This window comes from Coenobita brevimanus, chromosome 11, assembly GCF_032717465.1.
Source record: "Coenobita brevimanus isolate Jiangsu-jjx chromosome 11, ASM3271746v2, whole genome shotgun sequence".
Lineage (NCBI taxonomy): Eukaryota > Metazoa > Arthropoda > Malacostraca > Decapoda > Coenobitidae > Coenobita > Coenobita brevimanus.
Genome location: NC_136964.1, coordinates 2,960,426 through 3,032,514, shown reverse-complemented (window position 1 = coordinate 3,032,514; position 72,089 = coordinate 2,960,426). Strand labels below are relative to the sequence as shown.

The following is a 72,089-nucleotide window of genomic DNA, read 5'->3' as shown; positions in this document are numbered from 1 at the left end:
CCCCGTACGGGATTAAGGCGTCTGGCAATAGACAGATAGATAGACACCCGAACATCAGCTCTGTTCACCATTTCCTCTAGTCTGAATCCTCAGATCTGGAATTTTGACAGTCTCAAGTAAGCTCCATCTCTGATATAGCTAGATTTATTTTCCTAGTTATATCTTAAATCAAAATTTCAGACCCAAAGGAGGCGTATGTTGCCTTGCTAAATCAGAAATTGCCCTGGAGGAGATTACTAAATTTAATTGTCCTTTCTTCGATTATTACATATACAAATTAAATTCATTTGGTAAAATTAAGTATTTCTGTTGTGTTTATCGTTCCCCTAATGCCCCTCCAGAGCCGAGTTTATTTGACTCCCTGTCTTCACAAATAAGTGTCCTCAACATTAAAACTGCATCAGAAATTATTGCCTTGGGTAATTTTAGTGTCCGTAATGTCGAATGGCTCACTTATTCAGCCAGAACTGATGACTCCGGTTTTGAATGTGAGCTATTTGCAGACTCATTTAATCTCACCCAGTTAGTCAATCAACCCACCCGTGTACCAGACAACACCGATCAAAATCCCCACCTATTGGACTTGTTTCTAACAACCAATTCAGATAATTATAATGTCGAAGTGAAGTCCCCCCTCGGATCCTCGGATCATTGTCTGATATAAGCCACCAGTTCAACACCTACCACACCCTCCTGCTCTGAACCTGTCTACGACAGGGCAGACTTGGAGGGTCCACAAAATTTTTTCATGGAAGTTCCTTGGACCTCCTTTTTCTCTCCAGATGCACACTTCACATTGGGCCACTTAAAGGAATTCATTTAAGTCGGCATGGAAACATTCATTCCTCATCATAGTTACAGAAAAATCTGTATTTCATCTAAATGGTTTGACCCCAATTGTGCTAGAGTAACAGAACATAAAACAATAGCCCATGACACCTATACAAGGACCAAAACTAAAGAGGCCTTTAGCTATTATAGAAATATCAGAAATCATGCCAAAACTATTATCAATCTTTCTAAATCAAACTTTCTTCATAGACAAGCCAACAGACTACTAAACAACCCAAATGATAAAATATTCTGGTCTACCCTTAATTCATTAAAATCTAACCACTACCACCTCTTAAATTCCACCGTTACAGTCTCCCAGTGGAAGTCTTGTAACCCAAGTGGAGAAGCCAACCTTCTTATTGATTTTTTTTTTTTCAACAAACTCAGCCCTAAATACAGAAAATCACAGTGTTCCTGTGCTTGATTTTGATTCTCCACAAATACCACCTTTCATGATTCACACAAGATACGTACAAGCTGTATTACAGAATCTCTCAGTAGATAAAGCTACTGGTCCAGATGAAATTCCTTCAATAGTACTTAAAAATTGCTCCCCAGTGTTGGCTCCTGTATTTGCAAAATTTTTCCGCTTATGTATCCGTACCTCAAGTTTCCAGTCTCTTGGAAAGAACCAAATATCCATCCTGTTCCTTAAAATGAGGCCACTTCTGATCCATCAAACTATAGACCAGTCGCTATAACTTCCGTTATCGGTAAAGTTTTTGACACTAATAAGCAAACATATAGTCAAGCACCTAGAAATCAATAAATTAATCAATGATCGGCAGCATGGATTTAGACAAGAACGTTCAACTGTAGGCATTGTTTGTTTACCCATCAGATTAACAAAACAATAGACCAACATGGTGAAACACACACAATAACACGATAAATCAAAAACTTTTGACAGAGTATAGCACCGGACCATATTGTCTGTCACACTATGGCCTTGCATCACTGGTTCCTCTAATTTCATCTTACCTTCATAATAGAAAAATACTGGACATGGTAGATGAAATTTATTCCCAATTTCATTCCATAAATGCTGGCGTATCTTTGTTTACCCATCAGATCAACAAAGCAATAGACCAACATGGTGAAACACACACAATAGCACTTGATATTTCAAAAGCATTTGACAGAGTATGGCACCGGGCCATATTGTCTAAGATGTCACACTATGGCCTTGCATCACTGGTTCCTCTAATTTCTTCTTACCTTCATAACAGAAAAATAGGGGTCATGTTACATGAAATTTATTTCCAGTTTCATTCCATATATGTTGGAGTACCTCAGGGATCAGTTTGGCCCCAACACTCTTTCTCATTCATTTAAATGACCTCCTATCTGTCACTCACAACCAATATACACTTTTATGCTGATGACTCGACATCATAGTTCTTTCACACTTAGTACCTCCTTTACACAATTTGATAGTATAAATTCCCAGGTAAACATACCCATTTATCTGAACCAGGACCTCTCTAATATTAATCAATGGGGACAAACAACTCTGGTCTCATTTAATGCTCAGATAACTAAATACATTAATTTCTCCAACAGGAAGAATCCCTCAGACTCCCATATAATTTTAAATGATGTCAATATTCCCATATCCACTACAACTGATATCCTAGGTGTCACACTAAACTCCAACTTAAGCTCGACAGATAATGTTAAATCCCTTGCTAAAAATGCTTCTAAAAATTGGGACTTCTGTACAGAGTTCGTGAATTCTTCATTGACGAACAGTTGGCCACAATACACGAAAGTCATGGGAGTTCTCAGATCGAATACTGTTCGCCACTATGGAATGGCTGTGAAGCGGTTGCACTGAGGCTGTTGGACAAAATTCAAAATAAAGCCATTAGATTAATCAATTATCCTGCCATTACGCAGGACCTTCCTCCATTATCAGTACGTAGAGATGTTGGATCCTTAACATTATTTTACCGATATTTTTACCGTAAGTGCTCTGACGAACTTGCTTCAATTCTGCCTCCCCTTCACATTTTTTCCCGAAACACTCGGGCTGCTGGGAGCGCCCATGAATTCACACTCTCTCCCCCGCAATGCAGAACCTCTTCTTATCAAAATTCATTTATCCCCAGAACTACTACTCTCTGGAATTCACTTCCTGGGAGTTGCTTCCCACAAACATTAATCCACTTGTATTTAAATCCAGTTGTTATCAATATTTTATGAATGGACGATGCCTTTAGGCACATGGACTTTTTTTCTCTTTGTTTTCCCTTCCTCCATTCATTCTCTTAAAAAAAATAATAATAATAATTTATTCTCCCTGCGGTAATTGAAAGAAATGCTGTTACTGAAAAGCATAGCATTTCGTACGACTATAGTTTCCTGTCCTAAGAAACTTAACACTCATACACTGTATTATTCTGTATATATTTCATCATAGCAATAAAGCCAATGTCATGCCACTTTGTTTAAAATAAAAATCTCTAGATATTTGAGATTTGGTATTAATCTGAGAACCTAACCTGGCACATGCCTAACATAAGTACTGATTATATAACAAATTTACCCAAATCCTTACTAAGCAAAAACCATAATTATCAAAAACAAATTAACTGGTAATCCTAAAAGATTACAAATTTAGCTAATGCTGGACATAATTGCTAATGCTACATTGGTGGATTAGTGGACACTACGGTTATTGTTGTAGCAGTGGTCCACTAAATTTGAAAAGGATAATTATGATAGTTGTTCCATTGACTGAAAATTCACAAGGAATATTTTCCCAGTGTAGCAACATAAAACTGTGCACACCATGCGACAAACTGAAAAAAAATCCTCCTCATATATCGAGAGTTCTTGTCAAAAATAGAATAAATACTGGAAGTTAACATATAACATCCATTACAGCAATTAATGTTTCAATCAATCAATCCTTTTCATCTCCCACCACTATTCTTTCGCTTATTTTGTCTTTCTTTTACTTTTTCAGCGCTAGCTAATCTTCAGATGGGTAAACGTTAGATCCCACAATACACATAATTAATAATTAATAATGGATATGTATTATTTTAGATAACAATAATGTTATTTGTGCCAAGATTATGATTTAGTGTTTATGTGTGTCGACTTCAAGATGTCACACATCTGCATGCCGGTGTCTGTTCTGTCTTTAAATTCTTTCCTTTCCTTCTCGAAATGAACAGATCTTGAATAAGGCTGTCTGTTATCTTGTGTCCCCCCCGCCACAGGAGGGGACATAATCTGGCCACACTATGCAGTGGTACTGCTACTCTGCGGCCAGGTTGTGTTAGCCCTGCGTGTCGTAAAAGACGACTAAAAGCGGCGGGGTGAGGGGACTAGGGACACTCTCCTCTGTTTTTTAGTTCCTAAAAAGAGACAGGCCAGAGAAAAGGATGGGGGATTGATTTATCCCCGTACCCTGAAGATTGAATGTGCGTGGATGTAGTACAATTGAGGCTAAAAGGGAGGAGATTGGGAGAATGTTTGTGAGAAGAAAGTTGGATGTGTTAGCTTTGAGTGAAACGAAGATGAAAGGGAAAGGTGAGTCTAAGTTTGGAAGTGTGAATGGAAGATTGTCAGGTGTTGATAGAGGAAGGGCAAGAAAAGGTGTGGCCTTGTTAGTGAGTTCGGAAGTACAGCAGTGTGTGATTGAATGGAAGGAGGTGTCATCGAGACTAATGTGGGTAAAAGCGAAATTTGAACGTGAGTTGTGGGTGTTTGTGAGTGCATATGGGCCTGGTAGTGAAAGGGATGAAGAAGAGAGGGAGTCTTTCTGGAATGATGTTGATGAGTGTCTGCAGAGTTTTGGAGCGAATGTGAATGTGGTAATGATGGGAGATCTGAATGCTAGAGTGGGAAATGTAGCAGTTGAAGGTGTAGTTGGTATGCATGGTGTGCCTGGAAGAAATGAAACTGGGGAGCGAATGATAGGGATGTGCGTTGAACGAGAGATAGTGATCGGAAATACCTTGTTTGAGAAGAAAGATATTTATAATTATACATGGGTGGCAGGAAGGTGGAAGGGTTGTTGATAGAGCATTGATGGACTATGTGGTTGTGCCCAGGAATGTAATAGGAAGATTGTTGGATGCGAGAGTTCTGAGAGGGGAGGGTGGAGGTATGTCTGACCAATACCTGGTGGAGGAAAAGTTAAGTGTAGGTAAGAGATGGGTAAGATCTAGGAGGGTTAGGTGTGGCAGGGAGGTTTTGAGAGTGAATGGGTTGGATAAAAGAGAGAAAAGGATATCGTATCAAGAGAAATTGAAAGATTAGTGGAACGCGGTGAAAGATTAGGAAAATGGCAGTGTGGAGGAGGAATGGCAGTTGTTTAAGAGTGCTGTGGTGGGGCATGAAGAAGAGGTGTGTGGTGTGAGACGAGTGGGTGGTGGTGTAAGAAAAGGAAGTGAATGGTGGTGTGAGGAAGTAAGTATGGCTGTGGCTGAGAAGAGACTTGCCTATGAAGTGTGGCTGCAGAGGAAGGATGAGGTGTCATATGAGAGGTATAAGGAAAACAGGATTAGGGCGAAAAGGGCTGTGCGTTATGCAAAAGTGGAAGCAGATGAGAGGTGAGGTAGGCGGTTGACTGAGAATTTTCAACAGAATAAGAGAAATATTTTGGAAGGAAGTGAAAAGGGTGCTAAAGGGAGAGTCTGGGAAGGAAGAGCGAGTAAAAGCAGAGGATGGAAGGATGTTAACTGAGATGGATGCAGTAAGGAAAAGATGGGCTGAGTATTTTGAAAGACTGTTAAATGTAACGGAGGAAAGGGTGGCTGAGATTGTGGCGGATGGGAGATTGCAAGGAATAAATGTGCTGGGAGAGTTGAATGATTCTTTGACCACGAAGGAGGAAGTGCAGTATAGGCAGTTAAGGAGATGAAAACGGATAGCTGCTGGTATGGATGGGTGTGCTGTGGAATGCCTGAAAGGCGGTGGAGAGACTATTGTTGACTGGTTTGTAAGATTGTTGAATGTGTGCTTTGTGAAAGGTGTGGTGCCCATTGACTGGGCAAGTGCTTGTGTGGTCCCGTTGGGTAAGGGTGATAATTATGAATGTACTAACTTTAGGGGTATAAGTCTGTTGAGTTTTGTAGGAAAGGTGTATGGTAGAGTGTTAAGAGAGTTAGAGAGGGTACAGAGGGAGTGATTGGTGATGAGCAGTGTGACTTTAGGAGAGGGAGGAGATGCGTGGATCAGGTGTTTGCTGTGAGACAGGTGTGTGAAAAGTATTTAGTGAAAGGTAAGGATGTGTTTTGGGCGTTCATGGATTTAGAGAAAGCGTATGATAGAATTGATAGGGAGGCTTTGTGGACTGTTTTAAGATTGTATGGACTTGATGATGTGTTACTAAAAGGAGTGAAAAGTTTTTATGTAAATAGTAGAGCGTGTGTAAGAGTGGGAAATACTGTGAGTGATTGGTTTCCAGTGAGAGTGGGGCTGCAGCAAGGATGTGTGATGTCGCCTTGGTTGTTTAATATTTATATGGATGTTGCTGTAAGGGAGGTGAATGCAAGAATATTAGGTGGAGGTCTGAGTCTGGTGAATGTTGATGGAAGAGAGTGGAATATGAAGCAGCTGCTGTTTGCAGATGATACTGCACTGGTGGCTGATTCAGAGAAGAGATTGAGACAGTTGGTAGAGGAGTTTTGAAGGGTGTGTGAAAGGAGGAAATTGAAAGTAAATGAGAATAAGAGTAATGCGATGAAGTGTACGAGGTTGGTAGATGGTAGGAGGATGATTATAGTTTTGAATGGTGAGTTGCTTGAGGAGGTATATTGTTTTAAGTATTTAGGGTCACATGTTGCTGTAGATGGAAGACTAGATGCAGAAGTGAAGTTTAGAATGAATGAAGTAGGAAAGGTGCTGGGAGGAATGAAAAAAGTGTTTAGATGTTGTTCGCAGAAGGGATGTAAAGAGAAGGCTGTATCAGGGTGTTGTGGTATCGACTGCATTATATGGGGTTGAAACATGGAATATGGATGTAGCTGAGAGGAAAAGTTTGAATGTAATGGAGATGAGGTGTCTGAGAAGTATGTGTGGAGTGACGCGTATGGATCGAGTGAGAAATGAATTGCGAAGAAGAACTGGAGTTGTTCAGGAGATGGCTGATCGAGTTGAACAGAGGGTGTTGCGATTGTTTGGGCATATGGAGAGAGAATGGATAATGAGCGATTGGTGAAAAGAATAACTAGGTCTGATGTGAGAGGTGTAAGGCTGAGAGAAAGGCCACGAATAGGATGGATGGACAGTGTGAAGGGAGCGTTAGATGTGAAAGGGATGTCTGTTGAGCAAGGACGAGTGGCTGTGCGTGATAGAAATGAATGGAGAGAAATTATGAATGAATAAATGATGACGCAGCCCTGAGGGGATATTCTCCCGCATTTGTCTGATTGGCTGATCAGGTCAGGTGAGGGTAAGAGGATGGGTCTATTATGATGTGGCAGGGGTAAACCAGCTCCGCTGTCGGGCCTTGCTGCGGATGTCACTGATTGCACTGCGCAGTTCACCCTCGTGCGGTGTGGTGCGGTGAGGGTCTGTTCCTTCTCCCCTTTGGGGCTAAGATGCGAATGAATGTGTTTGAGTGGATGAGTAAATTGGGAGTGTGTCGTCCTGTCTCGGCTACCTCCCTTTCCTTGGGGGAAGCAGCATAGGTATATCCTGTAGATAGATAGATAGTTATCTTGTTTTTGTTTTTTCTTGGAGGAAGCAATTTGCAGGCCCTTTGCCTTTGGTTCCTTCTTCCTTGCATATATGAAAAAAAAAAAAAGTATCATAGTGAGTGTATCTGTGTACTCTTTAACCCAGTTTTAGTCAGTTAGGGGCAGAATTCATTATTCAAAGATTTAATTAATTTTCCTCCCTGCTAAGACCAGATAAATTTTATCTATGGCAAGAACTTCTGTTTTACAGGCTTCTTAAAATCTGCCTTGCCAAGTAAGTCAGGATTTGTAGTTTAATATTCTATCTTGGCTAAAACCATAAGACTGACTGAGTGCACCATAAAAACACTTCATTTCTCTCTCTCTCTCTCTCTCTCTCTCTCTCTCTCTCTCTCTCTCTCTCTCTCTCTATTAGGTTGTTGATATGAGGGTGATGTTGGAGGTACACCCTCGTACCAAAGTTTCTCGGTGGAGGGAAGTGGAAGTCTGGGTTAGAAAGAGGGCAGGCGAACGGACAACCGTGAGTGGTACTTTGGAACTGAGATACGAGGCGAATAGTGAGAAACCTAATGACACTGGATTCGAAACATTTCCATGCTGTTCACCCGCAAAGCATTGTACGTTCTTAATATACATAGCATATATTATAACATAGACTACCATGTTATCATGGTGTCCTGTGAAACTGGTCCAGACACGACCCATCTGTTTCGGATCCTCATCATGCAAATAAAGCACCGAACCAGTTGTATATAAGCTGCAACTGGTCCTTATCACCGCAGCGATAATTTTTGTGAATATGTTATTCCTGGATTGTATATAGCTATAATATAGAATGATTGTGAATTGAATGCTGATTCCCACAGTAGCTGTGCTGATTGTTATAAATGTTGCAATTATTTTATGTGGACGAAGAAGCCACATTGTGATGGGCAGCGGAGCTCATTCGCCAATAATTTACTATAACCAGGTGAAATTAGATGCAAACAACACAAAATATTATGAGACAACGACGATACAGCCGTGGTATCCTGCTACGCCACGTTATCCAGGCCTTAACTGTTGTTTCACCTCATACCTGCATTATTTTCTTTCAGTCTCTGCCTTTTTATTACTGTTACTTCCCCGTAACCTCGTATTGCGAGGCGTCATATTCCTTAGGGGGTTTCTAGTCGTCCGGTCCTATAACCCCTGCTGTATTACATTATTCCTCACATCATCACTCCCACACAAACATTAGCACAAGACTGCTGAACCTGCTACTGCCATTATTGGCACTGCCATTACTAATCCCCCTTTTCCCATTGTGTCTAATTTCCCTCACAGTACTACTACTGCTACTCCTACTACTAATCCACAATAAATCTGTATAATAATACATATGATTGTCCGTACGTCTGTGTATCTACTAACCACATCGTCCTTGTCCCACCGTTGACAATTCGTCACTTACCCCGCACCGCTACCCCAGTTGCACCCCCCTCTCTCCCACCCACCATGGACACTACTCCTCCCCCACTCCGACACCACATTATCCCTCACTTCATCAGACCACCAGGCCTGTTGTTCACCCTTTACCTGTGAATATAAGTGGTATGCATTAATAATGAAAAAGACATTTGGGAGCCGACTGCTAATCGCCCCCTAGAATGTGCTGTTGGCCATGACTAGAATTTATACCATATTTTGATACACTGAAGGTTATATGCTGATAGCTCAAGCCGTTCATCAGATATAAGGGTGCTAAAGGCGGGCGATAAGAACTAGTTGACCTTTGGCAGCCTGCCCTGTCTCTAACCCTGACTTCCACTTCCTTCCACCGAGGGGGGGTACAGAAACTTTGGTGCGTGGGTGTACATAAAGGTGCAGCCTAAGGGTGCAGCCATGAGCTAAAGCTTACCGACGTTTCTCTGCTGGCTGTGGGAGTGGACGGTGATACACGACTTACCGTTATGTTATAGCAATTTGAAGCACACAATGAAACAATGTAAGAAGGAAGGATGATCTGTCGTTTAGAAACGAATGCAAAATACGTAAATTAAGACGCAATGCAGGTAGATCATTGTCGACTTTCTAATGGTTGTACAGAGATGATTGTGGAAGTGTCGTTAATTTGCCTTTATATTTATACCTTCCTCATCAACTACATACTTTCATTCATCTTCACTGTTTCACTCTCACTGAAGTGTGTACTGAATTCTCTCCCTCTCTTAAGTGGGTGAAGTGGTAATGGTGGATGCGGATGGGGACAAGGATCACAGACTATAATGTCGAGTTTAGTGAGGTGTGTGGGGGATTTTCTCTAACCCACCTCAAGTGTTAATTCTCTTCCTGAGGGGCTATTTCCCTCCCCGAAGTGCTATTCCTTCTCATAAGTGTTAAATTCTCTCTCTGAAGTGCTATTTCTATCCCTGATGTGCCATTCGCCCTCTCTGAACTGTAAATTGTTTCTCTAAAGTGTTATTCCTCTCCCAAAAGTGCTATTTCCCTCTCTGAAGTGTTAAATTCTCTTAATGAAGTGTCGTTTTCCTCTCCAAAGTGTTGAATTCTCTCCTGAAATGTTACTTTTCTCCTAGGTGGGTGATGTGAGACTTGTGGAGGTAGATAAGGGTATGTTCAGCGAGGTGATGGTGGAGGTGCCTCTAACTCGCCTTTATGGGTACGCCTTCCTTACCATCTACACACCCTCACTCCTCCTCCTAGCCACGGCCTTCATCACACTCTATTTCCCCGTCGCTATCTTCGAGGTGAGGGTGATGGCAGCCCTCACCGTGCTTTTGGTTATGGCTACACTATTGACGCAGGTGAGGCCGTGGTGATTCATTAAGTTCAATATTGTGGTCTTTTAGCTTATTCTTGCAAACACAGGACTTTACAGATATACAACTGTGGGCACTAATGGGTTAATGATCCTCGAACAGTCAACAGGTGTAAATCTGACTTCGCTTCCTCCTCCTCCTCTTCAGACTCTCTCTTCTCTGCCTAGAACCTCCTACGTGAAAGTAGTGGACGTGTGGTTGTTGGCCTGCATTGCCCTTATTTTCGTCACCATCATCCTCCACACCATCATTGAGCTCAAGCGCCAGCAGGAGAAAAGGGAAGAAAAAGATGGGGAAGACCGAGAGGGAAACGGGAAGAAGAGGCATGGAACTCTAGCAAGAGTTAACAGGAGTCAGTGTCCTGTTACGAACACTGGTGGTCTGGTGGCGAGAATAATGCAAGTGATTCGAACCTATTTTAATCCCCTTTCTTCGCCTTCTATAGCCACCACCACCCCCATCGTCACTCCAGCCGTCACCCCCGTCTCACCTTCTCCCTCATCCACCTCTCCACATCCCTCCTTCCCCTCTCTCTCCCCTCCAACCCCCACCTTCCTCCCTTCCACCCCACCACACATAGCCGTTTCGAAGCTTCATTCGAAACTGAAGCTGGTTCAGTTGATCAAGACTGCTAAACTTAGCATTCTTCTCCTCTTCCTTGGCTTCAGTACTGTTTATTTCTTGTTTATAAAGCTTGCATGAGAGTTTCCTGGTTATTCTTGGGGAGGTCAAACTTTTGGACACAGTTTATATCCCCCTTGTCAGTGTTCACTCAGTATTATAATTAGGGACCTATATACAAACCAATTACTACAGATTGTATTGTAAGGGAAGACTATGACATCGAAAACTAATTGTCTACCTTAACGTTTAGCTCCTAGAAATCGCTGTCAGCTTAATACTCGCAAAACTGTATGGTGTTGGATGAGATAAATATACAAGAGCTCTCCCGACCATGAGGGACTTACTTCCGATGCTGATAAAGCTGATAAAAAGTCCAGGCCCGGATTTATAAGCAATGTTATCCTCGTCGTGACTCAGGTTTTGATTTGCAAGCAGAACAAGAAACAAGGTAAGTGTTTCTCTCTCTCTCTCTCTCTCTCTCTCTCTCTCTCTGCAGAAGCAAATATTAATTAATGATTATTGTCTTGTAACTTTTTTTTTTCTGATAGAACTACAGGCAAGTTTGGTAAAATCGGACCTTGCTACCAAACCCATCAACATATCATAAAACCCTCACTTATATCATTCAACCATTACCGAATGCAACAGCCCTGACTTGCATGCAGCGTGAGTGGTGGCCATTACAGCCGAGAAGTGGCAACATGTGAAGGTGTGTGGCACATAAAAGTACTTCCGTGTCTAAGGGAACGGTTGATATAGTCAGTGTCCAGATTCCAGACGTGGGGTCATTAAAAAAAAAAAAAAAACGACGTGCGAAGTTCAGTAACAAATTTTCTTTTTCATTCTTTTTCTGTTCATAACCTCCGACATTGAAGTTAGATGGTTTTATATGCACCCATGTCTGTTTGAGTGGTATGGTAGGTGGGGGAGCTCATCATCCACCCACTTAATATAGTAGTACTCTGTTTTTAGGGTCGCTCCACCATGAGTGGCAAGCCAAATGATTTCCTGTAAACCAGGAAAGCATTTACAACGCTAGGTGGTAAACTTATAACCAACCAACGCGTGTTCCTTACGTGACAACAAGTGGGTTGGCGGAGGGTTAGTGTCCCTCCTCGGAAAACAACTAACTAAAAATACGAACAAGAAGCCTCGGACCAGGACTGACCTAAAGGTGACGACTAAAGACAGAACAAAGGACATGGTATGGATAGCTACATGAAATGTAAGGAGTGCAAATAATGAGGTGAAAGAAAGAGATTGTCCAGGTGCTTGAGGGTACAAAGTGGATGTATGTGGATTAAGTGAAACTAAATGGTGAGGTGAGAGTGTGAGAGAATGGGGGTATGGATGGGGTATATGTGCGGGAGTACATGAGAATGAGAGGGCAAAAGAAGGAGTGTGTATTGTTGTGAATAACAGATGGAAGGAGAATATAAGAGGGTATAGAGCAGTTGGCTCAAGGATTGTGTGGGTAAGATTGAAAGTTGGACTACAAATGTGGACAATTGTGTGCGTGTATGCGCCAGCACAGGATCGTGCAAGCAGTGAGAGAAGAGTTCTGGACAAATGTGGAAGCGTGCATGGAAAAGTTTGAAAGGAATGAGTGTGTTTTTTATTGGAGATATAAATGGAAAAGTAGGGAGTGTGAAGGTGGATGGAGTAGTTGGTGAGTGGGGTGTGCCTGCAGCGATGGATGAGAATGGCAGTGCTTTAGTTGGCATTTGTGCCGGGAGGGGGTTGGTGATAGCTAATACCCTCTTCAGGCACAAAATGATCCACAAGTATACATGGCGAGAGATGAGATGAATGGGTGGTGAACTGAATGAACGGAAGGCAATGATTGATTATGTGCGGTGTGGTGCGTTGAGGATCTGTCCGTTCTCCCCTTTGGGGCTAAGATGCGAATGAATGTGTTTGAATGGATGAGTAAATGGGGAGTGTGTCGTCCTGTCTCGGGTACCTCCCTCTCCTTGGGGGAAGCAGCCTAGGTATATAGATAGATAAATAGGATGAAAGGGTGAGAAGGTGTGTAATAGATGCAAGAGTATATAGAGGTTGGGGGAGTCGACTTTTGGATCACCACTTGGTGGTGGTCAGACTCAGAGTCCGAATGAAATGGAGAAATAGAAGAAGGGAAGGACAGGAGGAAGTAGTTCATACAAAGGGGATGGAAAAGCTACAAGCAGATGGAAAAAAGACAGAAAATAAAAGGAAGCGATTGGGTAAATATGGATTGGAGCAGATGGGGGACGTGGAAGTTGTGTGCAAGATATTCACAGAAGAAACCTGTGCAGCATGTGAGGTGGTGTATGAGGTGAAGAGAAGACGAAAGGGGGTGCAGGGAACACCATGGTGGAATGAAGAGGTGAGAGAAGCTGTGGCACAAAAGAGGAAAGCATAGTGAGTGGATGAGAAACAGGGGCGTGGAAGATCTTGAAAGAATATGTAGAAAGGAAGAGAGAGGTGAAAAGATAGTAAGAAAGAGTAAGAAGAGAGTGGATGAGGAATTAGTAAGGAACTTGTGTGTAAAGTGGAGGGAATGTAAGAAAATGTTCTGGAAAGAGATAAAGTGAGTTAGGGTGCCAAAGAAGTTAGTTGGGAAGAGTGAGCAGATGGAGAGAACAATTTAAGGAATTGTTGAACACAGAGAATGAAAGTAATGCAAGTTTAAGTGGCTGGGGAATGGCTGGGAGAAGGAGGGATGTGAGAAGAGAGGAAGAAATCAGTTGGATGGAAGTTGTGGGAGCAATGAAGAAAGTCAAAATGGGGAAAGCCCCAGGCATTGTTGGAGTGTGTGGTGAAATGCTGAAGCATGGGGGAGAGATTGTAATAGAATGGATGTGGAAGATGTGCAGATTGGCCTAGGAGTAAGGTAGAGCCCAGGAGGATTGGAAGTCAGGTATAATTATTCCTCTGTACAAAGGAAAGGGGGAAAAAGAAGTGTGTGGTAATCATAGAGGCATTTGTCTTCTTCATGTAATAGGAAAAGTATATGGGAGGATACTTATTGACAGAGTTAGGGAAATAACAGAGGAATTAGTTGGAGAAGAACAGGGAGGTTTTAGGAAGGGAAGAGGTTGTGTAGATCAGATATTCATTCTTAGATCTTTAGTAGAAAAGTTTCTAGAGAAGGGAAAGAAGTTGTATGCGACCTTCATGAATTTGGAGAAAGCATATGACAGGGTGGACAGACAAGGACTGTGGAAAGTATTAAGAATATATGGAGTAGATGGGAAGTTTCTGAATGCCGTGAAGAGTACGTATGAGTGTGCTAAGCCTGCAGTGCGTTTGGATAGTGAACTGAGTGAAATTTTCTATTTGAAGGTTGGATTGAAACGTGGATGTATCATGTCTCCATGGTTGTTCAATCTGTCTCCATGGTTGTTCAATCTGTACATGGAAGGGGTTATAAAAGAGATACTAGGTAGGGCAGTGGATTTTGGAATGGCCCTAGTGAGAGAAGGCAGTGTTTGGAAACTTTCTGTACTGATGTTTGCAGATGATACTGTATTGTTAAGTGAAGATGAAGGGAAGCTGCAAGGCTTGGTGCATGAGTTTAGGAGAATGTGTAAGAAAAGGAATCTAAAGGTGAATGTAGCGAAGAGCAAGGTTATGGTCTTCGAGAGAAGTGAAGTCAGTGACTGTACAATGAGGCTGAATGAGGAGGAAATGGAAAATGTGAGTGTGTTTAAGTACTTGGGTAGTGTGATGAGTAAGGATGGAAGTTTGGAGGGTGAAGTGCTTGAAAGGGTACAGCAGGGAAGAAAGGTTGCTGGTTCCATGAAAGCAGTGATAAAAAACAGGGAAGTGAGCATGGAAGTGAAAAAGCTACTATATGATAGTATTGTGATACCAACTGTAACGTATGGAAGTGAAGCTTGGACCTTGTTGTAGGGACACAAGTCAAGAGTGAGAGCAGTGGGAACGAGTTATTTGAGAGGAGCATGTGGAGTCACACGGAGACAAACTGACAAATGAAGAAGTGAAGGAGTGTTGTGGTGTGGATAAGGATGTGACAGGAAGCGTTAGGAGAAACACACTGAGGTGGGTTGGCCATGTGGAAAGGAAGGAGAGTGAAAGACTGGCAAGGAGAGTGTATGTGAGTAAGGTGGTGAGGGGGGAGAGGGAGGGGGAGGCCAACGATGGGATGGAGGGATGGAGAGGAGAGGGATGTAAGAGAGGGGGGTGTGAGCTGGGAGCGGGGAATGAAATGGCGGGGAACAGGGCAACATGGAGGCGATTTGTCTGTGGCCACCCATTACGGGATTAAGGCGTCTGGCAACAGATAGATAGACAGAGATAGACTGTTTGATTGTGCACAAGATATCTCATAAAGTTGTTATCGGAGTTCATTAAAATCTGGTGGATCTGTGGGCAGTGGATCAAGGAAGAGCTGATTAAGTTTTAAGGTGGATTTGAGTCTGAATCCATGAAGCAATATAACAGTTGTCAATGAGTGTGATGTGATGCTGGTAAGAGCCCACAGATTCATAGACTTAAAGATCAACTCCCCCAACCCTAACAATCTGATTTGCAGGAGAAACAACAGAGGTGGCAAGGTTCGTGGAAATAAATGAATAAGCAAGTAAATGATATTTTTCTTGTTTTTTCTTTTTTTAAGAAAAGAAAGGAAGACGTAGGAAAATGATATTGTACATTCTTCTTGTCCTCGCTGCAAAAATAAATCCGGGTCACGAGAGAGAGTTTGTTAAAACTGTTCATGAATCTCATCCAAGGTCTCTCAGCGCCAGAGCCTCTAATATCGCCTCTCAGCTGTGAGCTTTCATCAGTTAGTTACGCTGATGTAGACGCCACTCTGCACTTCCCAGCCACAAATTTCTTCATTTGCTGCACAGCATTACTCAAGCTTTCTCTGCCACCTCAATTTTTTTTTTTTGTTTGACCAAGTTTTGCCTGCCATCTCCTGCTTTGTGTACCACCTAAGGCTTTGTCTGCCACCTAAGGCTTTGTCTGCCACCTCAAGTTTTCTCGACAAAGTTTGCTTACCATGTCTCTCTGTTCACCCAGCAGTACAGTTGGGAACCTTGGTATAAAGCAATTGTTGTGTGCCGTAGAAGATTGTGACAAGGTAAAACCAGATCGTTTGCCTCAATGACCCTCAATGTTGTCGATAGCGTTTAATTCTAATCTTCCATTTTTCCTCACTGTACACACAACACTCATTCTTTTCACTCACTGAAATGTGCACTAAGATGCTATTTTGAGTTTTACTCCATTTATTTATTGATATTTAATGGTGTGCGTGTGTATATATGTAGTTTTTCTTTTTTGTATGTACGCAATAATAAAATCAAGGACTAGATGCATAAAAATTACCCCTTCGAGAGGAAGTTTGAAATATTTATTGTTGCAAAGGTATATAGAGTACGGTACATACACAGCAAAGGGAGGTGGTGGGTCTTGCCACACACTACCGTCAGCAAAATGCAGGTATACACAATCAATGTTTTTTAAAGACAAAATCAAGATCCGCTCACGTCGATATCCCTGGGGGCATTATAAGGAAAACCTGAGAAAAACTGTTCCGGAGCTGAACATGCGTGTACATGAAGGACTGATATTTAATTTTTGTATCAGAGAATTCGATAGGTAAAGGATATATATATATATATATATATATATATATATATATATATATATATATATATATATATATATATATTTACATAGCCTATGATTTCATCATCCTTTGTGTAATTCTAACGTACAGTGTGCTGCCTGTTTGATCACGAGCGTGTTCTACCTCACTCCCCCCTTCTACCGTTACAGTAGAGTAAGTCGTTCTTTCTGTTGTTCAGAGCAGGATTGTCAACTCTTTGTCCCCATGGCTTCATTTGCGCGTCCTTCTTACAAGTTGTATCAAGCTCTGCCGGCCCCTATATAATGAGCTCAGTTTCTGCATTATTGCCACTTAGATCTACTCCTCATTTTGTTCACATCTCTGTCCTCCCCTGTACAGTTATTATTGTGAGTGCTCAGGAAGTCTCCAACCATCTAGCAGCTGTGTAATTTGAGTATAACTGTTGTTGCATTTTTTTCTTGCTGTGTAGCATAAGGTTGATTCTTAGGCCTAGTAAGGTTTTTGTAATTTATGTAAAGGTTCTTATTGTCAGCCATCATTAATAATATTCTGTATCTGTAATAATATATCTGGCATTCACTGAGTATTATCTGGTATCTCATTTTAACAGGGCTGACTTAGATAAATTTACTCATGCTAATTTCGTGTTAATAGAGGCTATTGCAGTTAACCATATATTTAACCTGTTTTTTTGCCATTACATTATCCTTATGAGTCCTGAATGTTTTGTTGTTAATCTGAGCATTAAACTTTAATTTGTAATTTTACCTAACTCTTTTGTTTTGAACCTGGAACTTTACGGGACAGTAGTGATTTTTAGTATTCTCATTTAAAGTGTACATTATCTTTCGCTGTTCCGTAACAATACACACACACACACACACACACACACACATATATATATATATATATATATATATATATATATATATATATATATATACTTTTTCCTTGTAACTTTCAGCATACTCGTATATATGAATCTCGCGTAACTATATTTGCACAAATTCAATGTATATCAGTAATTGTAGAGGTGTATGGTATGTAGGAGGACTGCTGGGCCTTGATAGCAGGCTGGGAAGCCTATGCCCAGAGTCGGACACATAAAAAAAAATATATATATCTCTGTTTTTCTATTTGCCTTTGTGTCTCGTTCATTACGATGATTTCAATTAGGTATTCTATAATTCTGATTAACCCCAGCCAACATTATTCAGTTTCGAAAACATCTTGTAATGACAGGATTAACATATGATGCATAATCCCTGAGATTATAGAGTCTTGTCCCACGCCGTGGCGGACATTTAAAGTGGGTACTGTTACACGTCCTTTCATATGCTTGCACCCTGTCGTTCTGCCGATGGCATATACAGATTCCAACACACAAACATATCCAGTTAAAAAAAAAAAAAATCAACTTTCACACGCATCACTTCCCACAAACATTTTCTTTCCCATTCTTGCTTCGCTAGCGTGGGAAAGGATTAAATCTATCCTTTCCACTACATGACCTTCCGAGGGTCCTGTAGTGAACCTAATATGGACTGATACGGACACGTACATCTACGCCTTACCAAACTGAATACAAACATCTGGCGACAGCAAGAGAGAAATTGAGATGTTATAATCACAGAGTAAGGGTTAACCTGTTGCCTGCCACTCATTTTTTGACTGCAAGTAGATCCAGCAGTTAGTCGCTGTGTCACTGAATGACAGAAAGAAATGGGTAGAATATGACAGGTAAACTTAAACTGATATATACACAATGAAGTACATCTCTGACATATTACTGAATTATACAATATCGGATTCATACTGTCCGGTCGTTCATTTTATAGTTTGTTAATTCTGATTCACACTTTGCGTAGCTTTTCTTTCAGACGAATGGTGGTGAAGAGAATTATCTATGGATAAATATAGCAAATCTCGCAGCTTAGGAAAGCACATGAGGTGGAATATTAAGTGTACATAATATAGTCGAATGGTTTGGAAATTGAGACCATGAGTGCCTTCAAATATTTAGGTGGTGTAGGCTAATGGGCAAAGATGGAATGTTAATGAATGACGTGGGAGGAAAGATACAGCAGGAGAGCAAGGTTGCAAGTAATGTATATTAAATGCAGTTATATGGAAGAGGGAGTTGAGCATGGAAGTAAAAAAAGTTGCACAACGATATTGTAATCCCCACTTTACTGCCTGAAAGCGAAGGTTGGACTTACATTAGAAGGACACAAGTCAAAAGCGAGAGAAGTGGGGATGAGTTATATGAAAGGAGAATAAGGAATTACGTGGAGAGACATACAGTTGAATAAGAAGTTAAGGAACCTTGTGGTATTGATGTTGATGTGCAGGAAAGTGTTTCAGAAGTGTCCTGAGATGGCCATGTGGAGGGAATGAAGAATGAGAGAATGGCTGGGAGAATGTATATGAGTGGGGTGTAGAGGGATATGGGTAAATGATAGCTGGGGATGAGGTGGAGGGATAAGGCGGAATGCAGGTATATGAATGAGGGTGTGTGAGTAGGAAAGAATACAGCCTGGCAGAGCAGGACAGGGCTATGTGGAGGCGATTTGATCATTGCCACCCCATTCGGGATTGAGACATCTGGTTATAGACAGAGGAACAAAATATCGTCCGTAACTACTTTTACAGTAGCCTCCGTTGGGAGGGAAACGGGTAATGAGTATTTTTTAAAATATTGACATGGAGTCAAGGGCTAAGGTGCCTGGAAGAAAAAAAAAATAGGAATGTCCCCTAAAATATCATAATAAGCAATGAACTATTGATGAAAATTACCAGATAATGAAGAATGGAGAGTAGTTAGGAATTTTAAAATGAGTTGGCCATTGGGTGGTCGAACCTAACTGCACCGTCATGTTGCCTTAAGAAATATTTCATGGGGGTCGGGTATATTCCCTCAGAAATCTGAGGTGGCCACTTGGATGTCCTGACCAACCCTTTGGCTACACCATTGAAAGATGAGTCCAGTTTGACAATCCTTTATTTAAGGTACCCACTAAAATCCTGCTGTTTTCTGTAACATACCAGCCTCGCTAGCTAGTTTATCTACTTCAAAATACAAGTTTTACGTATTAAACACTAAAGTTATTCTATATTCATTTAACTGTAATAATATGTTAAGATGTGAACGTAAATAAATCTACAGACATGACAATATTACTTAAAAGATCCTCTCATTTGACACTGAAGCAATCATGTCAACAAATATCAAGGAGTCTTTTTGCGTTATTGTTTGTAGGTAGCCCTGTGTAATATGGTTATTACACTAAGAGGTAAAGAGTGTAATATAGTTTTTGGTTCCTTTATACGTACGATAATATTTTTCGGGCATTATCTGATTGATTTACATGCAGTAATATTGTTACATCCCCGTCCCACACTGCGACAGGCTCCAACAGCAGTAATTAAGTATATGAAGGACGTTGCCCAGTAAGTTGTTCTTATGGTTAGCCTTTCGGTGTACAACAGTGAGATCAGCTCAGACGTGGTAAATAAACATTGGCTGAAGTTCGCTGTCTTTATTTTCCAAATAATTACACTTAATGCTTCCTAACTTCACTTCACTGTTTTCACAAGTACAGGAGTTATACAATCTTCATTTGCTGCACTGACACTGAACTGACACTGAACTAAACTCAGAGAGAACTGAGAGCTCCTCTAGTCCCTTCCCCATCCTTATAATTATAAGCTTCCTGTATACTAGAATTATCTACTTCATTCTCTGGAAAGCAACAGTTGCCAACTCGGAGACATCCAAAATATGCAGAGTATTCTAACATTACATAACACTCTAAATGCTTTAGCATACAAACTGAAATAATATTACATGATTTGATGAACAATCACATAAAACATTACAGAGAAAAAGAGCACAATAATTAAAGTATAACTTTGCAAGGTACAACTCTCCTCACAAATAGTAAGCTAACTGGTAACTCTGACATGTACCAGAAAAGTTCGCGAATCGTCGGGAATACTGCAGCACTACCAAACTAGCAAATCCTGCTTCTCAACACAACCACCTCCCCAGACCATTGTCGTCCAGACAAAACTACACAATGTATACAAACATAATCCTTAATCCAAACTAAGCATTTAATTATACAAAAAATAATCTTTCAACTCATCAGGTCTTCATCTATGCTGCTTCTGACGACGTCCCTGTTCCTCCACACAGTCCGCTCCTCATGGAGTGTGTTGGTCCTCTTCCTGATTCACTTCTTCCCTAAGGAACTGTCACCATCCTCTTGTGCTTCAGCTCCTTGGTCCTCCTCAACATCATCAGCTGCGGGAGAGCACGATTCCTCGCATACTTCCTAGCTGTACTGTCCAGGCCCATGGTACTGCCACAAACAATTCAAGTGTACCACCTTTGGTTGAGATTTCCTGCCTCCCCGAATCCGGTACATTACGTCTGATAGGTGGTCAAATACAGTGTAAGGCTCGTCCCACGAGCTCTGCAGCTTTGGTGACTGTCCCTTCATCCGCTGATGATTGTATAACCAAACTTTGTCACCATCCTTGAAGCTCGCCTCACTTGCCTTGGCATCATATTGAAAACTTTAGAGCTTCTCACACTTGTTGATATACCTCAGCCAGCCTTTCCTGAAAATGCTTTGCATATCTGAAGGTGTCTGTAGGCAGCTCTTCACCAGGTGGTCTTCTCATTAACAGGTCAACGGGTAAACGTAACTCGTGGACCAACATTAGTTTTGTAGGGGTGTAGCCAGTAGACTCGTGGAAAGCAGACCGATATTCCATCAGCAATGCAGGTAATTTCTTGTCCCATTACGTCAGTCCCTTTATGCAGTACTTGGCCAGTTTTTCTCCCAGAGTCCATTTGAATTTTTTCACCATCTCATTTGATTGTGGCCTTAATGGGGTCATCCAGGTCTTCTTGATCCCCTGTAACTTGCAACACTCACGGAACACGGCAGACTCGAAGTTTTTACCCTGGTCTGAATATACCTCTTGTGGCATCCCAAAATGACAGAAAAGCTGGTCAGCCAACACCTGCGCAACAGTCGTGGCCTCTTGATCAGGGATGGCATAGGCGTCTGGCCACTTTGTGAAGTAGTCCAGGGCGATACAAATTTACCAGTTTCCTCTTTCAGTGAGTAGCAGAGGTCCAGCAATGTCCACAGTGACTTTCCATTGGTGCACCCACTTGGTACAGCTGAAGAAGGGGGCAACCACGTTTCTTGGGTCCCTTCTTGGCACAGTATACCTCACATGCACGACACCACTCTTCAATGTCCTGACGCATGCCAGTCCAGTAGAACCTCTGTCGCAGCCGACTTAGAGTTTTATTCACTCCCAGATGGCCACTAGTGATCTGGTTATGATTCTTATCCAAGATCTCAGACCTCATTTTCTTTGGAACCACCAGTTGTCAGTACTTGCAGAGGGCATCAGGTGTCTCCCACTAATGTTCCAGTAGTCCATGGTTCAAACGAAGAAGGTCCCACTGCCTCCAGTAGCTTGTTCGTTCATGTTTTAAGTTTTCCTACACCTACAGTGCAGGCCGGGCCATACATTGTCCTAGCTCTTGGTTGCAGGGCTGAACCTGGAAACCTCTTCCCAAGATGGTCTCACTGTACTCTGCTACGGCCGATCTAGTACTGGTTGTAAATCTGCATCCTCTTTAGGTCTTCTTCATCCGATGCTGGCCCTGTCACTGCAGCACGGCTGCATTTCTTGCTAAGATTCCTATTCCTACTGCCCTGCTTGCCATCTGTTCTTCCGTCTTCTTGCACACTGTCAATCAAGGTTCTCTTGCACTTCCTCAGTGGTTAGGCTTCTTGGGAAAAACTGGCTGGTTGTTGCCTCTTGTCACCAGCCATTACTAATTTACCCTCATCTTTCTCGTCTTCTGCAGCCTTCTTCTTGCCGTCCTTCTCATTTGGACAGTCATAGCTGCAGAGTTCCACCTCACCACATGTCCAACACCCGTTTGTTGCAATCGTGGGTTTCCTTCCATTGTTCCATTCTTGCTCCTTCCTCCCTTTGGAACAATTTACTTGTGTCCTGGCTTCCCGTAGAACCAGCAATCCTCCAGTCTTCTGTTCCCTCTTCCACTTGTAGCAGTCCTCTTTCCTATGTCCTGGCTTTTCGCGGTGCCTTCAAATTTTTCTGCTTCATGTACATGCCCCATTCTTGCCTTGAATCCTGCACTGCAACCTGCCTGAAAAGTGGATGCACTGGACCTGACATAGGACTCAAACTCTAGAGCCCTGGCTAGTGCTTTTTGCATGCTTCTGGGTTATGCCTGCTTCACTTGCTCATTCAACTCTGCACTATCATGAGCATCGATGAACTGGTCTCTCAGAAGAATAGCCAACAGGTTAGGTGCTGCTCCAGGGTATGCCTTGAATGCCATACTCTCCAGGTGATGAACAAGCTGCTGGAAGGATTCGCCTCGAGCCCGTACGTGGGTCCAGAATCTTTCTCTGTAAACCTGAGTCTGGTACATCGTCCCATATCTGCATTCCAGTACTTCTAAGGACTGATAGTTGTTCCTCTCTACTGACATCTGACCTAGAATTTCCACGTGGGACCCTTGAGGCTAGTAGTCAGCTGCACTGCCCTCTGCCTATCATCCCAACCATTCTGATCAGCAAGTACGATAAGCTTCCCAAAATACTCTACCATCAAATTCCTTAGGTTTCTTTTCAACTGCATTCCCATTATAGCCATGCACTTCACTGGTTTGGGGTCTAAAAACTGGGGCATCATAATGAAGTCCAGGACTTAAAACTTCTGCATTCTGATTATTCAACCCTGTAATGCTACCTTTAGATGCTTGGGATTCATCAAGATCCACCATACACTATCTATTTTTTTTTTTAATGCTCCCTGTACACTAACCTGAGGCTCAGCAATGCAATATTTCTCTACAACCTCAGTTCTCTCCCATATTAACTTCATATGACCGTCAAGATGCTGTCTGCACTCCATCACGTTATTGCTTATCTCACACTTCTACTGCTGTATCTCAGTGTGTACTTCCTCCTTCAACTGTTGTTTTTCTTCCTTCGCTTCCCCCATGAAAGCATCTTGCTGTCCTTGCATCCTCAGTTGTAACTCCTCCTGTTCCTCCTGTAATGCCTCTGGCTGTTCACTTTGTGCTTGTAATAATTGTTCTTTGAGTTCTTTTTGTCCTTCATTTTGTGCCTGTTCCTGTTCACTTTGTGCTTGTAATTGTTCTTCATTTTGTGGCTGTAATTGTTCTTCGAGCTCTCTCTGACATTTATTCTGTGCTTGTAATAGCTTCATAATTGCTGCCAGACATGCCTCCTTCTGCCTAGCTTGGCCTCTTGTCTGTACACCTTCTGCCTCCATGTCAAAGGTCTGACATATTGCAGCACTCTTCTAATGGACCACACTCCTAACACCACTGTTACATTTCACAGACTATAGCAGCAGTAGTTCAGTATGTGAGGGTCATTACCCAGTGAGTCATTCTTCTTATGGTCAGCCTTTCGGTGTACAACAGCAAGATCAGCTCAGGCATGGTAAATACACACTGGCTTAGGTTCGCTGCCTTTATTTTCCAAATAATTACACTTAATGTTTGCCAATTTCACTATTTTCACAAGTACTGGAGTTATACAATCTTCACTTGCTGCACTGACACTGAACTGACACTGAACTAAACTCAGAGAGAACTGAGAGCTCCTCTACTCCCTTCCCCATCTTTATATAAGCTTCCTGTATACTAGAATTATCTACTACATACTCTGGAAAGCAGCAGTTGCCAACTCGGAGACATCCAAAATATGCAGAGTTTTCTAACATTACATAACGCTGTAAATGCTTTAGCATACAAACGAAGTTAAAATGACATGATTTAACAAATAATCACATTAATAAAATATTATAGAGAAAAAGAGCACAATAATTAATGTACAACTTTACAAAATAACTCCCCTCATAAACAGCAGGATAACAGGCAACTCTGACACGTAACAGAAAAATTCGCGAATCGTCGAGAATACTCCAGCACTACCTAACCATCAAATCCCGCTTCTCAACAATATGTAAATCAAGGGTAATAAAGTGCTGTGCAAACCAAGATGGTGGCTAAAGTGCTTTACAAGCATTCATGGTCCCTCGAATGAATTAGGGATGTTTGGAACTTTAGCGGCTTTGGCGCGTGATAGATGTTTTCTTTCATCTCGACAATGGTGGCGACACAGACGAACCTCCACCAGTTTTTCAAGACCAAAAAGAGTGCCAGTTCTACAAATTCACTTAAAAATGTTAAACAGGTGAGGTGAAGTCCCAGAAAAAGCTACAAACAGCTGAGATAAAAGAAAGCGGCAACTGTGACAAAGTATTGTCCATTTATCATGCTGTTTATGTTTATCACACGACAATGAGTGCATTTTTCAATTCATAGGAATATCGAATTTTGGAATTGTTAATTAGCACCCAGAACTAAAAAAAAGGGGAGGGGGGCATAGAGCCAGTTTATATGAAATGGTAATGTCTCGATAGATCAAGAAACCTCCTCAATGGCCTGTAATCAATATTCATATTAGGTTCGCGATTTTGTCATTTTGCCCACCTCATTGAGTTTGGAGAGATTATGTAGACTGAGGAAGATAATGCGAAGAAGATAACACCCCTTTTATTGCAGAGGCAGAACCTTTGGGTTGTCAGCGAAGAGAAGGATGTTGATATCTTAGGTTAATCATGTTTGGTTACTTTAATCCTAGGTTTGTCCCCTTGATAGTGTCCTATGAACTACCCCTTTTCATCTGTCAGGTTTGGATAGAACGTTCCAGCCAGCCCCATTAATGTGGAGTTTACTGTTGTAGAGGGCAGAAATTAGTGAAAACCTGCGGTATTGTGTTTCTCATCTAACATAGATCTTTCATTCCGTTTGAGTTTACTGTAGTTGATGGCCAAGGGTAGTCACATTGGAGGGTAAATATGTTTATTAACCAAGAATACTAATTCCTATGTCATAAGTAAGCCTGGTCAAAATTTGTTCACCCATGACATAACTTAGTTGTAGGAGTGACCAAGTTCCATCAGACAAAAACAAACCGGCTACCAAAGCACATACTTACTGAAACTATTTATCTGAAGAGGATAAAAGGTAAATATACAAAATTATGCCTCTTCAGTTAAGGCATTTTTGCTTGTGGACTTTGTTTTTTGTGCTCTTACTTTACCCAGGAGGCATCATTATGTAGTCATTAAATTGATTTCCATCTATCTATCTATCTATTGTCAGACGCCTCAATCTCATAAGGGGGGGCCAGAGACAAATCGCCTCCATGTCGACCTGTCCAATGCCATTTCACTGCCTTGCTCCCAGCTCACACACCCCTCTATCATATATTTCTCCACTCCATCCTTCCATCTCATTCTCGGCCTCCCTTTTCCCCTCCCCCCACCTCCACCTCACTCGCATACACTCTCCTCATTAGTCTCTCGCTATCCATCCTTTCCACACGGCCAAACACCTCAGTGTATTTCTCCTAACACTTTCTATCACATCCACGTCCACACCACAACGCTCCTTCACTTTCAACGAGGGCCAAGCTTCTCTTTCATATGTTAGAGCTGGTATCACAATGCTATCATGCAGTGACTTTTTTTACTTTCATGCACACTTCCCTGTTCCTTATCACTGTTCTCAAAGAACCAGCAACTTTTCTTCCTTGTTGTACCTTTCAAGCACTTCACCCTCTAAACTTCCATCCTTAATCATTACACTACTCAAGTGCTTAAACGCACTCACATTTTCCATTTCCTCCTCATCCAGTGTCACCTTAAATTCAGTGGCTTCATTTCTCTCGAAGACCATAGCTTTACTCTTCGCTACATTCACCTTCAGATTCCGTTTCTTACATAGTCTTCCAAACTCATTTACGAAGCCTTGCAGCTTCCCTTCGTTTTCACTTAACAATACAGTATCATCTGTAAACAAGAGTACAGGGAGTTTCCAAATGCTGCCCTCTCTCATTAATGCCGCTCCAACATCTACTGCCCTACCTTGTACCTCTTTTATATCTCCATCCATATACAGACTGAACAACAATGGGGACATAACACATCCCTGTTTGAAGTCAACATACAAATAGAAAACTTCACTCAGGTCACTATCCACACACACTGCAACCTTGGCACCCTCATACATACTGGTACTCTTCATAGCATTCAACAACTTCCCATTTACTCCGTATATTCTTAATACTATCCACATTCCATGTCTATCCACCGTCATATGCTTCCAAATCCATGAAGGCTGCATTCAACTTCTTTCTCGTCTCCAGTAACTTTTCCATTAAATACCTAAGAATGATTATCTGATCTTCTCAACCTTTTCCCTTCCGTTCTTCTCCAACTAATTCCTCTGTTATTTCCCTAACGCTGCCAATAAGTATCCTACCATATACTTTTCCTATAACACTAAGACAAATGCTCCTATGATTACCACACACTTCTATTTCCCTTTTTCCTTTGTACAGAAGAGTAATTATACCTGACTTCTAGTCCTCCGGGACTTTACCTTCCTTCAAGGCCAATCTGCACATCTTCCATATCCATTCAACTACTGTCTCTCCCCGGTGCTTCAGCATTTCACCACACACACCATTAATTCCTGGGGTTCCCCATTTCGATTTACTTTCCTTGCTAATAAGTCTTTGATAGTTTCTTCAGTACTTTAATTTATCTTGTAATCCCCACAGCGTGGATGTGCCTTAACATAACTCAGTAAAATTTAAATTTGTGAGAATATAGTACCGTAAATAGGATACCCAGATTGTTGGGGAATTTGAGGTGTTTCTGACCCATACTGCCTGGGTACAGTCATGAGAAAAAGTATCGTTAACCCCAGGACTGCTCGATGCAAAACGAACGTTAGTTGGGCTATGTGGGCGGGTCTTTGCTGTTCACCCCTCCCCTATCTAGTGTTGCCATATCACAATCCCGTTACAAAAGTTGGAATAATGAGCAAGAATGAGCCATATGGCGGGGAAATGTATGAGACGTGTTTGCGATACCCTGAGCGCCCGACGGGGAATGAAACTCGCCAGGTTTATTATCTTCCTTCCGTTCAACATTTATTATCTATGGAATACAACAAATAAATTATTTTGAATGGTATTAAATCTATAGGCATCGACTGTATGTGTGTGTGTGTTTAATGATAATCTAGCAGGGGTGCACGAGTTCATTTGTTTGCTTTAGATGGGTGGTTAAATGCTTCAGATGGATACTTCAGACGTCTACAGGCTGTTTTCGAAGCAGGCCGTGGGTATACAAAATATTAAAGCAATGAGACTGAACATGTATTTTTATTTTCCTTCTACTCAACATTTATAATATGTAGAAAGCAATACATATCATTATTATACTGAAATATACTAAGTTGGCTTGTATCGGCTGAAGTACGAAGTACTATCATACGTCTGGCATGGGTGCACATACTCATTGCCCGTCTGCATGTGTGTTGCCGATTTCAAACCATTCGGTTATATTTTTATTTAATGACTTCGGTGCCGGATAATAAAACGTATTGTCTCTATGCACAGCGGCCAATTCTAGCACAAATTCTAATATCTGTGTCTCACATATCCGACATGGACGGGTTTGAGGTACAAACTTTCCTGTCCCGTCATTCCACAACACTTCGTCGTTGTGTCATTGTGCATAGCTCTGAAGAGTAACGATAGTTTTTCCTATGACTATACTTCTTAATTCTTTCACTCTGTTGATATACTATTTCAGTTTATTCATGTTATCTTCAGTTTTATTCAGCTTCTGAGAAATTTCTCATTGGAGAGGTAAGATAGAGTAGTCCACTTCAGGTGGCTTCACAAGAGCTGAATGTAATCAGCTAGGTTATCAGTAAGTTATAAAAACATGTCACAGGATTGAAGGAGTTAACAAAGCTAAATGAAATAGTCCGGTATTTGACAGGATGAAATAAAAAGGATGTGCTCAGATTGGAGGGGTTTGTTGTATGTGTAAGCACTGCATTATAAAGTCTTTTTGTGTGTGTGTGTCTTTTTCTGTTATGCTCTATAGTCATATATTTTTTGTTTGTTAAATTTTTCTATTATAGGTAGCTGGAATTAAAAGGGGTACAGAACCAGCCAAGACAGTTGAGATGCCATCCAAAACTGTTTAGGAGGCAGTGGCTGAAACTCCTCCAATGACCCACAAAAGAAAGAGGGAGGTGCAGAAGGAAGCATAGAAGGGATAACGTGCTTGAGCCAAAAGGCCTCAAGATTCCTCAGGCCCCGAAGAGCACAGGGTCCCTACACCTGTCGGCTCCCAGGTCTGCCAAGAAATGACTAATTATTGGAACCAAAGGGGAGGCACAGCAGGGAGAAGGGGAAAGTGAGGTAAAATGTGGTTATGCAGTGGTGTTTTAATTGGTCAGAGTTGGTGGTGTGTATGATAAGCCTGTAAGAATTAATTGTACTTCTGTAAGCACCAGAGGGGGGGGGGAGGCTAATGGCTAGACCATCCTATTCAATAACACCTTTGCCATGCAGAAGACTAGATACTTACCCTTATTAGTGTACTGGACAGCACTGGTCTCTCATCGGGCCCTCAATTCTCTCAGAAAGGAGGATAGGGAGGGCGTTGAAGGATATTTATATACTTGAGCAACTCTGCCGCCCATTTATGTTGTTCCCACTGCGTGATAGAATCCCCCACCAGTAGATATGGTTTATGAGAATATAGTAGCAAACTGTTCATAAATCCACCTGCAGGATGATGATAAAGTAAATACTGTACGATTATTAAAGTTAAACTTAAATATTAAATGTACTTGCCCAGTATTTTGATTATATTGATAAATATGTGAATGCCTCTTCCCATATCTCAATAAAGCAGTTTGAACTGTGCTGGTACTAATTTGTAGTTGGACAAGTTCATTTAAGACAATGTAAAGTCGTTACTGTATTTAGTGTAATACAGAATGTTGTTTTTTAAGAAAACTTCAGAAATACTGAGAGTTGATCAGCTCAAGTAAATCTTTATCAGTCATATCATTTAGCTATGAAGAATTAAATGCCATATGTTACATTGTTGCGTGGTAAGGTATGACCACTGCTGTACAGCAAGCTCTTGTTTTAAAAGGATGCATTTGAAAAATCCACCGCATAATGATTTATCGTATAAAGTTTTTTATAACGAGTTCAATGGCGATACGTTGTTGGCCAAGGGTCACTCTTCCAAAAAAAAAAAAGTCTACAAATGTTTCCAACTCACCAAAGCTGGCAATTTTGCTTCACTGCACTTTGCTGCCTGAGTATGACCAATAATATGTCTAAAATCAAGTTTCCAACGCACCTAAAGCTGTAGTTATTTCACTTCACTGCTTGACCTCCAACGCCACACTATTGTTCCATCATTGACACTAACACACCCAATAGAAGCAGGTGCAGAGGCCATCTTGGAATAAACAAACGATTGTAAGCTTGTGTGTTGGTGTTTATGTAAATGAAAATAGCAATCGTATATTGATCTGTGAAGCTTCATATGGGATCACAGTGATCATATAAGTGAAAATGCTATTATGTATTGAAAAAAGATTCAAACTTCTTTCGACATCATACCGATTGATTGTATAATAAGGGTCAACTGTACTGTATTTAGTGTATTACATTTAACAGCTTACTTTCTAAATATGTGATCATTATGATTACGAGACTGATCTTACTGTATATTTCAAACTTACTGGAAATTTTATTATATTTTTCAGGGCACAAAACAGAAGTCTCTCCATCAACGCAACTGAAGAAAAATATTTCTATGAGTATTGCATTGTGGTACAGCTTCAGTATTCGCTCAGATAATTTACAGGTACAGTACTTATTACGGTATCATAATGACTGTAGTTAGAATGTGAGTCAGTTCTAGGGTTGAAGGAGGTGTAGAAGACTTTGTTGACGATGATACGGTAGTGCATTATAGGCTGAAAGTGTACCGGGGGCTTTCATTTTCCTTCAGTTTTTGTCCTCAGAGAAGTTAGGCTTGCTCAAGCCACCTTATAGGCAGCTGGATTATGATGGTGAGGATGATAATTTTTCAGCTTCATTATCATTACAAGGTCTGTTCAGAAAGTATCCGACCTTAGGCTCTAAAAAAATAAATAGCTAACCTACTGAGCTAGGACACTAATCCCCCTCAAAGTAGGCCCCTTCTGACTTGACACATAGCCCAGCGTTCTTTCCACTGCTGAAACATTTTTTTAACGTCGGCTTTCCGCGCAATATCTCCTGCAGGTGCTGCGTAACATTTGGCATGATCTCTTCTTTCGTCTCAAATTGGTAACCCTTCAGCGGAGTTTTGAGTTTGGAGAATTACCAAAAGTCACACAGAGCCATATATGGTGAGTAAGTAGGATGCTGGACCTGTTGGATGTTGTGCCCGGCCAAAAATTCATGAATCAGTTGGGAAGAATGGGCAGAGGCATTGTCATGGTGCAACTTCCAACTTGTTCCTTTCCAAAGGTCTGAGCTCTACTGGTGAACTGTATCATGAATACGTATAGCTTCGATATTGTGATGTTTGTTGACAGTCTGACCTTCTGGTGCTATTCGTGATGCCCAGCACCACGGTAATTGAAAAAATTGTCAACATGCGAGTACATTTCATCTTGTTGCCGACCTGTCGTTTTATTTTTTTATTTTTTGAGACCCTGCATGCTTCTACTAGGGTGACCGTGTGTCACGAATCAAATTCGCGACACTTCCCTTTTGTGAGAAGCCACGAACTATTAGTGGAAAACTCACTGTGTATCGCTCAGTTAACCGTTTCTCTCTCCATTTCGGGGTATACTTTTCAAAACATTCGCCACTGTTTTCAAAAGTGACCGATTTAATGCACGTCACTAAGTGCTGTACTGAGCGATACTATTGTTTCTTTATTGTTCGCCCCCGCTTGCCTTGACCGTTAGAAAATGCGGCCCACTGCTCCTCCTTTGTTCCCACGACTTAGTCAGTCGAGTGTTTGCTTTGATGGAGAGAGGTCCTGTGCTCCAGAAGTGTGAGAGGAGAGGTCAGCTAGCACCCAAGCTCCACAAGATCACAGTTATCCAAGCTCCCACCCCCTGGGTGATACACAGCATTCATCGATCAGTATTTCCTTTTTGTATTTTGTAGTCTTAAGAGTTTAGTTAAGGTGTTTTTTTTCCTAGGCGTAAGTATTTAGCTTTTGTGTGAGTGAGTGAGTGCGGTCTCATTGATTTGATTTGAAATGTAACGTTAAATTTATTTTTGTAATCAATAAATTTAACAGTTCTTTTCCTTGAGCTTAATGTAAAGTAAAATCTTGTTTCATTTCTCCATAATTAAGCTTATTTCCCACATAGCTCCTAGCTTGCATAGACATTTTACTATTCATAACTGGTACTTAGACCAGTCTTGCTGTATTAACTTAAAATCCGTTGTGCCACCTAGGAGTTAAGCATCGGCAAGAACCTGATGTTAGTATTAGTTATTTATTGTCAGGGGTGAAGTAACTTTCTCGAGAGGCTAACAGTACTAATTCAGCATTTGTGAGTAATTAGTCTCTGCTGTGTACTGTTGAGAAAGTTTATAAATTCTCGTTCTTAGAGAATCGTGCGAAGAAGCAGCGTAAAGTAATCATTGCTTGATGTAGCAAGACAATCATTGTCCCTGCTCTTTAATATTATTGAATATTAATATCATATTAAATAATATTTAAGCATTTATATTTTAAAAACACCGTGATATTATAAAAACCCCGTGATAATTGGCGACCTCATTCCAGGATATTAACTCCTAGCTCTAAAGCTATTCACGAGATAGTGCTCACTCGTTCATATTTAGGAATTTATCATTAAAGTTTATAGGCACAAGCTTACTGGTGTTTACCCTTAATTTAGCAAGTGAATTTTGCTTTATCAATCCATAGAGTACTTAACTCTAGTTTATTCTTGGTAATGCCAGACGATTTTATTCGCTCCTGGGTAGTCGCTGTACCCATTGTGTCTATTATTGAGTCTTCCCAGTCATTTACATTTTTGATTTATTCTTTGCCAGTTAACTAGATAAGACTGGTCACCACTAGTTTGTTTCTGTATTCTTTACTTGTGTTTATTAGTATTCGTCGCTAAGCAGTCAGAACTCAATTTCGGTTTGCTTAGTAAATTGAGCTAGCATCATGGCAGCCAGTGCTTATGTACAGGAAGCCAAAGATATGGGTCTCACAGACCCAGAGAAAATACAGAGTTACGTTCTCTCACGGTTTAATTACGAGCAAGAACGTGAGAAAGATGCTCGTGAACGTGAGCGAGAACAGCGCGAATACGAGCGACAACAGCGCGAACACGAGCTAGTACAAGAGCGTGAACAGCGCGAATACGAACGTGAACAACGAGACAGAGAACGAGAAGACGAACGTGCCGAGCGAGAAGCACGCGAGAGACAAGAACTTGAAGTGCTGAAGCTCAAGCGAGATTCCTTGGCTTCAGACACGTCCGGTGCAGTTGGTCCAAGCTCCACGAGCGTTCTCCCTGCACATGTCCTGGCGACCCCACGCATCAAGCTTCCTTCATACAAGGAAAGCGAGCGAATCGAGCCGTACATAGCTCGTTTTGAGGACATGGCAGACATGTATCAACTGGATGAGGCAGCTAAGCGGCTTCAGTTTCTTAGCCTATTTGAGGGCCCTGCCCTCGATATTCTCCACAGAATTCGTTGAGACAATCTCACATATGAGATGATGAAAGCTGCACTCATTAAGGCGTATGGTCTCACAGTTGACGACGCCAAAGTTCAGTTCATGCGAGCTCGTCTCCAAGACAAGGAGACAGCTGTTCAGTTCCTTGATCGTCTCACAGCTTACTTAAATGAGTGGATGGAGAAAGATGAAACTCCTTCCACGTGTGAGGGGATAATTGACCTTATGCTGCGTACACAGCTAGAGAGGTCGTGGCCTGCTGAGCTCATAGCACAGCTTAAGATCTGCCAGGTGAAAGATGCCAGCCAAATGGCAGAAAAGGCTGACGCATTCTTTACTGCATACGGGTATCAAACTCGTAAGCAAAACACCTGGAGCAGAAAAGATACTGCCAAGTCTGGGAAGCCGTCTCAGACTGAATTCCAGGACCAAGGTCGTTCTCAGAGTAATGGCCAAGGTCCAAGCAAACCGCAGAAGGACCAGGGGCAAAATACACAGCAGCCTGAGTGGAAAAGGTACAAGTACCCTAACCAGCAGCAGTATCAGCCACGCAACCGACCGTCGGGACAAACTTTCTCACCACCAGCTCAAAAGAGGCAGGAAGCGAATGCAGCCTTCATTCCTCAGCAGCAGCATGGTGGTCACGTCCCTACCAGTGTGGGTACTTCCCCACAGTTCACTAGTCCCACAGTGACAGTGAACCCCCCTCCACAGATGGCCAATGTTCCATCTTCTCCTCAAGGCACAATGTTTGCCGCATCAATTCAGCAGCCTCATGAGTGGCTAGCTGCTTCCTCCACAGGCCCCCCGACAGGTGACAGTACCTTCCTTGTCCAGCCAGGGTTTGTGGGAGGCATTCCTGTGAAGGTCCTGAGAGGCAATGGTTCCTCAGGTTGCTCTGTCAAGCGGAGTCTAGTTCGGCTTGAGCAGTATACAGGTCGACAGATCCATGCAAACCTTATTGATGGATTAGTGAGATTGTTCCCTGAGGCATGTATCCAGGTGGCATCTCCATTTTATACTGGTACGACACTTGCAGTTGTCATGCCAGAGCCTCTATTTGACCTTATAGTCGGCAATATTCAAGGAGTCAAGGATAGTTGCTCCGATGATGATGCTACTCAGACTTCGGCTGCTGCAGTAACACGAGCCATGGCTGAGACTCCAGACTGTGTCACCCCAGTGATCATTGAATCGCCGCAAGATCTGATGTGTAGTCAACTTGTTGTGCAAGAACAACATTCTGACCCAACACTTGCTGCCGTGCGGAACAAACAAAAGGGTCGAGTGATTAAGTATTCATGAGGAGGTCGAGCCAAGTTCCTTCGCAAACAAGGACGGCTCTACCATGAGTCACGAACACCCGAGGGCGAGGTTCGACTGCAGTTTGTCGTCCCCGCCAAGTACCGCCAAGCAGTGTTAGAATGGGGTCATTGTTCAGCCTCAGGAGGTCACATGGGGAAAAGGAAAATCCAGGGCCGTATCCAAGCTGACTTTTTCTGGCCAGGGATGGGACGAGACATAGATAGATTTGTCCGTTCCTGCAGTGTGTGTCAAAGTAACACCACTAATCAGGGACATGTCCTTCCTGTGCTGTTCGTAACCACACCTGTAGTCTCTGAGTCAGTATAGAGACAGGGTAGTGGTGAAGTGGGTGCAGACCTGACGTCTCGCCCATTGGCCCCACAGGACACATTATGTCCAGGGCCTGTACATACATATTATGTACCGTAAGTTAAGGGGGAAGTTGAGAGGCAACTCGAGGCTATGGAAGACCCGAGTTTGCACAAGGATTCTCAGCTCCCCGATACTAATATAAGTACCGTAGGTTAAGGGGGAAGTTCGAGAGAGAACTCCGCAGAGGCAACTCGAGGCTATGGAAGACCTGAGTTTGCACAAGGATTCTCAGCTCCCCGATACTAATATAAGTACTGTAGGTTAAGGGGGAAGTTCGAGAGAGAACTCCGCAGAGGCGACTTGAGGCTATGGAAGACCCGAGTTTGCACGAGGATTCTCAGCTCCCCGATAATAATATAAGTACTGTAGGTTAAGGCATTTCCTCCCATTTTCTATTTTAGTTGGTGATGGGCGAATAATATTTCACCAGGATAGGCATCCTCTGTCGGAAATTTAGGAATAAAGGTCAAGGACCCGTGTGCAGTTCAAGGCTATGGAAGACCCGAGTTTGCACAAGGATTCTCAACTTGCCGACCATAATCGTGTGCTATAATTAATGGCGACCTCGATTGTACGTCGTAGCACTGACTGCTAGGCAGAGGGAGTAATTGTAACATAATAAAATTTTGTCTTATTGACACTTTTGATGTTTCACCTCAATTAATTTTGCAGGTACAGCAATGGGCGTAGCAGTTTTGCTGTGTGGGCCAGCTGATCATCTGCCGCACGCTGCCGCCTCTTCTCCTCTGCCTTCGTGGTCGCCATATTATTTACTGTGTCATTTTACGCGTAGGTACAATTACACTACAACTGTCACACCTACACCGTGTATTACATACACCACGCTACACAACAATTAGTTGTCAGTGTAAATGTAGCGAATTTTCGCTCAGTTTGACCTGAGTACAGGATTTTCACCATCGTCACGGAGTTTTTCCCTCAAGCTTGCTTCTATTAACGTAAATACGAGGTTTTTTTCGCTCACTGGCGACTGCGACTTTCTCCTGTAGCAAGATAGCACACACACCACAGTGTGAATCTTGTGTGACTGAGTTAGGATGTGTACATATTGTTACATAGCCTATGATTTCATCATCCTTTGTGTAATTTTAACGCACAGTTGCTGCATGTTTGATCACGAGCGTGTTCTGCCTCAGTCCCCCCCTTCTACCGTTATAGTAGAGTAAGTCGTTCTCTCTGTTATTCAAAGCGGGATTGTCAACTCTTTGTCCCCATGGCTTCATTTGCGCGTCCTTCTTACAAGTTATATCAAGCTCTGCCAGCCCCTATATAATGAGCTCAATCTCTGCATCATTGCCACTTAGATCTGCTCCTCATTTTGTTCACATCTCTGTCCTCCCCTGTACAGATATTATTATTGTGAGTGCTCAAGAAATCTCCAAACATCTAGCAGCTGTGTGTAATTTGAGTATAAGTGTTATTGCATTTTTTCTTGTACTGTGTAGCATAAGGTTGATTCTTAGGCCTAGTGAGGTTTTTGATTATTGTTGGGTTTTATGTCAGTCATTTTTGATAATAGTTTGTATCTGTAATAATTTATCTGGCATTCACTGAGTATTATCTGGTATCTCATTTTATCAGGGCTGACTTAGATAAATTTACTCTTGCTAATTTCGTGTTAATAGAGGCTATTGCAGTTAACCATATATTTAACCTGTTTATTTGCCATTACATTATCCTTATGAGTCCTGAATGTATTGTTGTTAGTTTGAGCATTAAACTTTAACTTGTAATTTTACCTAACTTTTTTGTTTTGAACCTGGACCTTTACGGGACAGTAGTGACTCTTAGTATTCTCACTTAAAGTGTACGTTATCTTTCTCTGTTCCGTAACATAAATTTGGCGACCTCTTATCAGGATATTCAGGATATTATCATAAGGATATTGATTGATATTTTGTGACTGTTACTTATTAATTATGTCTACTATTACTACACTTGATGAAGCCAAAGATTTTTTGTCAAATGTGCAAACAGTGTGTGATGTAGAAAACAGAACAAAGAATGAACTTAAGCTTGTTGCTCAACAATTGGGAATTGTTGTTCGCTCTCATCATTCTAAAGATCAAATTGTTGACATGATTAATGAAAGCTTGTTTAATGTAACTCCTCCAAATGAGCAAACGCAGATTGAATTAGCTAAGTTACAGCTAGCCCTGCAGGAGGCCCGTGCTAAGGAGGCTGAGTTTCACGCACAAGTTGAATTTGCTAGGATTCAGGCAGACCATGAGTATCGCATGAAACAATGTGGAACTGGATCATCTAGCTCTGATGATTTTGATGTGGCTAAAAATGTTAAACTTGTCCCTCCTTTTAATGAAACTGATTTAACAAAGTATTTTCAGTTGTTTGAGAGGGTAGCTACAGGTTTTAATTGGCCTAAAAAGTATTGGCCAGTACTCCTTCAAACTGTTCTCACCGGTAAAGCTCAAGTAACTTATGCATCTTTGCCTCAGGATCAATCTGATAATTATGATGTAGTTAAGAGCTTGATTCTTAAGGCCTATGAGCTTGTTCCTGAAGCCTATGGAGTAAAATTTAGGACAACTTACAAGCAAGATAAGCAATCCCATGTTGAGTATGCAAAAATCAAAGAAGATCTGTTAGAGCAGTTGTTAAATTCTAAGAATGTGGATTCTGATTTTGACAAATTTAAGCAGATGATTTTGCTGGAGGATTTCAAAAGGTGTATTTATAAAGATGTAAGCCTATATCTTGATGAGAAAAGAATAGATAATTTGTCTGATGCTGCAGTTTTAGCTGATGAGTATGTTCTCACTCACAAGAGATATTCTAGAGAAAAAGGGAAAGCTGAGAGTAAGTACGTTGCCTCTACTCAGAGTACAGGTAACAGGAAAGAGAATAAAGATGATGTTTCTCAGGAAGTAAATACCAGCTTCACCTCTAGATTTCAGAAAAGTAAATGTACTTATTGTAGTAAGCTTGGTCATACTACGGAGAGATGTTTCAGGAGACAGCGTGATGTGAACAAAAAGGAGTCTTTAAATATTCAGTCAATTGGTCAAGTGTCCACTCTTGAGAGTTCCCAGAATTCTTTAACTGAGTTAACTGAACCTGCTTTGAGGGGTAACTTAAATTCTCATGATGGAGCTCCTCTTTTGAGCAGTAACGTGGGTGACACTCTCAAGAGTTCATGTGCTCATTTCCTGTCTGATGGTTTTGTCAGTCCTCTGGACAATAATGATAGGAAATCAGTTAAAATATATCGTGATACAGGTGCTTGCCAATCCCTTATGCTGACCAGTGTTCTAGGCTCTAATGTTAATTCCTCTGATGAAACTGTAATCTTACAAGGTGTAGGGAATAATTACTTCTCTGTCCCTCTGTGCAGAGTGAATTTAGAGTCTGGTTTTGTTAATGGTTCTGTTATGGTTGGGTTGGTTGAGACACTCCCAATGTCAGGTGTAACTTTCTTACTTGGAAATGATATTGGTGGAAGTCAAGTGTGTCCAGTTCCTCAGTTGTCTGGTGAGCCAGTGGCTGCGTCCCAGGATTGTGATGTCCCTGATGTGTTCCCTGCATGTGCTGTCACTAGGGCTAAGTCTAAAGTTACTGGTGATTTAGAGGATAATGATGATGATGATGTTATCCTAGCTGACACTTTTCTTGCTAATTTGGACCACTCACCAGATGAGGCAGTACCCCGTAGTGTTGATAATTTGTCTCGTCAAGAGTTGGTTGAGTTGCAGGTTGCTGACCCTGAGTTGAAAGGTCTAGCAAACTCTGCTTACAGTGAAGAAGAGTCAGCCGGTGCTTCTACTTGTTATTATGTAAAGTCAGGAGTACTTATGAGGAAGTGGAGACCCCCAACAGCATCAGCCGACTGTGAATGGGAGGTTGTACATCAAGTTGTCATCCCTCGTGTTTGTAGGCAGGATATCATTAGAGTGGCTCATGATTCCAGTTTGGCAGGACACCTTGGAGTGAGGAAGACTGTGGCACGCATTTTGAAACACTTCTACTGGCCAGGTATCTTCAGGGATGTTTCCTGGTATTGTAAGTCTTGTCACACCTGTCAAGTTGTGGGGAAGTGTAATCAGACCGAAAAGGTTGCACCTCTAGTTCCCATTCCTCCTTTTGAGGCGCCTTTCACCCGTGTGTTGGTGGATATTGTGGGCCCTCTTCCTAAGATTTCTTCAGGATATTCTTATGTGTTGACCATGATTGATATGGCTACTCGTTATCCTGAAGCCATTCCACTTAGAAATATCTCAGCAAAGAACGTAGTTAAGGAAATGCTAGGGTTCTTCACAAAGTTTGGTCTGCCCAAGGAGGTACAGTCAGACCGGGGAAGTAATTTCATGTCAAATGTTTTCAAGCAGTCCCTGAAAGAGTTGGGGATCACCCAGATCACGTCATCAGCTTACCATCCCCAGACCCAAGGAGCGTTGGAGAGATATCATCAAACACTCAAATCGATGCTCAAGAAATACTGTTTGGAACATCAGAAAGACTGGGATAAAGGTCTTCCATTCGCTGTGTTTGCCGCAAGAGGATCTCCAAATGAATCACTGGGCTTCTCACCTTTTGAACTACTGTTTGGCCATGAAGTAAGAGGACCCCTTAAGTTACTCAAGGAATGCTGGCTGTCGGAGGAAGATGACGTCAACCTGCTGGAGTATGTGATGAAGTTCAAAGACCGGCTGTCCACTGCTTTACAGCTGGCGAGAGAGAATTTGGGAGCTGCTCAGGAGAAGATGAAGACTTGGTATGATAAGAAGTCCAGGTTACGCCACTTTCAGCCAGGAGATCAGGTTTTGATTCTGCTACCAGTTCATGGGCAACCTCTTCAAGCCAAGTTTAGTGGCCGTTATTTCGTGGAGAAGAAACTCAGTGATGTCAACTATGTCATCGCCACACCAGATCGTAGAAAGAGCAAGCAACTATGTCACATCAACATGCTAAAGTTATATCACAGGCGGGACGAAAATAATCCAGTCTGCACTGTAGCTGTTCCACCCGAGTCTACAAGTGAAGTTCTCCCATGCAGCATGAGCCTGAGTGATAGTTTGGGGAAGAATCCTGATATCATGAATGATCTCCAGACTAAGCTTTCTCATCTACCTCCCAAGGAAAGGCAGGAGTTTTCGGCATTACTGCAGGAGTCCCCGCAAGTGTTCCGTGCCACTCCAGGAAGAACCACTGTGTTGATACATGATGTTGATGTTGGAGACGCAAAGCCAATTAAATTGCCTCCTTACCGTGTGAACCCAGTGAAAGTTCCTCTCATCCAGAAGGAGCTTGGCTACCTGTTGGACCACAAGATGTTTGAGCCCTGTCAGAGCGAGTGGAGTTCTCCTGTCACTCTGGTCCCTAAGCCAGGTGGGTCACAGCGGCTTTGCATTGACTACAGACGTGTTAATCAGATAACCAAAACAGACACTTACCCTCTCCCTCAAGTGGAAGATTGCATAGACAAGATCGGAAAGGCTAGGTACATAAGTAAGTTTGATTTGTTAAAGGGATACTGGCAAGTACCTATGACTGAACGTGCTAGGGAGGTCTCATGTTTTGTAACATTAGGAAAGACATTTGCATGTTCTGTAATGCCATGTACAGATTGTTTTAGAGTAATAAGAAATTTCCTTTGTAAATTTCTTTTTTCTTTGTGGGGAGGTGTTACATAGCCTATGATTTCATCATCCTTTGTGTAATTGTAACGCACAGTTGCTGCATGTTTGATCACGAGCGTGTTCTGCCTCAGTCCCCCCCTTCTACCGTTATAGTAGAGTAAGTCGTTCTCTCTGTTATTCAAAGCGGGATTGTCAACTCTTTGTCCCCATGGCTTCATTTGCGCGTCCTTCTTACAAGTTGTATCAAGCTCTGCCAGCCCCTATATAATGAGCTCAGTCTCTGCATCATTGCCACTTAGATCTGCTCCTCATTTTGTTCACATCTCTGTCCTCCCCTGTACAGATATTATTATTGTGAGTGCTCAAGAAATCTCCAAACATCTAGCAGCTGTGTGTAATTTGAGTATAAGTGTTATTGCATTTTTTCTTGTATTGTGTAGCATAAGGTTGTTTCTTAGGCCTAGTGAGGTTTTTGATTAATGTTGGGTTTTATGTCAGTCATTTTTTATAATAGTTTGTATCTGTAATAATTTATCTGGCATTCACTGAGTATTATCTGGTATCTCATTTTATCAGGGCTGACTTAGATAAATTTACTCTTGCTAATTTCGTGTTAATAGAGGCTATTGCAGTTAACCATATATTTAACCTGTTTATTTACCATTACATTATCCTTATGAGTCCTGAATGTATTGTTGTTAGTTTGAGCATTAAACTTTAACTTGTAATTTTACCTAACTCTTTTGTTTTGAACCTGGAACTTTACGGGACAGTAGTGACTCTTAGTATTCTCACTTAAAGTGTACGTTATCTTTCTCTGTTCCGTAACAATATATATATATATATCCACAAATTTTTTCCCATAAGGAAATAATTTATTTTTGTAGGGGTGTAATGTCACGAATCAAATTCGCGACATTTCCCTTTTGTGAGAAGCCACAAACTATTAGTGGAAAACTCACTGTGTATCGCTCAGTTAACCGTTTCTTCTCTCCATTTCGGGGTATACTTTTCAAAACATTCGTCACTGTTTTCAAAAGTGACCGATTTAATGCACGTCACTAAGTGCTGTACTGAGCGATACTATTGTTTCTTTATTGTTCGCCCCCGCTTGCCTCGACCGTTAGAAAATGCGGCCCACTGCTCCCCCTTTGTTCCCACGACTTAGTCAGTCGAGTGTTAGCTTTGACGGAGAGAGGTCCTGTGCTCCAGAAGTGTGAGAGGAGAGGTCAGCTAGCACCCAAGCTCCACAAGATCACAGTTATCCAAGCTCCCACCCCCTGGGTGATACACAGCATTCATCGATCAGTATTTCCTTTTTGTATTTTGTAGTCTTAAGGGTTTAGTTAAGGTGTTTTTTTCCTAGGCGTAAGTATTTAGCTTTTGTGTGAGTGAGTGAGTGCGGTCTCATTGATTTGATTTGAAATGTAACGTTAAATTTATTTTTGTAATCAATAAATTTAACAGTTCTTTTCCTTGAGCTTAATGTAAAGTAAAATCTTGTTTCATTTCTCCATAATTAAGCTTATTTCCCACATAGCTCCTAGCTTGCATTGACGTTTCACTATTCATAACTGGTACTTAGACCAGTCTTGTTGTATTAACTTAAAATCCGTTGTGCCTTCTAGGAGTTAAGCATCGGCAAGAACCTGATGTTAGTATTAGTTATTTATTGTCAGGGGTGAAGTAACTTTCTCGAGAGGCTAACAGTACTAATTCAGCATTTGTGAGTAATTAGTCTCTGCTGTGTACTGTTGAGAAAGTTTATAAATTCTCGTTCTTAGAGAATCGTGCGAAGAAGCAGCGTAAAGTAATCATTGCTTGATGTAGCAAGACAATCATTGTCCCTGCTCTTTAATATTATTGAATATTAATATCATATTAAATAATATTTAAGCATTTATATTTTAAAAACACCGTGATATTATAAAAACCCCGTGACACCCTGCTTTGGTTTCTGGGTCATACCCATACACCCAAGTCTCATCTCCGGTGGTAACAGTCTACAGAATGTCTGGACTGCGATTTGCATACTCCCACGTCTTAAGCAACGTTCTTCCAAGAAAAGCACTCATAATGAAAGCGACGAAGCACCTGCAGGAGGTACCGAAATCCGACTCTGCAAAATGTTTCAGGCCCTGGAAAGAACGCTGGGCTACGTGTGTCAAGTCAGAAGGGGCCTACTTTGAGGCGGATTAGTGTCCTAGCTCAACAGGTTAGTTTTTTTTTTTTTTTTAGAGCCCAAGGTCGGATGCTTTCTGAACAGACCTCGTATGTGTATGGAAGAATAGTTCAGCAGTACATTGGTGAAAAAGATGGCATAGAAAGAGAAGTGACTGAGATACTGAGAGAGGTATGTCATGGGGACGAAAACCCGGAAGTCATTGTCATGGTCTGGCTCTGTGGAAGTTATAACCAGGAGGGAGGAGAGCGCTAGAAGATTAGTCACGAATTTTATTAGAATCATGAAGTGAATAATCTGGAGTATGTGTGGATGGTGAACTGAGTTCTCTCTGAATGTTGGATTGAAACTGGGATGTGTCACTGTATACAGGTGGAGTTGTAAAGAGATACAAGGTGGCGCAGTGGATGTCGGAGCTACCCTAATGAGACAGGGCAGTGTTTGGAAACGTCCTGTTCTGTTGTTTGCAGATGATACTGTATTGTTAAGTGAAGACGAAGGGGAGCTGCAAGACTTACTGAATGAGTTTGGGAAAGTGTGTAAGAAACGGAATCCAAAGGTGAATGCAGGGAAGAGTAAAACTATGGTCCTCAAGAAAAATGAGGTCACCGAATGCACAGTGAGGTTGGATGATGAGGAAATGGAAAATGTGAGTGCATTTAAGTACTTGGGTCGTGAGATGAGTAAAGATGGAAGTTTGGGTGATGAAGTACTTGAAAGGGTACACCAAGGAAGAAAGGTTGCTAGTTATTTTAAAGCAGGTACAAGAAATAGGGAAGTGAGTATGGAAGTAAAAAAGTTGCTGCATGTTAATATTGTGATACCAACTTCAACGGATGGAAGTGATGCTTGAACCTTGTTGGAAGAACGCAAGTCATGAGTGAGAGCAGTGGAAATGAGTTATTTGAGAGGAGTATGTGGAGTTACATGGAGAGACAGACTAACATATGAGGAAGTGAAGGAGTGTTGTGGTGTGTATGTGGAAATGATAGAAAGTGAGAAATATATTGAGGTGGTTTGGCCATGTGGTGAGGATGGAGAGCGAGACTAACGAGGAGAGTGTATGTGAATCAGGTGGAGGAGGGTGGAGAGAGGGGGAGGTCGAGGATGAGATGAAGGGATGGAGTGGTGAGGTATATTAGAGAGGAGTGAGTGAGCTGGGAGAAGGGCAGCTAAATGGCGGAGGACAGGGAGACATGGAGGCAATTTGTTTGTGACCACTCCGTATGGGATTAAGGCGTCTGGCAGTCGGTAGATAGATAGATCTCAGTTTTTTCCTGTCATGCTTTAGTATATCATTGATTTCACCCACTTCCCAACAGAAGCTGACACCTATTGAAGTTCGAGAGCAGTTTGGTTGGTGTGGGCGGTTGGATGAGTTGCGTGCAAAGTTACTATGTGTTAACCACTGTGGGGAGAAGATATGTAAATTCCGTAAGTTTGCCAATACTACTACTGGTCTCCGTGCTGCTCCACCACAATCACCAGCCAAAGGTCGTGAGAGTCATTACCTCAAAAAGTTCTCATCACTGTATGTTGATGTACCTATCAGGTAATACAGATGGGAAAATATTTTGTTCTCATTTAGTAGTTTTACGTAACGTAACAAGTACTCTCCTTAACATAACTGATGGTACAGCTTCTAGTGTTGTATAATTTAACATTACTGTTGTATTTGATTGTAGTAAGCAATAGCTATTAGTTGTTAGGAATTTCTGTTTTTATGTTACCTTAATACAGTGGCAAAGATGTAACTGGGCAGCTCTATTGCTCAGGTATACAAACATTCCTCTACTCCCTCCCTATTCCCTAAAAGAAAGATGGCGGATTGCAAATGGGCAACATTAGCCTATGATTCACTGGGTTCAAGTTCAAATGAGCCTGGAGCCCCAAGAGTAACAACTTGCTACAACAGTTAACTATATACTTTCAGTCTCCAGAAAACTCCTGTAAAGACACCAACCAAAACACCTGTGAAGGCCCACACATACCAACGTCTGCAGCACCTGGCACAGAAGCCCTCCCAGGAACTGATACTGTCTTTCAAATACAGAGTTGTTAAGGAGGTTTTCAGGGCTCTTGACACAATTGTTTCTCTCTTTCTGTTGGAGTTTGTGTTTGTGTAGGAAGTTTTCCTGCCACCGCCCGCGCCTGGGGCTTGCCGGGCAGTCTGACTTAGTTGGCGCTAGAGCAGTGGTTTTCGAATTTTTTAGTGTGACCCTATTAGGAATATTTCAAGACTTCGCAACCCACAGGGTAGAGAGAGAGAGAGAAAGAGAGAGAGACAGAGACAGAGAGAAAGAGAGTAACCGGATGCCTATATAGCCCATTGTAGTCATTATGAATATGCTAATAGTGTAATGAAGATTATTACAATTTCAATTAAGTAAATAAAATACATTGAAAGCATTAGGATTAGTCTATGTCCCTGCGACCCAACAAAATTCCTCTCGCGACCCACTTTTGGGTTGCGACCCATAGTTTGAGAATCACTGTGCTAGAGAGAGGACGCGCCCTTGCCTGGACCCATTGGAATAAATCTCAAGCTGGCCTCGCTGTTTCCATCTCCTTCCTGTTCTCACCCCAATATGAAGCAGTGGAGTTCTATGGGTGACCCAGAGGCGGCTCTGGCTTTGGCTCGAGCAGCTAAAGCCAGAGTCAAAAGACTGGTTCCATCGTATAGCGGTTGGAGATCAAGTATGCAGCAACATGTACAATGTGCCACCACCCCAGCTACAACCTCCAGGAATGGGGAAAGCCTACCAGCCGGTGTACCCAACCCTGCACCCAGAGGCACAGACCCAGTGACGAGTGCTGGCACCACCTGTGGCTCTCAGTAAGGCTACTATGGGAATGTTGCCATCCTAGTTTGAGGTGTGGACCCGCAGCGTCGAGTGCTACAGTAGCTGTTGCAGGTGGGTCCCACCCTTGGCCTCGGGTTATGTGAGATTGTTGTGTGATCCTGAAGTGCTGCAATGCATGGACACATGTGGCCAAGCACAGATTCGAGACCATGCTCACAGAGGAGGCCATCAGCGTGGCGGGGAGCGTCGTGGTGGGCCCCAGGTGCACGGTTGGGGCATGGTCAGACTTCTTCACGTACAAGCAGGAGCCCAATGATAGTGTGTGTTCATATCTCGTAGAATGTAGGGCCAAGGGGGTAGTGTGTGATATTAAGTGCCCCCAGTGTTCCATAAGTCTTGACGATTTCATGTTATCAAAAAAGCTTGTGATGGGGCTGCGAAACCTCAGTATGAAAACAGAAGTGCCGTGAAGACTTCCAATTTTGTGATCTGTGAAAGAAGTCACAAACCCCTGAGAAGTGTTCAAATCGCCTGAGATAACAGAGGTAGTGCATGGCCTTAGTGGAGTGGGCAGGTGCTTCAGTGAGTGATGAGAAGGAAACAGATGTGGCTCGTGTCACTTGGGTGTGGCAGGCGGGTGCAGGGCGACTCCAGCATCATCCCCTTCCCCCACCAGCAAAGGGCTGCTGGAGGTGTGGTGGCAGCAAGTGCAATGGGAATCACTGGTGCCCTGCTGTCAAGGCCAGCTGCTGCAGATGTGGGAGGGTTGGTCACTTTCAGCGAGTGTGTAGCTTGGAGGAGCAGCCCATCACTGCCGAGACCACTGGTAGCATCACAATAACCAGTGACGAGGCATTAGCGTACCTCAGGATGAAAAAGAAGTGTGACGACCCACCAGCAGCATGCAAGGTGTCGGTGGTGGCCGATACAGGAGCACAGGTATGCATAGTCGCCACCTCATGCAGAGCCTTGGGTTGACTCCACAAAATCTACAGAGACCTGCCGTGAGTAATAATCACCGAGTGGACGGGAGCATACACGTTGTGAGATGCAAGGAATACCGCTTCAACATGGTAGAAGGTCTGCTATGGCAAACCTGTAATTCACTGATGGGGTGCAGTGGCTGTAATTGTCACTGCAGATGTGAAAAACGCTGGGCATGGTGCCACACGACTTCCCTAACGTGCCTGCAACTGTAGGGGCTGTTGAAAAGGTGGAAGAGCCCCCAATTCCCGCCCAACCTGATCCTCCCCCATATGCCCTGACAGAAGAAAATGTGAACCTGCTGGAAAAGTGGTTACAGGAGCACTTCAGGCACACTACATTCACAGTGAACCATGCCCCCCTGCAGGAGATGAAAGGGCCAGCCCACCACATCCACCTGCGCCCCTGTCCAAAGCCCTATGCAGTGCACACGTCAGCATCCATCTCCCACTACTTCTACGACGAAGTTCGCCAGCAGTTGGAAAAGGACATAAGGAAGAGTATCACTGAGCCCATACCAGCTGGAGAACCCACAAAGTGGTGTTCCCATATGGTCGTGATCCTGAAGAAGGATGGGCGGCTGTGCAGAACAGAGGAGTAGCAGCGACTCAACGAGGCGAGTCAGCGGGAGACCCACCACACCCTCCCCCTATTCGATGCAATCACCGGCGTGCCAAAGCACATGTTCAAAACAGTAATGGATGCTTATTCGTGGTATCACCAGATTCCCCTGGACGAGGAGAGCAAGAAGCTGACTACCTTCATCACCCCATGAGGCTGCTTCTGCTACCGGCGCACACCCATGGGCCACTGTGCAGGGCAGGATGCCATGATAATGCACTTCAACAATGCAACAGCAGAGATCCCCAGGAAACTGAAATGTGTCGACAACACGCTTATGCATGACCGTAGCATTGCTGATGCATTCCGACACACATACCAGTTCCTGCAAACTTGTGCAGAAAATTGGATCAGGTTCCACCCAGACAAATTCTGCTTCAGCAGGAGAAGCATGACATTTGCTGGGTATTAGCTCAGCTGGGAGGAGTATGAGCCTAGCCAGGACTTGCTAAGCAGTATAACCAACATTCAGATGCTGCCACGTCCCTTCCTCACAGGTATCTGATCATGGATCGGGCTGGTGAACCAGGTGGAGCCATTCCTCACTGTTGCACAACTCATGGAACCCTTCAGAGAATTACTGAAAAAACCATCAGGGAATGTGGTGTACTGGGATGGCCAACTCCAGTTCATCTTTGAGTCAACAAAGCAGGCTATAGGGAAGCTTGCAGCGGGGGGCCTCCAGTATTATGTTGCCACACGGCCCGCAGCAGTGTTCACTGACTTCAGGCTTGGCATCGGTTTTGTAGTCATGCAGCAGCACTGCCAGTGTGTCTCAAGATGCCCCCTGTGCTGCAATGGTGGCTGGGAACTGGCCCTGTGCAGCCGCCGCCATTTAACAGCAGCTGAGAAGAACTACTCAGCTTGGAGGGGAAGGCCCTTGCCATTGCATGGTGCCTGAAAAAGTCGCTCCTGTTCCTGCTGGGATGTCCAGACCTCACCTTCATCACAGACCACCGTGCCCTCACCAAGATCTTCAAGGACAAAAAGCTGAAAGACATCAGCAATCCCCCCATACTCAGCCTCAAGGAGAAGACATCGATGTACCCATTTTGCATGAAGTACCTGAAAGGGGAGGTGAACCGTGCAGCAGATGCATTCTCAAGATACCTCCTGCTATGAGGTGGACCAGATGACACAGACCTGGCGGAAGACAAGGCTGCATGTGCTGTGGTTGCGGCAGCAATGGCCTGCACTCTAGAAGATGAAGAAGGAGCTATCATGGACCTCCATCAAGTGGAGGAAGCACACCAGGACGAGGACTACAGGCCCCTCCATGAATGCGTGAGTGCCGGAGACTGGGCTGACTGGAAGGACGAGGAGCCAATAACACTCAGCCCATACTACAGGATGAGAAGGCACCAGTCATGCCAGGGGGATACTGTTGTATATGCCAACGATGAAGGGCACCTGCAACTTGTAATTCCCAGAGCCCTTTTATGCGCAGCCCTAGCCAACCTCCACACAGGTCACCAGGGCAGGGACTCCATGCTCAGGCGCACCAGGCAATGCATGTACTGGCCTGGCATAGATGCTGAGGTGGAGCAGAAGAGGAGGCACTGTCAAGTATGCGAAATCAATGCCCCATCACAACTTGGAAAACTTGCTGCCCACACCCTCACCAGAGTACCCCTTCCAGCAAGCAGTGGCTGACCTGTTCCAACTGGAGGGAGAAGAGTACATCACTTATGCAGATAGGTTAACTGGCTGGCTGGAGGTGGAGCATCTGCCAGGGGCACCACCAGCTCACGGATCATAGCAGCCTTTCATAAGTGGTTCAAAAGGTTTGGTATCACCGAGGTCCTGTCATGTTACGAGGGTACGAACCTCGTGAGTGGGGAAATGAGTGCATTCCTATCCACGTGGTGAATGCAGCTGAGGGTGTCGTCGGCCCATTACCCACAGTCCAACGGCCAAGCAGAGGCCGCAGTCAAGTCTGCTACGAGGCTGCTGAGGAACAACACCAGCCGGGGAGGCTCCGTGTACTTGGATGCAGTTGCCAGAGCCAAATTACAGTCCTTCAACATCCCGCTACATGACACCGATGCGTCCCCAGCCCAGCTGCTGATGGGATGCCATCTGAGAGACTCCGTACCTGCTGCCAAAGAACACAATGGGATCAGCAGGCGATGGGCCAGGATGCTGAGAAGCAGGGAACAAGCCATGGCCCACACTGGAGACAAAGTGGCCACAAGATTCAACCAGATGGTACACAACTTTGCCTCTCTCAACCCAGGCCAGCAGGTGCGCCTACAGAACCAGAAGACTGGGCAGTGGGACATTGTAATGGTCATTGTTGACACTCCAGCCCCAAGGCAATACCTGGTGTGGCTGGACGGCAGTGAGCAAGCCACCCTCAGGAACCTTTGCCACCTTCGCCCCTATGAGGAGATAGAACAGACATCCACCACGCATGTCAAGAGTGGTCACTGGCGGGGGACGACTGCAGTGGGAAGACCCCTCAGCCTTTCCCTTCCCTGGAGAGGCCGTGGCACGTTAAGCGCACCCCAAGACACCTAGAAAACTATGTACCATGACAATGCAATGTGTTACATCCGCAGGCATGTTAAGGTGTTTTTTATTATGTATAACCTTGCTGCACTCATACCATGATACCAGAGCAATGGTTGCCCAAGCACATGTAATTGAATTCCATACCGTATCATTGCATCAAGTATGGTATTCTTAAGCCAGCATGTACGTAACATGTAATTTTTGCCACTATTGTGTCATGGAACAACTAGTGTTAAGTTCTGAGGAATATCAGTATTTTCCCATTGTTCTGTTACTGCAGTGACCTCCCTCATACTCGACCAATGTGCATTGTATCAATACTTCAGAAAGTGGGGAGTTCACTGCAGTGGAGAGGGGGTGTTGGAGTTTGTATTTGCATGGGAAGTTTTCCTACCACCGCCCGCACCTGGGGCTTGGTGGACAGTCTGACTTAGGCCACGCTAAAGAGAGGACGTGCCCTTGCCTGGACCTATAAGAGTAAATCTCAAACTGGCCTAGTTGTTTCCATCTCCCTCCTGGTTCTCACCCCAACACCTTCATAACCGCCAGGAAGTTGTAACATACTCGAAACTCAAGCCAGCTGTCCAGGAGATGCTTAGATGGTACACATAACTTAATGTTGGTGTGTTAAGTCGTTTACACTAAAGTCTTTCTTAAATTATATTCATGATACTTGTCGTTAATTTTAATCAGCTTTGCAGCATTGCCTTGTATTACAGCTAAGTGGTTAAAAGTATCCTTTAAGTCCGTTCATGATGTCTTTTTTTTTTTAATTATTATTCTTGTTACTACCAGGTGATTAACTATCCTCTACACTGGAGACATTTCCTTTCGTCAAGCAGTGAAGTTTCAGAGCTTCAGTATGTATGCAGATTAGGTACAGTATTTCAGTGGAAGTATGAAGGGAAAAAAATCTAGGATCAGTGAATTAGTAAGCATGTTTGTTGGGGGGGGGACAATTGTCTTATTTCACAACATTCCTTCCGTTAGTCATGTGTTGTTGTTCTAACAGAGATGATGTGGGAAATATTTTCCCCCAGAGCAGTTGCGCTCTCTAAATTTATCATAGTTATCCCTGGTTAAAGGCAGAGGACGTAGAGACTGTTGTTAATTATTCAAGCGGTTTTAATAACCCAGAAACGACGTTCTCTTTAATAATTCTTGTTATTGATAAATTAAATGCTACTGCATTTAACCTCCGTGGACAACTATGCATTGTAAATACATGTAATTATGTGGTATTTTCCACTGACCTAAACTGTATCTGTGCTATAGGTGACGTGGCAAGCAGGGAAAGATTCCCCTGTTAAGGCAGATGTGGAATTAAGATATTTACATAGTTAAAGGGAATATTTGGTCTAACTTTAGTTTAAGTGGAACTAAGATTAATTTGTTAGATTTGCCCTGTACATATCATGATGTAATTTAACTGTATTTAGCACTGTAATTAAATAAAAGTTGGCAACCCACAATGCGATGAGGTGTTGGGGCTTGCCGCGTTCACGCACTCTGCTCCTAGCTCTCGTGGAGTTAGCACGTTGTATATACACACCATAAGGACGCTTGCTTCCCCAAGCAACTATACCAGGCAGCCTCATCGTCATCGGTTAACGATCACTCCCTCTTCATATAGCTAAGTAACCTTCACGAATTGGCCAATTCAAGGGGGGATTAGCGAAGAGATAAGATAGAAGAATAGTATTGTAGGTGAGTTAAATTTAATTTACGTATCACCTAACTCTGAGACTTGTTTGATTTACTTAGACAACTTTAGGGAAGAGTAACGACCTACGAGTTGTGTACCGAGAAAATTCTTGCATAGCGGTGTCCCGGCAGGGATACCGACTTGGATACATTAAACATTTCTCACATTTTGGTGCCCAGAAAGAGGGCCCCGATTTGTTTACCAGAGTTACTCAACATTTTTCACAGATGAAGCACTTAAAGCATCATGGAGTGTTGTGGAAGATTTATTTCTAAAAATCACCTTCTGTTGCCTTTTTTTCCTTTGTCCAGCCAGTTATCATCCTTTCCTATTTTTCTTTTTCGTCTTTGTCAGTCAGGCAGTACAGTACCTTACATTTTTCAGTTTATTTTTTTTTTATGCAATCAGACAATTATCTATCTATCTATCTATTGCCAGACGTCTCAATCCCGTTTGGGGTGGCCACAAACAAATCGCCTCCAAGTCGCCCTGTCCCCCGCCATTTCACTGCCCTGCTCCCAACTCACACCCCCCTCTCTCATATACCTCTCCAACCCATCCCTCCATCTCATCCTCGGCCTCCCCCTCCACCTCACTCACCTACACTCTCTTCGTCAGTCTTTCACCCTCCATCCTCTCCACATGGCCAAACCACCTCAGTGTGGCAATTTGGACAAACTTCTGGTACTGAGCGGGTTTTGCTGGCGTCAGACCCCTCTAGTTTAAAGAGTATATTCCAAGCTGTATGTAATTGTCTGATGCGTCTGCCATGATTAAGTGATTTCAGACAGGGGTATCTGGGGACACTTAACTCACCCCAAAGCCTCGGTTATGGTTACCACTCAGCGTAGTAAATGGTTTCCTGGGTACAGCACCAGGATTCCAGGGGCTTGAATGATGAGTGAATAGAAGCATGGCCCATTGGAGTAGGCAAACTTAGGCTGTCTGGACATTGCCACTTCTCACCCTGCCTTAGGGTGGGAAAGGAGGTCCTGATGATGATGATAAAATTGTCAAAAAAAAAAATGTATATATGTCCTTAGACTGATGAGGTTAAATACAGTGTATAAAGTAACTTTCTTTCTTCTGGGGAGAGGACGTTCTTTGAGCACCACCTGGGGCAGATCAAGACGGTTTTTCCTTTGGCTTACTTCTTTACACAGGAACCCATCAAGACCAATGTTTTCTCAGGGACTGTACAGAATTAGGTGACAAAAAGGCAGAATATAAGAAGTGGAGGAACGATTGGGCAAATATGATTTGGAGCAGATGGGGGACGTGGAATGTGCGTGTAGGATATTCACAGAAGAAATATGTGCAGCGTGTGATGTGGTGTGTGGGAGGAAGAGAAGACGGAAGGGGGTGCAAGGAACAGCGTGGTGGAATGAAGAGGTAAGACAGGCTGTGGCACAAAAGAAGAAAGCATACAATGAATGGATGAGAAATAGGGGCGTGGAAGAAGTAGAGAGGCGGAAGAGAGAGTTATATGTAGAAAGAAAGAGAGAGGTGAAATGGTTAGTAAGAGAGAGTAAGAAGAGAGTGGATGAGGAATTTGGAAGGAATTTGAGTGTAAAGTGGAGGGACTGTAAGAAAATGTTCTGGAAAGAGGTGAAGACAGTAAGACAGGGTGGCAGTGAAGTAAGCAGGGAAGTGAAAGATAAAAATAGTAGATTACTAGTGGAGAAGGGAGAAAAAGTGAACAGATGGAGAGAACGCTTTAAGGAATTGTTGAACATAGAGGATGGAAGTAATGCAAGTATAAGTGGCAGGGGAATGGCTGGGAGAAGGGAGATGAGAAGACAGGAAGAAATCAATAGGATAGGAGTTGTGGAAGCAATGAAGAAAGTAAAATTGGGGAAAGCCCCAGGAATTGATGAAGTGTGTGGTGAAATGCTGAAGCACTGGGGAGACATAGTAGTAGAATGGATGTGGAAGATGTGCAGATTGGCCTGGGAGGAAGGTAGAGTCCCGGAGGATTGGAAGTCAGGTATAATTATTCCTTTGTACAAAGGAAAAGGGGAAAAAGAAGTGTGTGGTAATCATAGGGGCATTTGTCTTCTTAGTATAATAGTAAAAGTGTACGGTAGGATACTTATTGACAGAGTTAGAGAAAGAACAGAAGAATTAGTTGGAGAAGAACAAAGAGGCTTCAAGAAGGGAAGAGGTTGTGTAGATCAGATATTCATTCTTAGATCTTTAGTGGAAAAGTTTCTAGAGAAGGGAAAGAAGTTGTATGCAGCTTTCATGGATTTGGAGAAAGCATATGACAGGGTCAATAGACAAGGATTGTGGGAAGTATTAAGAATATAGGGAGTAGATGGGAAGTTGTTGAATGATGTGAAGAGTATTTATGATGGTGCTAAGGCTGCAGTGCGTGTGGGTGGTGAACTGAGTGAATTTTTCTCTTTGACGGTTGGGTTGAAATAAGGATGTGTCATGTCTCCATGGTTGTTCAATCTGTACATCGATGGGGTAATATAAGAGGTGGATGAGAGAGGGTAGTGTTTGGAAACTCCCTGTACTGTTGTTTGCAGATGATACTGTGTTGTTGAGTGAAGACGAAGGGGAGCTGCAAGGCTTGGTGGATGAGTCTGGGAGAGTGTGTAAGAAACGGAATCTAAAGGTGAATGTAGGGAAGAGTAAAGTGATGGTCTTTGAGAGAGGTGAAGTCAGTGAAGGTACAGTGAGGTTGGATGGTAAGGAATTGGAAAATGTGAGTACGTTTAAGTACTTGGGTAGTGTGATAAGTAAGGATGGAGGTTTGGTGAAAGAAGTGCTTGAAAGGGTACAGCAGGGAAGAAAGGTTGCTGGTTCCTTGAAAGCAGTGATAAGAAACAGGGAAGTGAGCATGGAAGTGAAAAAGTTACTACATGACAGTATTGTGATACCAACTCTAACGTATGGAAGTGAAGCTTGGACATTGTTGGAAGGACACAAGTCAAGAGTGAGAGCAGTGGAAATGAGTTATTTAAGAGGAGCCTGTGGAGTCACATGGAGAGATAGGCTGACAAATGAGGATATAAAGGAGCATTTTGGTGTGGATGTGGATGTGATAGGAAGCGTTAGGATGAATACACTGGGGTGGTTTGGCCATGTGGAGAGGATGGATGAGAGACTGACGAAGAGAGTGTATGTGAGTGAGGTGGAGGGGAGGAGAGGGAGGGGGAGGCCGAGGATGAGGTGGAGGGATGGGGTGGAGAGGTATATGAGAGAGGGGGATGTGAGTTGGGAGCAGGGCAGTGAAAAGGCGGGGGACAGGGCAACGTGGAGGCGATTTGTTTGTGGCCTCCCCGAACGGGATTGAGGCGTCTGGCAATAGATAGATAGATAGATGGATTATTTTCATGTGATGGAACTAGGGCACTCTTATAACTCGAACAGTGAGTGGTGGTTGCATGAAATTTGATGTGATGTTATAATGTAGGAATGAGTCTTCTTGGATACTAATCAAATAAGCCCTCCAGCCATACAACACTTGGTCATAGCTTGTGCTGAAAGGGATCTTTGTCAGATTAAAACAGGTTATATTGCACCTGAAATAATATTGAATGATCATTGTAACATTATGTTAGTTTTGGGTGAGTTTAAGCTGCTGAGAGTAAAGTGTAAATTAGTGTTTATATTTTTGTCAGTTGAATCAGTCATTTGCCGGACGCCTTATTCCCGTGAGGGGTGGCCAGCTTGTCTATGAGTTACTTGCTTTATGGGGAGGGGCACTAACCCTCCACCAACCTACTGTATATATATCTGCAAATGATAAATAAAAATGTTACTGGAGAACTGGTTGATGATATACTATCATTGCTAATTTCTTGGGTTTTGATAGGCACCAAGAGTTCCTTCCAGCTGACAGTGACACCCAACCTGGACTATAAGACTCCTGCCACACAGAACCTTAACCCTAGATCTGATGACCTAGCTGAACCATTCAACCCAAAGGTACTGTAAGTGCTGATTTATAGTCAGTTTGTCACATATGCAGTGGGGACATCCACATCCACAGCAGCATCCAACATTACTATCTTAATTTAACTGCAGATAACTTGTGATACGCTTGGGGAAAGATGGCAGCAAAAAATGGACTGGGATCAAAAGATTTGAGGATGTACCAAGACATACAGTTAAAGTTCATAAAGTCAAACTATAGTAATAGGGACTAGCCACTCTGAATCCTGGGAAGTTTTGACTGAATTTACCATAAGATGGAAAGTTAGTCTTTCTAAAAGGTTCTTGACTCATATACCTTAATAGTGGATAACCCTGAGCACATTTCATGCATTAAGAAAGGTTAAGCATATGCAGTTCAATAATGCCGGGCCAAACTCACACTCAAACAAAATGGAGTAAAATGTTTCTGAATGTTTCACCCCCAAATGCTGGGCTACTTTTAACGCAGTCGTCACCTTACTATGGGCAATTTCTCAGAAACCGCTGAAAATTGCTTGTTTTGAGACCGTAATATCTCGAAAAGAATTGCACTTGGGAAAACGAATTAATGACCATTTTACTCAAAATCTCTTCCTCTTGCGAATGAAAGTATCCCCAGTTCTGTACGTTCTTGCGTTGATGAGCGATGACGTGAGGAAGATAACTAATTTTCGGAGCCAAAGAGGTGCTCTTGCATCTGCCCGATGCACTGACTATGGATTAGCTAGACACTGTTGCATCCAAGGCATGCCATATGGCACCATCAATGAGCCCTTTTCTAAAATCCTAGGAAAGAAGCTTGGCAGGGGTGGATGATGCAATTGGCTACAGGCGGTGCAGACGGAATCAGATTTAGGAACCTGAAGAAAGTGTTGTACACTTGGCAAAGGTATGGGATAGACTGACTCTCTCCAGCGTGCTATAGAGTGACTTCCTCTCTACCCTCTGTTGGTGAGATATAATGGCGGCCTGTTCAAATGGTGGCAGAAAGACACTTGAGTTTATACACATCACCCAGCAGCCCCTCTGAAGCCAGATTTTGACGTGTATACACGTCACCAGGCAGCCCCACCAAAGCCAAATTTAGACATGTGTACATGCCACCTAGTGGCCCCACCAAAGCCTCATTTTGACGTGTATACACGTCACCCAGTGGATGGGGGTTAAGCAACATAGTACACCAACCTGTCTGTGGTTGAGACCACTTGGCAGTAGCTGTACTGTATATAAATTAACTTGTGAGAGAAGATAACTCTTGACTTGTTCAAGGAGGGATGGGGATGGGGATGAATGGTGAAGGGTGGAGTATAAAAAGTCTGGGGTATGCATAAGATACTGTGTTACTTGCTTAGAGTGAACAGAATCTTTTCAGGCTAGTTTACATCAGCTTTGTTAGTGTCCGTGTGGCGTGATTTGAAAGTACGAGTTCAAATAAATAAGTGTAAAGTTTTGTGTGTTGATAGAAGTTGATAGGTTCCCCACTTTTGTACTTTCTTTTTTCCATGTTTCCAGATCCTTCCTTATCTCACTCTTTGGTGGGATTAAATGAACATGATGAGGTTTCTCTTTTTTTTTTTTTTTTGCTTACATTTTAGATGCTTACATATAGGAAGTTGCTTATTCACAACCAGTATGTTTCATTGTATGTGTTTTATCCTAACACCTCCAGGTGCAGTACCGCAAGATGGATTACATTGTACTTGTTCAGCATCGCAACATCTTCCACATCCTTCTTATAAACATTATCAAGGAACATCAAGAAGAGTTCTTAAAGGTGAGGAAAAATTTTTTTTTTTTCTTTCCAGGTTGTCATGACTAAAAAACCAGTGCTTGTCAAAATTTTCTGTCGTGTATTGAATATTATGTTTATTGCTACAGTACATAAGGGAGTTTGGTTGCTCTGACACTGTGAAATGTCTTCAGAGGTTTTGATAATTTTAATGCTCTCTTACTGCTGGGGATTAGAACTGATCTCTTTGAGTTGTTTTTAACTCATGCCAGGCTGATTCTTTGTAAGGTACAGTAGTTTACCTCTCCTTAGTCATTGTTTTATAACCAATGTAAATTGTACCCCATATGAGGCTTGCAGCTTGGCCCGTGCAGACCACTGTGCCTCATATGAGGTCTGCAGCTCGGTAAGGGTTAAAGTTCCGGTTATGTTAGATTGTATTCCGTGAATGTGTATGTGTTGTCTGCTCAGCCTTTATCCTTCTTATTAAAACTTCCAGTTGCTGCAGTGGCTATCACTTTGGGTTAGGTTTGGTATGTTGTCAGTTTTTCCTGTGGCAGCTAATAGGTGTACACTAACTGTTTGGATTTTCCACATCCATGGCTTATTTAGTACAGGTGGTTTGTCATCTCACTAGCTAGAATATGAATAGGAAGTTATTACTCTAGCAGATATTTTGTTGATTGAACTGAGATGGGTATCTATCTGCTAACCATGTAATATCTGTTCACTTGCATTTAATCCACTGGTCTTAATGTTCAAACTGTTAGAAAGGTGGCTGGTAGATAACTTTCTGTGTTGTTAATTAGGTATAATCAGAGTATATACATCATACATCATCTAAAACTGTGTTGCCCCATGAGGAGCGTATGAGCTTGGGGCTAAGCAGGTTGGTCCTGACATTTAAGATGAGAATGACCAGCCTCACGCAACCCTGAGTGGCATTATGTGAGCAATAAACTCCAACAACCCTTTGGATATAAACCGACGCACGCCCACTCTGGTTGGAGCCCCTTGATATTCCCACTAAACCACCAGGTGCGATTGTTTGGTTAAATTGTTACCATCCAGCGTAGTAAATGGTTTCCTGGTGTACAGGAGACCGTTTGGCTTGTCATTCAGTGTAGAGTCACCCTAGAGAGAAATAAGAGGAAAGAAAGAGGGAAAAGAAGACCGAAGATGAAGGAAGGAAAAAGGAAGGAAGAGAGGAAAGGGCTGTCACCCGAGAGCAGCATTACATGGAGTGAGTGGATAGTGAGCCCCCCTACCTGGTACTTGGTTTTTACCTGACAACCGTAACAAGTGAGGTGAGGTGTAGATCTGTGATGGGTTCAGACACCCACCTTCTTCTCAGAGCATGACAGCCCAGTCAGCACGTAAGTGGGGTTAAAAGAATCCTGCATGAGTTGCCATGCAATAATCATACAGTACTTTTTGTTTGTCTGCCATTTTTATTCCTTGAGCTACTCTTGCAATCAAGAGTTCCTCTGGAGGACCAGATCTGCATCATAGAGATAACTGAACAGAAATCCAGCTCACTTGATATGCTGTACTGTTGTTTTATTGATGTTTTATATTGAATGAACTTGGTCGGTATCCATTTATTGTAGATTTTACAGCCATTTCAGTTAATGACGCTCACATCGTTGTCAGTGTGTGTTATAGATTTTGGTATTCCATCTTCTACCATCCATCATCAGCTTTCACTATCTTCCATTACTCTCGTTCTGATCTTTGTAATAGTCTCAGCCATGTATTGGATAATCATAGGTGTACCATACACGTAGTTTCATTCAAGTTCTCTTAATAAAGTGTTTGTAGATGTAATTTCTTTAACGTCAATTTTATTTTTTTCCTGTACTTGGGTATATGATATACAGTACTATGAATAGATTAATACATTTTGTTATATATGTTAAAGTTGATACAATAAGTTCTCATTGACTGTTGGCAATGTTTTACAAAATATCACTGCGTTGTCAAACAACTTATACTGTAAACTGGAGAAACTTGGCAAAACAGCCTTATACTTAGTACTGGAACTTTTACAGGCCTTCTGCCCGTAATCTGACGGGGACATTTGCAGCAAAGGCCATAAAGAAAGGAAACATTCCAGTAATGAGGACAGTGTATTGCTGACTGAGTTTTCATGAATTGTTATCCTAGAATTGTGTAAAAAAATCAGTAAACAGGGATGATGACAATACCTGTATAGTGAAGACTTATCTTGTATTACTGGACCCTGTAAATGTCATTATTAGCTTTGAATAGCATAAAAAGGTAGCAAATAAGAAGGATGATTATGTAATATGGACTTACTGTATCTCCAACCGATTACATAATTCTCACTGATTGTCATTGTTTTCCCTACAGTCACTGGATTCGCTCACCACCAACTCGAGTGTGGCCATCAAGAGGTGGCACCCAGCCTTTCCCCTGGAGGATTTGCCTGAAATTCATGCTATACCTTTGCCTCAGCCACCCACAGTTGAGAAGTTTGACACTGCCAGAGATGTCCTTGATAAGAAGATCCTTTTGCTCATCATCATCATTGTCTTTCCTACTGATACGTGGAGTGATAAGTATTCAGAATTAGGAACAGTAATGCAGAAATGTTTGTGAGCTGTCAGCGGAGTACTATAAGGAAATGTGACACATTTATTGATAATTCAAGTTGTCAGAATTCATGGCCTTGCTCAGAGGTATAATTGTTAACTCAAAAATGGTAGTAGGTGGCTGTTTCCTGCTGACCTGGATGGTAAGACAGGAATCTTGTGTGACTACAGTTGTAATAACTAGTCAGTCATATTCACTTAACCAAACTCCGTGACAGGTGCACTGAATCTAGATGCAAGCTGAGTTTCACAAACAAGTACACTTCTCCAAACAGTTTTCTTTCTTCTTTGCTATGAGAATAACAGGTGTCCCTGGAATTTTAGAGAATAATAAATTTTCCCCTGAATTCACAGCATGTTATGAAGGTTACTAGGAAACAGATAGCAAGGACTGGAAATCTCCTTACCCTCTCAAGAACTGCCCCAAATTCGATACAATGAGGAAACAATGCTCCCTTGGTTATCGTGCATGATACCGCTCCGAGTGCATGCTACCGAAATTGCGCGATAATGGAAGCACAGAACCCCTGGGATTTATCCTAATTGGTTACCCAGAAAACCATTTACAATGCTAGGTGGTAACCATCTAACCAACCCAGGCGTGTTCCCTACGTGTCAGCATGTGGGTTGACAGAGAGTTAGTACCCCTCACTGTAAAACAACTACTGTAACTCAGAGGCAAACGACCACCCCTTACAGGATTATGGTCTCTGGCTATAGATAGATAGGCAGATAGGTACCGGGCACCTCACTCATAAACCTAAATTTTTCCTTTCCCAACAGTTTAGACCCACTCAATACATTCATATGGTTATGATAAGTACAGTGAACTCTCAATTATCTGTCGGTGCAATATCTGGCACAGCTATCTTGGTTCTATTAAAGCAATACACGTATACCCTGATATCCAGCAGTGTTGTGTACCAGTGGGAGTGTTCGGTCAGCAATATGTCGGATATCGAAGCAATTTTCCCCAAAGGTGCTGAAGAAAAGCCAAAGATGTGTTCCAGACCCAAACCCACACTCGCATATACCTTACTCAATCAATAGAAACTGACACAGAAACACCATAGGTAATGTTATTATCCTCATAAACAATACTATTGGTAAATAAAAATGGCACATCAAACATCACATGCTGGAGGGTAGGGTGGTGGGACGTGCGGTGTTCAACACCACTTCAGGGCAACTAAACAGCCAAGCAGGCTGCTAACAGTGCGCCAAGTGGGGGTAGGGGAGGGTGGGGGAATGGATGGAGAGGGAGACAAGCAGGGATGGGGGAGGGAGACAAGCGGGGGTGAGAGAGGGTGGGGGGACAGGGAAGGAGTCGAGAAAGCCCAACAGCCCTACAACCCCCCCGCCCCCAGTCTCACTCACCCACTCTCATTTACACACTCACTCTCACTCATTCACTCACTCACTCTTGCTCATCCTCACTCACTCACCACTCTCACCCACTCACTATCCCACTCTCATGCACTCGTTCACTCACCTCTGTCATTCACTACCACTCTCACTCACACACACACACACACACACACACACACACACACACACACACAGGGGAGACAAGTGGGGTGGGGGAAGGTAGGGGGATGGAGAGGGAGACATGCCTGGAAGTGCTGAGTGTGATGGGGGATGGAGGAGGGACTGGGGGGGGAAAGGAGGGACTGGGGGGGAGAAGAGAGGGAATGGAGCGAGGACAAAAGGACCGGGAAAGCCTCGTTTCAAACCTAGGGAGAGGCGAGGTGTCAGACTGGAGAGGCGGGGTGTCAGACTAACGAGGTGACAGACATTCAGATTGTTCAGATTGTGGGAATGTTCCCCTATTTCTTGTGTTCGGTCTAGTGGCTATCGATGGGTTTGATAATGGGGTATGGGTGTATCTGGTGATATCATGCAGCACTTGTCTATCTGTCTATTGCCAGACACCTTAATCCCATAAGAGGTGGCCACAAACAAATCGCCTCCATGTCACCCTGTCCCCCGCCATATCACTGCCCTGTTCTCAGCTCACACCCCTCTCTCTCATATACCTTCCACTCCATCCCTTCATCTCATCCTTGGCCTCCCCCTCCCTCTCCCCCCTCCATCTCACATACTGTACACTCTCCTCGTCAGTCTCTCGCTCTCCATCCTCTCTACACGGCCAAACCTCAGTGTGTTTCTCCTAATGCTGTTTATGCAACATCCGGCGCTGAAGTGGTACTTTACTGGTGGTCCAATGCAGTATCCAGCGTTGAGAGGTCTCACCCGGCTCATAAGCAGTAGCCAACAAGCACCAGGGGAAATCCCCAAACCTTGGAGCCAGTGAAAATGCCAACTATGTGCCAGCCAATCAGAATCCATTGTGGGCATAGCTTAGGCTATCCGGCATGCCAAGAATACTGTCTCTCTCCCATGGATGTCATAGAGTCAAGATGTGCCTGTGTGCTCCTGCTCTTCTGACCATGCGGTCATGAAACCCTGGTGCTTTGACTAACTCTGTGTCGTCCTATGTTCAAGCCACTGTACTGCATTGTATTGCAAAGCTAATGGTCTGTCAATGTTCATATCCAAGTGCTCTATTATGATTGTTAAACTACCCATGCTGTTGTACTGTTTACGAGTGTGAACCCTCCAGTGCTGTTTCTCCCCACTGATGCTAAAGCTTGGTGAGTAAAAACAGTAGTACAGTACACTATGTACAGTACTGTATTACTTTACTGTATCATTACTGTCTTGCTTTTAGAAGCTTAGTTTTCATCTTTACTCATGGTAAAGTTTCTAGGAATGAGGGGTCAAGATGGATAGAATCACAATATCATGCTCAAAGATGAATGTTGAGCCGTATATGCAATATCCGGCGTTTCACATTATTCGGTGTAGGGCTTGGCTGAATTATAGCAGATAATTGAGAGTTTATTGTATCAGAAACATACACAGGAATGGTTAGGTTAATAATAAATAAAGGAAAGGGCACATAAAAAAGATATATATATATATATATATATATATATATATATATATATATATATATATATATATATATATATATATATATATATATATGTATGTATATATATATATATATATATATATATATATATATATATATATATATATATATATATATATATATATATATATATATATTGTTACGGAACAGAGAAAGATAATGTACACTTTAAGTGAGATACTAAAAATCACTACTGTCCCGTAAAGTTCCAGGTTCAAAACAAAAGAGTTAGGTAAAATTACAAGTTAAAGTTTAATGCTCAAACTAACAACAAAACATTCAGGACTCATAAGGATAATGTAATGGCAAAAAACAGGTTAAATATATGGTTAACTGCAATAGCCTCTATTAACATGAAATTAGCAAGAGTAAATTAACTAAGTCAGCCCTGATAAAATGAAAATACACTGGGTAATGCTCAGTTAATGCAAGATAAATTATTACAGATACAAAATAGTATTAAAACTGGCTGACATAATGAATCCTACATAAATTACAAAAAAAACTCACTAGGCCTACAAATCAACACCTTATGCTATACAGTACAAGGAAAAAATGCAATAACAGTTATACTCAAATTACACAGCTGCTAGATGGTTGGAGACTTCCGGAGCACTCACAACAATAACTGTACAGGGGAGGACAGAGATGTGAACCAAATGAGGAGTAGATCTAAGTGGCAATGATGCAGAGACTGAGCTCATTATATAGGGGCCAGCAGAGCTTCATACAACTTGTAAGAAGGATGCGCAAATGAAGCCATGGGGACAAAGAGTTGACAATCCCGCTCTGAACAACAGAAAGGTCGACTTACTCTACTATAACGGTAGAAGGGGGGGCCTGAGGCAGAACACGCTCGTGATCAAACAGGCAGCACACTGTACGTTAGAACTACACAAAGGATGATGAAATCACAGGCTATGTAACACTTCCCCACAAAGAAAAAGAAATTTACAAAGGAAATTTCTTATTACTCTAAAACAATCTGTCTAAAGTCTAGATAAGCAATCTGCAATGACATTTTCTTTCCCCTTGACATGTTGTATGTCTAATGAATACTCCTAAAGAAGTAGACTCCATCTTGTCAATCTCTGATTTTTATCTTTAAACTTATTAAGGAATTTCAGTGGGTTATGATCGGTATAAATGACTATGGGGTCAAAACCAGAACACAAATAAAATGACAAATGCTGTAAACCCAAAATCAAGGCCAAAAGCTCTTTCTCAATAGTTGCGTAGTTCTTTTGAGGTGGAGTGAACTTCTTACTGTAATAAGATACAGGGTGTTCAATACCCTGATCATCCTCTTGCAGCAAAACAGCCCCAGCACCTGTATCACTTGCAACAACAGACATCTTAAAAGGCTTAGCAAAATTTGGAGTAGCGAGCACTGGCTGACTTAATAGGATAGCTTTAGGTTTGTTGAAAGAGGATTCACAGTTATCGGTCCAGACAAATTTAACTCCCTTTTTCAGTAGGTCTGTAAGTGGTGATACAAGAATAGAAAAGTTAAGAACAAATCTCCTGTAATAACCACCCATTCCGTAAATCTTTGTAGCTCTTTCCTACTTTTAGGTCTGGGAAGATCACTTATAACCTGAACCTTAGCTCCTGGTGGTGCAACATGTCCATCACCAATTACATACCCAAGGTACTGAACTTTAGCTTGACGAAACTCACACTTTGATAAATTAGCTACAAGATTAGCCTGAACTAAACGGTCAAGAAATTTACTGACATGGCATTGGTGATCTTTCCAGTTGTCACTGAAGATTAATACATCATCAATATAAACAACACACCCTGCCAAACTCTCTGTTACAACATTCATGAGCTTCTGAAATGTGGCTGGTGCATTCTTCATACCATACGGCATTACAGAACATGCAAAAGCCTTTCCTAGTGTTACAAAACATGAGATCTCCCTAGCACGTTCAGTCATAGGTACTTGCCAGTATCCCTTTAACAAATCAAACTTACTTATGTACCTAGCCTTTCCGATCTTGTCTATGCAATCTTCCACACGAGGGAGAGGGTAAGTGTCTGTTTTGGATATCTGATTAACACGTCTGTCGTCGATGCAAAGCCGCTGTGACCCACCTGGCTTAGGGACTAGAGTGACAGGAGAACTCCACTCGCTCTGATAGGGCTCAATCATCTTGTGGTCCAACAGGTACCCAAGCTCCTTCTGGATGAGAGGAACTTTCACTGGGTTCACACGGTAAGGAGGCAGTTTAATTGGCTTTGCATCTCCAACAGCGACATCATGCATCAACACAGTGGTTCTTCCTGGAGTGGCACGGAACACTTGCGGGTACTCTTGCAGTAATGCTGAAAACTCCTGCCTTTCCTCGGGAGGTAGATGAGAAAGCTTAGTCTGGAGATCATTCATGATATCAGGATTCTTCCCCAAACTATCACTCAGGCTCATACTGCATGAGAGAGCTTCACTTGCAGACTCGGGTGGAACAGCTACAGTGCAGACTGGATTATTTTCGTCCCGCCTGTGATATAACTTTAGCATGTTGATGTGACATAGTTGCTTGTTCTTTCTACGATCTGGTGAGGCGATGACATAGTTGACATCACTGAGTTTCTTCTCCACGAAATAAGGACCACTAAACTTGGCTTGAAGAGGTTGCTCATGAACCGGTAGCAGAATCAAAACCTGATCTCCTGGCTGAAAGTGGCGTAACCTGGACTTCTTATCATACCAAGTCTTCATCTTCTCCTGAGCAGCTCCTAAATTCTCTCTTGCCAGTTGTAAAGCAGTGGACAGCCGTTCTTTGAACTTCATCACATACTCCAGCAGGTTGACGCCATCTTCCTCCGACAGCCAGCATTCCTTGAGTAACTTAAGGGGTCCTCTTACTTCATGGCCAAACAGTAGTTCAAAAGGTGAGAAGCCCAGTGATTCATTTGGAGATCCTCTTGCGGCAAACACAACGAATGGAAGACCTTTATCCCAGTCTTTCTGATGTTCCAAACAGTATTTCTTGAGCATCGATTTGAGTGTTTGATGATATCTCTCCAACCCTCCTTGGGTCTGGGGATTGTAAGCTGAAGACGTGATCTGGGTGATGCCCAACTCTTTCAGAGACTCCTTGAAAACATTTGACATGAAATTACTTCCCCGGTCTGACTGTACCTCCTTGGGCAGACCAAACTTTGTGAAGAACCCTAGCATTTCCTTAACCACGTTCTTTGCTGAGATATTTCTAAGAGGAATGGCTTCTTCTCCACGAAAGAGCATAAGACAGTATGGATCAGTTGGGTCAAGGATTGTGTGGGTAAAGTTGAAAGTTGGAATACAAATGTGGGCGATTGTGTGTGTGTATGCGCCAATGCAAGATCGTGCTAGAAGAGTGAGAGAAGAGTTCTGGACAAATGTGGAAGTGTGCATGGAAAAGTTTGGAAGGAATGAGAGAGTGTAAAGTTGGTAATGTGAAGGTGGATCGAATAGTTGGTGAGTGGGGTGTGCCTGCTGAGATAGATGAGAATGGGAGTGCGTTAGTGGACATTTGTGCTGGGAGGGGGTTGGTGATAGCCAATACCCTCTTCAGGCATAAAATGATCCATAGATATACATGGCGAGTGATGAGAAGGGTGGGTGGTGAACTGAATGAAAGGAAGGCAATGATTGATTATGTGTGTGTGGATGAAAGGATGCGAAGATGTGTAAAGGATGCAAGAGTGTATAGAGGTTGGGGGAGTGGACTTTCTGACCACTACTTGGTGGTGGCCAGAATTAGGATGCAAGTAAGATGGAGGTATAAAAGAAGGGAAAGACGAGAGGAAGGAGTAGTTGCAAGGAGAGTGGAAAAGTTACAGAAGGATGAGAAAAAGGCAGATTATAAGAGACAAGTGGAGGAACGATTGGGCAAATATGAATTGGAGCAGACGGGAGACGTGGAAGGTATGTGTAAGATATTTACAGAAGAAATATGTGCAGCATGTGATGTGGTGTGTGGAAGGAAGAGAAGACGGAGGGGGGTGCAAGGAACAGCGTGGTGGACTGAAGAGGTGAAACAGGCTGTGGCACAAAAGAAGAAAGCATACAATGAATGGATGAGAAATAGGGGCGTGGAAGAAGTTGAGAGGCGGAAGAGAGAGTTATATGTGGAAAGGAAGAGAGAGGTGAAAAGATTAGTAAGAGAGAGTAAGAAGAGAGTGGATGAGGAATTTGGAAGGAATTTGAGTGTAAAGTGGAGGGACTGTAAGAAAATGTTCTGGAGAGAAGTGAAAAGAGTAAGACAGGGTGGAAGTGAAGTTAGCAGGGGAGTGAAAGATAAAAATGGTAGATTACTAGTGGAGAAGGGAGAAAAAGTGAGCAGATGGAGAGAACACTTTAAGGAATTGTTGAACGTAGAGGATGGAAGTAATGCGAGTATAAGTGGCTGGGGAATGGCTGGGAGAAGGAGGGAGGTGAGAAGACAGGAAGAAATCAGTAGGATAGAAGTTGTGGAAGCAATGAAGAAAGTTAAATAGGGGAAAGCCCCAGGAATTGATGGAGTGTGTGGTGTAATGCTGAAGCATGGGGGAGGGATAGTAGTAGAATGGATGTGGAAGATGTGCAGATTGGCCTGGGAGGAAGGTAGAGTCCCGGAGGATTGGAAGTCAGGTATAATTATTCCCTTGTACAAAGGAAAAGGGGAAAAAGAAGGGTGTGGTAATCATAGGGGCATTTGTCTTCTTAGTATAATAGGAAAAGTGTATGGTGGGATACTTATAGACAGAGTTAGAGAAAGAACAGAGAGATTAGTTGGAGAAGAACAGGGAGGCTTTAGGAAGGGAAGAGGTTGTGTAGATCAGTTATTCATTCTTAGATCTTTAGTGGAAAAGTTTCTAGAGAATGGAAAGAAGTTGTATGCGGCTTTCATGGATTTGGAGAAAGCATATGACAGGGTGGATAGACAAGGATTGTGGAAAGTGTTAAGAATATATGGAGTAGATGGGAAGTTGTTGAATGCTATGAAGAGTATGTACGATGGTGCGAAGGCTGCAGTGCGTGTGGATGGTGAACTAAGTGAATTTTTCTCTTTGAAAGTTGGTTTGAAACAGGGATGTGTCATGTCTCCATGGTTGTTCAATCTGTACATGGATGGGATAATAAAAGAGGTACAAGGTAGGGTAGTGGATGTTGGAGTGGCCCTGGTGAGAGAGGATAGTGTTTGGAAACTCACTGTACTGTTGTTTGCAGATGATACTGTGTTGTTGAGTGAAGACGAAGGGGAGCTGCAAGGCTTGGTGGATGAGTTTGGGAGAGTGTGTAAGAAACGGAACCTAAAGGTGAATGTAGGGAAGAGTAAAGTGATGGTCTTTGAGAGAGGTGAAGTTAGTGAATGTACAGCAAGGTTGGATGGTGAGGAATTGGAAAATGTGAGTACGTTTAAGTATTTGGGTAGTGTGATGAGTAAGGATGGAGGTTTGGAGGGTGAAGTGCTTGAAAGGGTACAGCAGGGAAGAAAGGTTGCTGGTTCCTTGAAAGCAGTGATAAGGAACAGGGAAGTGAGCATGGAAGTGAAAAAGTTACTACATGACAGTATTGTGATACCAACTCTAACGTACGGAAGTGAAGCTTGGACATTGTTGGAAGGACACAAGTCAAGAGTGAGAGCAGTGGAAATGAGTTATTTAAGAGGAGCCTGTGGAGTCACGTGGAGAGACAGGCTGACGAATGAGGATATAAAGGAGCGTTGTGGTGTGGATGTGGATGTGATAGGAAGCGTTATGAGGAACACACTGAGGTGGTTTGGCCATGTGGAGAGGATGGAGGGTGAAAGACTGACGAAGAGAGTGTATGTGAGTGAGGTGGAGGGGGAGAAGAGGGAGGGGGAGGCCGAGGATGAGATGGAGGGATGGGGTGGAGAGGTATATGAGAGAGGGGGGTGTGAGTTGGGAGCAGGGCAGTGAAATGGCGGGGGACAGGGCGACTTGGAGGCGATTTGTTTGTGGCCACCCCAAACAAGATTGAGGCGTCTGGCAATAGATAGATAGATAGGAATGGCTTCAGGATAACGAGTAGCCATATCAATCAGGGTCAACACATAAGATAATCCTGAAGAAGTCTTAGGAAGAGGGCCCACAATATCCACCAACACACGGGTGAAAGGCGCCTCAAAAGGAGGAATGGGAACTAGAGGTGCAACCTTTTCGGTCTGATTACACTTCCCCACAACTTGACAGGTGTGACAAGATTTACAATACCAGGAAACATCTCTGAAGATACCTGGCCAGTAGAAATGTTTCAAAATGCGTGCCACAGTCTTCCTCACTCCAAGGTGTCCTGGCAAACTGGAATCATGAGCCACTCTAATGATATCCTGCCTACAAACACGAGGGATGACAACTTGATGTACAACCTCCCATTCACAGTCGGCTGATGCTGTTGGGGGTTTCCACTTCCTCATAAGTACTCCTGACTTTATATAATAACAAGTAGAAGCACCGGCTGACTCTTCCTCACTGCAAGCACAGTTAGCTAGACTTTTCAACTCAGGGTCAGCAACCTGCAACTCAACCAACTCTTGACGAGACAAATTATCAACACTACGGGGTACTGCCTCATCTGGTGAGTGGTCCAAATTAGCAAGAAAAGTGTCAGCTAGGATAACATCATCATCATCATTATCCTCTAAATCACCAGTAACTTTAAACTTAGCCCTAGTGACAGCACATGCAGGGAACACATCAGGGACATCACAATCCTGGGACGCAGCCACTGGCTCACTAGACAACTGAGGAACTGGACACACTTGACTTCCACCAATATCATTTCCAAGTAAGAAAGTTACACCTGACATTGGGAGTGTCTCAACCAACCTAACCATAACGGAACCATTAACAAAACCAGACTCTAAATTCACTCTGCACAGAGGGACAGAGAAGTACTTATTCCCTACACCTTGTAAGATTACAGTTTCATCAGAGGAATTAACATTAGAGCCTAGAACACTGGTCAGCATAAGCGATTGGCAAGCACCTGTATCACGATATATTTGAACTGATTTCCTGTCATTACTGTCCAGAGGACTGACAAAACCATCAGACAGGAAATTAGCACATGAACTCTTGATAGTATCACCAACGTTACTGCTCAAAAGAGGAGCTCCATCATGAGAATTTAAGTTACCCCTCAAAGCAGATTCAGTTAACTCAGTTAAAGCATTCTGGGAACTCTCAAGAGTGGACACTAGACCAATTGACTGAATATTTAAAGATTCCTTTTTGTTCACATCACTCTGTCTCCTGAAACATTTCTCCGTAGTATGACCAAGCTTACTACAATAAGTACATTTACTTTTCTGAAATCTAGAGGTGAAGCTGGTATTTACTTCCTGAGAAACATCATCTTTATTCTCTTTCCTGTTACCTGTACTCTGAGTAGAGGCAACGTACTTACTCTCAGCTTTCCTTCTTTCTCTAGAATATCTCGTGATTGAGAACATATTCATCAGCTAAAACTGCAGCATCAGACAAATTATCTATTCTTTTCTCATCAAGATATAGGCTTACATCTTTATAAATACACCTCTTGAAGTCCTCCAGCAAAATCATCTGCTTAAATTTGTCAAAATCAGAATCCACATTCTTAGAATTTAACCACTGCTCTAACAGATTTTCTTTGATTTTTGCATACTCAACATGGGATTGCTTATCTTGCTTGTAAGTTGTCCTAAATTTTACTCTATAGGCTTCAGGAACAAGCTCATAGGCCTTAAGAATCAAGCTCTTAACTACATCATAATTATCAGATTGATCCTGAGGCAAAGATGCATAAGTTACTAGAGCTTTACCGGTGAAAACAGTTTGAAGGAGTACTGGCCAATACTGTTTGGGCCAATTAAAACCTTTAGCTACCCTCTCAAGCAACTGAAAATACTTTGTTAAATCAGATTCATTAAAAGGAGGGACAAGTTTAACATTTTTAGCCACATCAAAATCATCAGTGCTAGATGATCCAGTTCCACCTTGTTTCATGCGATACTCATGGTCTGAATGAATCTTAGCAATTTCAACTTGTGCCTCAGCCTCATTAGAACGGGCCTGAAATTCAGCCTCCTTAGCACTTGCTTGAAATTCAGCCTCCTTAGCACGAGACTCCGCCTCCTTAGCCTGAGCCTCCTGCAGGGCTAGCTGTAACTTAGCTAATTCAATATGCGTTTGCTAATTTGGAGGAGTTACATTAAACAAGCTTTCATTAATCATGTCAACAATTTGATCTTTAGAATGATGAGACCGAACAGCAATTCCCAATTGTTGAGCAACAAGCTTAAGTTCATTCTTTGTTCTGTTTTCTACATCCAACACTGTTTGCACATTTGACAAAAAATCTTTGGCTTCATCAAGTGTAGTAATAGTAGACATCATAAATAAGTAACAGTCACAAAATATCAAACAATATCCTAATGATAATATCCTGAATATCCTGATATGAGGTCGCCAAATTTATGTTACGGAACAGAGAAAGATAATGTACACTTTAAGTGGGAATACTAAAAATCACTACTGTCCCGTAAAGTTCCAGGTTCAAAACAAAAGAGTTAGGTAAAATTACAAGTTAAAGTTTAATGCTCAAACTAACAACAAAACATTCAGGACTCATAAGGATAATGTAATGGCAAAAAACAGGTTAAATATATGGTTAACTGCAATAGCCTCTATTAACACGAATTTAGCAAGAGCAAATATATCTAAGTCAGCCCTGATAAATAAGAAAACCGAATAATGCTCAGTTAAAGTAAGATATAATATCATTACAGATACAAAATATTATTAACACTGGCTGACATAAAAAACTCCACATGAATCACAAAAACCCTACTAGGCCCACGAATTAACGCCTTAGGCCATACAGTAGAAGAAAAATAGTAACAACACTTATACTCAAATTATACAGCAGCTACATGGCTGGAGACTTCCTGAGCAATCACAAAAATAATAATACACTATACAGAGGAGGACAGAGATGTGAACAAAATGAGGAGTAGATCTAAGTGGCAACTAATGCAGAGACTGAGCTCATTATATAGGGGACCGGCAGAGCTTGATTCAACTTGCAAGAAGGACGCGCAAATGATGGCACAGGGGAGGAAGAGTTGACAGTCCTGCTCTGAACAACAGAAAGAACGACTTACTCTACAATAAGGGGGAGAAGGGGGGAGTGAGGTAAAACACGCATACCTGGTCACTATGGAAGCCACGAGGCGAATCGTGATCAAACATGCAGCATACTGTACGTTAGAATTATACAAAGGATGATGAAATCATAGGCTATGTAACACCTCCCCACAAAGAAAAAGAAATTTACAAAGGAAATTTCTTATTACTCTAAAACAATCTGTCTAAAGTCTAGATAAGCAATCTGCAATAATATATTCCTTCCCCTTGACATGCATGTCTAATGAATACTCCTGAAGAAGTAGACTCCATCTTGTCAATCTCTGATTTTTATCTTTAAACTTATTAAGGAA

General features: G+C 42.6%; 1 protein-coding gene across 1 annotated transcript; it reads left to right on the top strand.

Moving 5' to 3' along the window:
• The first annotated feature begins 24,745 nt into the window (after window positions 1-24,745).
• On the top strand, window positions 24,746-60,668 carry LOC145411596 (uncharacterized). Its single transcript, XM_080281609.1, has 10 exons — window positions 24,746-24,832; window positions 44,042-44,271; window positions 44,653-44,817; window positions 50,176-50,244; window positions 52,444-52,543; window positions 54,100-54,106; window positions 55,174-55,286; window positions 56,944-57,048; window positions 59,377-59,621; window positions 60,533-60,668. Exons 1-10 carry the CDS (start codon window positions 24,746-24,748, stop codon window positions 60,666-60,668), a joined length of 1,257 nt encoding a protein of 418 aa, XP_080137735.1.
• Window positions 60,669-72,089: the final 11,421 nt, after the last annotated feature.

Bases quoted from the DNA above. Each gene is read 5' to 3' on its own strand.
- LOC145411596 (XM_080281609.1), top strand. From the start codon at position 24,746: ATGGTGGCGACACAGACGAACCTCCACCAGTTTTTCAAGACCAAAAAG. The intron at 24,833-44,041 runs GTGAGGTGAAGT...ACTTCCCAACAG, and splicing joins CACTTAAAAATGTTAAACAG to AAGCTGACACCTATTGAAGT. The intron at 55,287-56,943 runs GTACTGTAAGTG...TAACACCTCCAG, and splicing joins CTGAACCATTCAACCCAAAG to GTGCAGTACCGCAAGATGGA.